The following is a 72,089-nucleotide window of genomic DNA, read 5'->3' on the forward strand; positions in this document are numbered from 1 at the left end:
TATTTTCAGTTGTTTCACACCTTTTTGTTATGTATATAATTCCACATGTGTTAATTCATAGTTTTGATTCCTTCAGTGTGAATCTACAATTTTCATAGTCATGAAAATAAAGAAAACTCTTTGAATGAGAAGGTTTGTTCAAACTTTTGGTCTGTACTGATATATATATATATATATGTATATGTATATCTTTATAGATATAGATAGAGAGAGAGAGAGAGAAAAATTCCTTAAACGGAAAGTATCACCTTAAATTTTTTTTCTGATAGTTCAAACCAGCAGTACCAATTTTTTTTCTAATCTGTATTATTTTCCGATTTTCAATTTTTTTTTTCTGAACACTATTATGGAGGCTGCCATTTTGTCTGAGCTGTTAACTGCGTTTATAGATATGCTTTACAGCAGCCACCATATATCCTAGGGGACTCACTGACTTCTATAGGAGAGTTTTCTAGGCATGCTCTGTGACCTGTGCAAAGGTCCTTGTACAAGGAAGGAATAGGCCGCTATCTATTGTGAATAATGACATCCTGTGTTATGTCATGCCCCTGCCTGTGATGTTGAAGATAGATCCCTGGATCTCTGCTTTTTGGTCCCTCTTGATACACAGGAAACTCATTTTGGTGAGGATTTATGAGCAGATGTCACTCATTGCAGTGAATGAACTCTACTGTAAAAATGTGCAACATTTCTACAACACGTAGGCCATGGCTGTGGATATCAGCATCCTACCTAGAATTCACTGCAGACTTTTTTGTTATTTTTTTTATTTATTTTTTACATTTTTGTGTGAATGTGTTATTTGGTGTGGGTTCCATAATACTGAATGTGTGAACCTAGACTTAAGTGATTGCTGCAGGCGTACTTCTACATACAGCAAATACATACCCACATATACAGTCGTGGCCAAAAGTTTTGAGAATGACACCAATATTAGTTTTCACAAAGTTTGCTGCTAAACTGCTTTTAGATCTTTGTTTCAGTTGTTTCTGTGATGTAGTGAAATATAATTACACGCACTTCATACGTTTCAAAGGCTTTTATCGACAATTACATGACATTTATGCAAAGAGTCAGTATTTGCAGTGTTCCTTATTTTTTTTCAGGAGCTCTGTAATTCGACTGGGTTGCTATCAGTCAGGAATTGGCCCAGAAGTTGATTGAGAGCATGCCCATTCTTTCATAATAACTTCTTGGAGTTTGTCAGAATTAATGGGTTATTGTTGGTCCACCCGCCTCTTGAGGATTGACCACAAGTTCTCAATGGGATTAAGATCTGGTGAGTTTCCAGGCCATGGACCCAAAATGTCAACGTTTTGGTCCCCGAGCCACTTAGTTATCACTTTTGCCTTTTTGGATTGTTGGAAGAAGAGGGTGTTTTGGTACCATTCTTTATTCATGGCTGTGTTTTTGGACAAAATTGTGAGTGAGCCCACTCCCTTGGATGAGAAGCAACCCCACACATAAATGGTCTCGGGATGCTTTACTGTTGGCATGACAGGACTGATGGTAGCGCTCCCCCTTTTCTTCTCCGGACAAGCCTTTAACCTGATGCTCTAAACCAGGCATGCCCAAACTGCGGCCCTCCAGCTGTTGCAAAACTACAACTCCCAGCATGCCATAATAGCTGTAAGCTATCCAGGCATGCTGGGAGTTGTAGTTTTGCAACAGCTGGAGGGCCGCAGTTTGGACATGCCTGCTCTAAACAATTGGAAAGGGGCTTCATCAGAGAATATGACTTTGCCCCAGTCCTTAGCAGTCCACTCACCATATTTTCTGCAGAAGATCAATCTGTTTCTGATGTTTTTCTTGGAGAGAAGTGGCTTCTTTGCTACCCTTCTTGACACCAGGCCATCTTCCAAAAGCCTTCGCCTCACTGTGCGTGCAGATGCGCTCACACCTGCCTGCTGCCATTCCTGAGCAAGCTCTGCACTGGTGGCACTCCGATCCCGCAGCTGAATCCTCTTCAGGAGACGATCCTCGCGCTTGCTGGACTTTCTTGAATGCCCTGAAGCCTTCTTAACGAGAATTGAACCTCTTTCCTTGAAGTTCTTGATGATCCTATAAATTGTTGATTGAGGTGCAATCTTAGTAGCCACAATATCCTTGCCTGTAAAACCTTTTTTATGCAACGCAATGATGACTGCACGCGTTTCTTTGCAGGTCACCATGGTTAACAATGGAAGAACAATGATTTCAAGCATCACCCTCCTTTTAACAGGTCAAGTCTGCCATTTTAACCCAATCAGCCTGACATAATGATCTGCAGCCTTGTGCTCGTCCTCATTCTCACCCGAGTTAACAAGACGATTTCTGAAATGATCTCAGCAGGTCCTTCAATGACAGCAATGAAATGCAGTGGAAAGTTTTTTTTGGGGATTAAGTTAATTTTCATGGCAAATAAGGACTATGCAATTCATATGATCACTCTTCATAACATTCTGGAGTATATGCAAATTGCCATTATAAAAACTTAAGCAGCAACTTCTCCAATTTCCAATATTTATGTCATTCTCAAAACTTTTGGCCACGACTGTACTATACTGGTATGGTGTTCCAATACTCTGCACTATTTATTTAAAGGTCTTGCGCAGCGCTAGTATATTGATGACCTATACTCAGGATAGGTCAATGTCAGATCGGTGGGGGCCCGACTCCTAGGACCCTCACTAGATGTTTGAAGAACTCATGGTGCTCATGCAAGCACTGTGGCATCTTCACTGTTTAAAGGCTATTTGTCACCTGAAAAATGGGTATTAAGCTGGCTGACATTAGCGATGTGCTAATGTCAGCTAAACATAACTATATTAGTGCCATCTCACTGCCTGCCACCGTTCAAAAAGTTTGTTTTTCCCAATAATATGCTAATTAGCCTTTAGGAGCAGGGGGCTCCGTTCTACCACCTCTGGCATTGCCCTGCTCCACTAGATTTCCAGGGGCAAGCAGCGCTGCTCTCCTCCCGCTTGCCATGTCTGCAGTGTAAGGCTCCATTCACACGTCCACAGAATGTGTCCGCATCCGTTCTGCAATTTTGCGGAACGGGTGCAGACCCATTCATTCTCTATGGGAACGGAATGGATGCGGACAGCACACAGTGTGCGGCCCCGATCTTTAGGTCCACAACTCTGCAAAAAGATAGAGCATGTCCTATTCTTGTCCGCAGCTTGCGGACAAGAATAGGTATTTTTATGGGGGTGACGGGCTGGTGTGTTGCGGACCCGCAATTTGCAGGTCCGCAACACACCACGGACGTGTGAATGCAGCCTAAATCTCACGCCGTTTACTCACTGCGCCGAATACTGAAGGGCACTCGGCAGCTGCTGGCTTTCTCACTGCGCCTGAACGGGGCAAGATTTAGGCTAGGTCTACACAACGACAATTCTCGTGCTATAGGGCACAACTACACTGCAACATTTGTCGCTCCACATTGTGTTGCACCAATGTCGTGCGATAATTTTTATGGTAGTCTATGGTGTTGCACTGCAACATGCTGTGACAGTCGCAGAAAAATCAATTTTTGCGACTGTCACGTCGCAGTGCGATACCATAGCCTACCATTATAAAAATGTTCGCACGACAGACAGATTAATACCCATTTTTCAGGTGACGAAACCCTTTAACTGCATGCTATCTAGAACGAAGCAGTGGTGCAGTGTACCGACAACTGAATGGGACAAACGGCAGTAATTACACTGCACCATCAATAGTATTACAAGACAAAAAAAAGTTATAACAAAGAACAACAAGATGCTAGAAAAAGAAAACTTTATTTAAAAATAGTTTTCTATATCTGGTATCTGCCCTACTGTAGTGGGAGCCTGCGCCAGATCAAGACACAGTGTTCACCTGTGAGCGATACAGTATGAGTGATGCAAGTAAGTGGCGGAGGGAAATTAGAGGATCTGTCATCACAAAATGAGGAGCAATCTGCAGGCCATATGTTATAGAGCCGATTGATAGAAAGGAGACGGAAAAACTTGTAATTTTCTACAATTAAATCTCTGCCCATTCGGCTATTATCAGCGATTGGTAGCATTCTCTGTGTAAGGGGCCTATAAGATGGAGCGAAAATTGCATGAATTCTCATACAATAGTTAGAATTTCAGAAATTATTGCCCCGTGAATTAGCGTGCAGCGATCAAGATGTGCAATGGACTGGACAAATCTGCCTATACCATGCTGTCTGCAGATTGCACTTCATTTCGTGCAGACAGGTTCCTTTCACACAACATCTTTACAATATTTGGCATATGTTATGGAATAAATTCACACACACTTTGCTTTACTTGCACCGATTTTTAATGATAAAACAATTAGGAGAAATGATGCAGAGTGTTGCACCGGAGGAGTTCATACACTTCTGTGTGCAGGAGGCTGTAGAGGCGCACACAGCCCCTGGTGACGCATTCAAATTCTCCCCTAGACGCAACACTCCGAGGGGATACAACCAAGCTTTTTCATAGCAAATTTATCTAGTACAGTAAAGTGCTGGAGGTTGACCAGAGCCATAATACAGTCACGGGCATAGGGCCTTAGAGGTAACTTGTTCTGTCATAAAAAGAGACAGATTCTTGCAGAATGTCTACTTTCTATATGGATCAAAGTACAACGGAAGTAGGAGGATTTGCTTAGATATTTAAAGGGTGTGTCAAGGAAGCAGACACTGATGATCTATTCGCAGCACAGGTCTGACTCCCAGCACCGCCTCGCTGCGTCCTCTTTAATGCTCGCCTGCACATCTACATTGTAGAGGTGGTGTAGTGTAGTTACAGATTTCTCTCCTGTGCACGTGAATCGGAGCTGAAGCTGTAATTACACTGCACGACCACTACAATGTAGGTGGCGTGCAGAACTATCCAAACAGTGAATCGGCAGGGATGCCGGGAGTCAGACCCCCTGCAGATCTGATATGGATGACCTATCCTGGAGTTCTCTACAAATGGTTATCGGCTGCAACCATGACCCCCTCTATGTTTAACAGGAAATGAAAAGGTAAATGTGCCGCCCTCTTGAGGAGGGGGAAGATTGTGCAAAACAGAAGAAATGTCATTACCAAATGCGTTCAGAGTGACCCTGCTTTCACACCTGAGCGTTTCTCAAACGCGCATTTTACGCGCGTTTTTATGCGCGTTTTTTGTAATAGTAAACGCGCGTTTGACGCGCGTTTGTGTGATTGACTGCAGTGTCCTATGGCCACAAACGCGCGTCAAAACGCCCCAAAGAAGCTCAAGTACTTGATTATGCGTCGGGCGTTTTACAGCGCGATCGTACGCGCTGTAAAACGCCCAGGTGAGAACCATTCCCATAGGGAAGCATTGGTTTCTTCCTGTTGAGCGTTTTACAGCGCGTAGGAACGCGCTGTAAAACGCTCAGGTGTGAACCCAGCCTTAGAGTGTCAACACAGAGTAATAAGATGGCTGATTTGTATGGAGGGATCAAAAAAATCCTGTGACATCAAAGGCTGCTGGAAAGCAGTGGTGGTCTACATCAAGGTCAGCAGCAAATCATTGACAACAGCCGGATCAGCTGGGAAGACAGGTACAGCCTTAATATGGATGGCCTAGCCTCAGGAGCTGCGTTCTTCTGCAGCTACTCTGAAACAGGCGATTGTTGGGGGTGCAGGGCGTTAACCCTCTCCAATCAGCTACTCCAGCCATTGTGCAGTGGAAGAACCTTGTACCTGCAGTACTGCTTCCATTTACAGCGCCGGAGCTATTCAAACAAATGATTGACAGGGGAGCAGGTCCTGGACCCTGCAACATGGTATAGATGGCCTATGCTGAGGAAAGGCCAACAACATTAAAATCTGGAATACCCCTTTAAAATGGGAGCAACACGTATCCATGATTAAAGGATTTCTTTTTAGGTAATTCCCTAGTCTACGCTGTAAAGTGCCCACAAAGATGTAGTCGCACTAAAGGAGTTTTCCAGGCTCTTAAAATTGATGACTTATTCTCAGGACAGGATGTGCGCTAAGAGCTTCCATTACTCATTTATAGTCGCTATTGTACCACTTTTAACTAGAATGACCCCCATTTCTTAGCTCTATTGTTTGCATATATAACGGTGTGCAGCCATCTTGTTTTTTGTAATTATGTTTGCTTCATGGATATGCACCTGTGATTCTGAAGGTTTTTAGTCAAAATTTTCTTGCAATTCTCCTCAGGACAGGTCATTAATATCTGATAGGGGGAGTCCGACACCCCACACCCTACTGATCAGCAGTTCCCTGCAGCCTCTAGCACTGTAACTAGCACTTTAAATGGAAAGCAGTATAGTGGGTATGCTGAGTTACTGCAGCCAAGCTCCTATTCACTTCAATGGGGGCCAAGCCTACTACACTTTGAACAGAGTTGTGCTTCTTGCTACAATCAAAAAAGTTTGTTCCAGTGCCAGAAGCTGCAAGACATAGCTGATCAATGGGGGGTGTCGGACCCTCACTGTTCGGATATTAATGACCTATCCTGAAGGTAGGTCATCAATATCCGGAGCCTAGAAAACTCCTTTAAAAGGACATCAGCAGATTTGTACCTATGAATCTGGCTGTAGAGAACTGGGATCCCGAGCCAGGACCCCTCACCGCGTGCACTGCGTTGCCTTGGATGCATACCAGGTGACTTGAACATTGAATATGGATTTATCCCACTAAGGGGCTTGGAGTGCTGCTTATCCTTTTTTTGTGACCTGTTCCATGTGCGCTTGGCAGCTGAAGGCATCTGTGTTGTTCACATATGCCCGCATTGCTGAGAAAAATGTTTTAATATATGCAAATAAGCCTCTGGGAGCAACAGAGGAGTTGCCATTACACATATAGGCTCTGCTCTCTCTGCAGCTGCCGTGCGCCCTGCACCCTGAATGGACTTTAGGAGAAGTCAGGGCCAAGTGTGATTATGTTTTCACTGCTTGGCCCTGTCAAAGTAGAAAGAGAGCAGCAGTTGAAGAGAGAGCAGAGCCTCTAGGTGTAACGGCCACACCCCTGTTGCTCCTAGAGGCTAATTTGCATATATTAAAACATCATTTTTCTCAGAAATACGGGCACATATGAACATGGGACAAATACCGATGTCTTCAGCTGCCAAGGGCACATGTAACAGGTCAGCCAGTTTCACCTGCCCTTTAAAGGCAGATCTACACAAACATTGGTGGCTAAAGTGTAAAAACAGCCTAATGTCTGGGATAAGACAACCCCTTTAAACAATTTAGACACTTGCTAAAATGCAAAGGTTACAACGCATATTTTTATCAAACATGTTATTTCACAAATAAAACACTTTCCAAAGTTTTTTTAAAGAAATAAAATAAAAATCAATGAAATATAGCAAGGAGTGAAGGAATGGCCATACCAATGTTACTAAACATGAATCCTTCATGATCTAGTAATATAGGAAAAATGTAAACATGTCAAGGTATATGCATAAAAAAAAAAAAATACAAAAAATGTTTCGTTCTATGCAATTATTTCAGCTAAAAAGATGAACATTTCCATTTGTTGCAATATTTACAGCAACCACAAGATGGCAGTGGCCTGCTGTGACAATACAGAAAATGCAGTAACAGCATGCAAGCTTCACCACAAGCATACAGGACTTTACTTATACGCTGTGACTTTCCAAACCATTCTGTAGGCCAAGGCCTGGGCTACACCGAGACTTTTTGTAGTGTAACCGATTGAATTAACTATCCAGCAGGTTATTGATAGTTGCACTGGCATGGAATCTTCTGGACTGCCGCTGACACTCAACAGTTAAAATCAATCAATAGGTCTATAAAAATAAAAAATATCTATCGCCCAAGCCTAAAAAGTATGTCAATATATATGTGTTGTGTATGTATAATATATATCACACACTTTGGAGTGCTACTTTAATACCTGAAACTTTTATGGGCTATTTTAAAGGCCATCTTGCCCTTTTGCTTTACGTCTACAGCTCTCATGCTGACCTAAGTGTCTCCATGGTAACAAGCCACAACCAAACCCTGAGCAGTCTGAGCCCATTCCTCTGTACCCTACCAGATATGTAACTGTAAGCTCAGACTCCACAGGGTTTGTCGTCTGTTACAATGGACACGTGTAGGTTTGCAGGGGTCTTTAAATGTTTATTAGGTTAGTTTTGACTTAATTTTAAGCACATCCTGACAATTTAAAATAAAAACTGTTGCAAGATTGGACCTTCTCTTTTAAGAGGCTCTGCAGAATTAGAAAAACACGGCTGTTTTCTGCCACAAACCGCGCCTACTTCCGCAAGGTTGGGTCCACTATTGCAGCTCCGCTCCAATGAAGTGAATTGGGCTGAGCTGCAATACCACACACAACCTGTAAACAAGCATGTCACTGTTTTCAGAGGATAGCAGCCATGTTTTACTAACGTAAGGGTTATTGCATACTTCCAATCTACACTCAAACCCCAAACCGGTTATCATACAAGGATGCCATGTTTTCTTCACAATAGCACGTGCTAGAACAGATGAAGAACATTAACTTGTGGTATTGTATGAAATATAGAGACCATATATTAGAATATTTACACGTCAAGGTAAAGAGCTCTTGAAATGTTATTTTGGTATTTTGCTGCAAGGGGCAGTCAATTGGAAATTATGACCAGGGGCAAGGTAAATGCATCTAGAACAAGAAGAAATGTACGCAATACACCATACACACACTGGGGACTGCCCTTTGTATTAAGGATATAGAAGTCACCCAAATATGGCAGTGGTTATGGTCCAACAACATCACAGTCATTTATACAAACCAGAGCTAAACCCATAATGTGTCCTGCGAAGAAAAGGCTTCACGCATCAAACAATCCCTTAATAGTCCCACATGCCTCAGTCAGCAGGTAAGAGGGGAGGACGTTTCATGAAGAAACTACATACAGACGCTATTGGAGGAACTTCAGTCTCATACTCCAAAGATATTGATAAACGGGCCTTCTTTATGCGTTCCAAGCCTCCGCTTTGTAGATGCAGGACAACCAGGGTGTTGGCTCAAGAGTCTCCAGTGGATAACATAGGTCTACAGGAGTAGGAGTTGTACAGAGATTTCTCTGAAGGCCTCCAGTCTACAGGTTCGAGCTTAAAACCGGTATCCGGCCTTTACAGCTTCAATGTCAGACATAAGCGTCCGAGCCAGGTAAATACCAAAAATCTAGTGGAAAAAAAACAAAAAGACAGGATACGCATGGTCATCATTACATTATGGCTTTCCCAGTTTTAAAGAACTGAAATAGGAATCTTATAAAATGTATAGCTATCTTTTCTATAAAATAATTCATTTCTGCCTGGGTCCACAGTTGTAAGGCCATCTGTCACCATCACTCCTGAACCATTTAGTATCCCACAGAAGGTACCACAGATATACTCAGATACAAACCTGTAAAATGGATATCACCAAAAAAGCTCCAGCCACAATGTATATGTTTCTAGGTAGCCATGCCTCCAAAGCCGATATGCAGCCTTTTACGTAGGTTATCGTAGCTCGCTCTGCGGGTGACTGCAACAACAACAAAAACAAGTCATGACTAAAAAGAGGGCTGTACCCATTTAGTCCCTGCCAAAACAAGTGGAAAACACACAAAGGGGAATCGTAGGGTAGTACGTTTAGAAAAGAATGTGAACGCTAGGCAGCCAAAAAACGGCTGTGCAATAGTCATTAATTAAAGCACGTCATGGAGAATGGGTAGTGCAAAGACTCGGCAATATAAAACGTGGCATGTCAGCAGAAATTTACTTTGCACACCATGCCATTATTTTAGAGATAGGAACACGTTCGCTCAACAAGGAGCAGAAAAAGAAAGACTAAAGTGCTCTGCCATCTATAAAATGATTTATTAAAAACATACATAAAACACTCTAAATAAAAGGCTAGCTATGCGTTTCAGTGGCGGGCCACCACCTTCATCAGGCTGTAAAGTCAGAAGAAACTACATACATTTAAATAGAATAAAATAAATTAAATAGAATTAAATAAAAACTACAACAGACAGTAATGTAAATGTATGTATTTTCTTCTTACTTTACGCCACTGAAACGCATAGCTAGCCTTTTAGTTATAGTGTTTCATGTATGTTTTTAATACATAATTTTATAGATAGAGCAGCCTGCTTTTGTTTTTCTGCTCCTTGTTGAGCAAACCCGTTACTATGTGTATTCCGGACTCCATCTAGAGGACCCCGGTGAACAAAGCAAGCAAGCGCAGCAGCCGGACCAATCCTCTCTGCCATTTCCTAGTGTTGTGTCTGGACTTGCACAACATTATTCGGTAAAGTATTCTCACCTTCAGTCCTTATCTGGGAACCCTAAGGTATTTCACAAGGGAGCGCCCGCTATTGTTAATGATTTTAGAGATGTGGGATAACAGAAGAGGATGCTGGTAAGGTGCTCTAAACAACAGTCTGAACGGCATGGTAAATCAGGCAGTAATCTCTCCCAGCAACCATAGGGATTAACAGCATAAACACAAAAGGGGTTTCACTCAAGCAAGTCCATTGCGGTAATGCACAGAATTATCATGATTTATAATGCTGTGTGACTCTGCTTGAGCTTACTTCTACAGAATTATACTGACAGCAGAGGCACATAGCATTATAGATCAGTATAATACTGTGCGCTCCTGCAAGTCCAGAACTCGTATAAAACAGCCCTAAAGGGAACATATTACACTGAACATGTAGTCTGCAAGAACATGCATGCAGCACGTTTTTCCAGCAGTAACACCTCAGCAAATTGATATATAGTAGTGTGGGGAAAAAATTATGTAATTTTTTTTTAATTTTTACTCCTGCATACTCTGGAGTTAAAAATCCACCTGGCAGTAATGCTTAGTGATGGACAGATATCTATGCAAGCATTCTCACACACAGAAGGCTGTCAATCACTAATGAAGACTACTCACTGGACTGTCAAAGAGAATCTGACCCATTGCATCTGTGTTGGTCCCATGTTCATACGTGCCCGCATTGCTGAGAGAACAATAATTACTCTTGCCGGTAATTGTTTTTCTTGAAACCCATGACGGAACCCATGCAATTAGGACCTCCCATCCAGGACAGGAAACCTGAGGAGATAAAATGGTTCACACCCCCGCCACACCTCAGTGATTCTAATAAACAGACCTCCGGAGGCGTGCCAACCACCAAGAACAAGAAGGTTGAAACAGAAACCAACACACAAAGTGGTAAAGAAGAGAACCAATCTGGTAAATTATATCTCTTCTAATATCTTCTAGGAAAGTAACTTTACCAGCTACTGTATATTATAATAAGTAGCTTGTAGCACTTTTCTCCCAAAGGCTGCATCAGAGTCAAAATGCACTCTATAATGTCTAAAAAGAGGTATGGGGAGAGCTCCAAGTAGCAGCTCTGCAGATCTGGGCCAGAGAAGCATCCGCTCTCTCCGCCCAAGAGGCTTCCACAGATCTGGTGGAATGAGCCCCGAACGAGGAGTCAGGTTAAGGGAAGAATAAGCCAGGGAAATAGAATTCTTTACCCATCCAGCAATAACACTAGTAGAGACTTTGCGCCCTCTAGCTTTAGGGTACTTTTACTCTTGCGGCAGAGTGATCTGGCAAGCATTTCCGTCGCCGGAAACTACCTGCCAGATCCATCAAAACGTATGCCAACTGGTGGCATTTGTAGGGCTGATCAGGAATCCTGATCCGTCTTACTAATGCATTGAAATGCCAAATCCGTCTTTCCGGTGTCATCAGGCAAGTGTTCAGTTTTTGTTGGCCGGAGATAAAACCGTTGCATGCTGCGGTTTTATCTCTGTCCTGATCAGTCAAAAAGACTGAACTGAAGACATCCTGAACGGATTGCTCTCCATTCAGAAAGCATGGGGATAAAACTTATCAGTTCTTTTCCAGTATAGAGCCCCTAGGACGGAACTCTATGCCGGAAAAGAAAAACACTAGTGTGAAAGTACCCTTACCCAAAAACTGAATAAGGAGATTCTCATCTATTCTCCAAGATGAAGCGGAGTCTAGGTAAAATACTAAACACCTTCTGACATCCAGGCAATGGAATCTTTCTTCCAACATATTGGTTGGAATTGGACAGAAGGAGGAAAAAATCACATCCTGACTTCTATGAAAATCAAAGACCACCTTAGGCTCAAAGGATGGAAGCGGTCTAATAAACACCTTATTAGAGGTAGGCTGCATTCTTGAGGCTGCCGACAATAATCTTTTAATCCATGGATGATTTGCTAATCTGGAATCAAAGAAATTACTTAAAACAGCTACCTGGACTTTCCATGTAGATGCTTTAAGATTCCTGTCTAGCCCTGCTTGCAAAAACTCTAGGATCTTTGGCATTTCAGGAGTCTTAAAGGGGTCTGGGCTATGTCCCAAGAAGGCTGAAAAAAAACATTCCAAACTTTGTTATATTTTCTTGAGGTAATCACCTTCCTACTCTTCAGCATAGTGGAAACTACTTTGGCGGATAATCCCCTTCTAGACCAAACTTCCCTTTCAAAATCCACACGAGAGATGGAGAATTTCTGGGCTGGGATGAACTAGCGGACCCTGGTACAGAAGATCCTCTTTCAACGGAAGGGGCCACGGAGGCTCTACTGCCAAATTTAGCAGACTGGAGTACCAGGACCTCTTTGGCCACATTGGAGCCATCAGGATAACAGAGGCCCCCTCTCTTTCCATTTTCTTCAATATCTGGGCAATAAGGCAAAATGGAGGGAAGGCATACCCCAACTCCTGGCTCCAGTTCTGTGCTAACCTGTCTATTGCTAACAGGCCATCCAAATGGCTAAGGAAGAAGAACCTCTCTATTTTCTGTTGGCTCTTATGGCAAAAAGGTCCACTGTGGGAAGACTCGACTTAGGAAGTTTGCTATGATGTTCACAGAAAAAGCCTTCTCTCCTCTGCTATATAAAAGATCTTCTGGCATAGAAGCAAAAGGGAAGGGCCTCTCGTTCCCCCTTGACAGTTTATGTAGGCCACTGTTGTAGAATTGTCGGAATAGAAGACAATCTTCCAGTATTTTACCTCTGGTATAGCCGACTTCAGTGCCATCTCTACTGCCTTTAACTCCTTGAAATTGGATGATACTTTCCTTGTGTTCAAGTTCCATCTCCCCTGCTAGCACCTGTTCTGGGAGTGGGCTCCCCAACCCACAAGGGCTGGCATCCGTGGCAATTACAGTTAGGTTTACAAATATCCATGGAACCCCTGGGGATAGATTCTCTGGAATTGTCCACCACAACAGGGAGAGTCTTGTCTTTGAAGAAAGGTGGAAACTCTGATCCAAGGAATAAGGGGAGCAGTCTCAGGATTTTAGGATGTTTGCTTGAAGCCCTCTGGAGTTTATCTGTGCATAGGTACTGCTGGAATCGCTGATGTCATCTGCCCGACTGCCGCCATTGCTTCCCTGAAAGTACATCGGTAAGAAAGGAAGACTGACCATACTTGTTCCCTGATTGACTCCTTCCTTGGAAGCGGAAGAAAACTTCTTTGCAGACAGGAGTCCAGTTGAATTCCTAAGAAAATGCAATCTTGAGAAGGAATTCGGTATGATTTTTTCCAATTTATTTTCCATCCTAGATTTTGCAAAGTGGAGCAGAAGAATTTTAGAATTATTATTTTTTTGTCTCTCTTTTGATTGAGAGACTATTAAAAAAATTGTCCAGATAGGGCACTAACGCAATTCCAGACAGTCTTACAAAATCCGCTACTTCTGCCACTACTTTGGTAAAGACTCTGGGAGCCTGAAAAACCCCAAAGGGCATATTGGAGATGCAGTAACTCTCCCTGGGCCCAGACTGCTGTTCTCAAAAACTTTTGGGAGGAAGCATGGATTGGAACATGGTAATATGCATCCAGATCCAAGCTTGCCATACAGCAATCCTGGAAGAGAAAATTTACAGTTGATTTTATCGTCTCCATAAGAATTTTTTTTTATACATCAGAGATTTGTTTATTTTTTTTTAGATTTCAAATCACTCTGAATGTTCCATTGGGTTTCTTCACCAAGAATAGAGGGGAATAAAACCCTTTGGGAACCGGGCAAACTACCTCTTTGTCCAAGAAGGAGTAAACTTCTAACTCTAAAGCATTTCTTCTTTCCGGATTTTTGGGACAAGCTGTCTGCGCAAAAAAATCTGGTGGATAAGAAAGGATAAGATCCATTTGTTCTGAGAAATGGAGCTCCAGGCTGGGAGAAACTGAGACAGTCCCCCCCTCACCTGAGATCTGGCATCATTGCGGTTTGTCCTTTGGTCTATTGTCCTGGGGCTTGAACAAAACAAAAAAAGATCTTTTAGGAAATTTCTCCCTGCCTACTCCTTTGACTTTTAAAACTGGGATTTACGAAAAAAAAAGGAAGTTTTCTGAGGAACTGGGAAACCCCTCTTCTTATCTGAGGCCCTCTCTAGGATGTCATCAAGCGAGGAACCATACAACCTAGAACCCTCATATGGAAGAGAGCAAAGTCTAGACTCAGAACCTTGATCCCCCTTCCATGATTTAAGCCAGATAGCCGTCTAGCTGTGTTAGACATGGCAGAAAAAAGGATCACATCAGTAGAGGCGTTCGCCAGGAAGTCTGGGGCTTTAGAAAAGGTAGGGAGAGAAGATAGTAATTCCTTTCTAGGCCTTTTGTCCTTAATATGTGACTCCAGCTGATCTAACCATAGCCTTCAGGACCTGGAGAACCAAGAGCCGGCCTAAGACTTGCTGAAGCAGACTCCCAAGCTGTGTCCCAGATACCCACTACTGACGACTTGAAACAGATATTTAATCTTTACAGAATTAGGACTGAAAAATTTTCTATCAGGATTTTTCCATTCTTTTCTGATGAGGGCTTCCATATTTTTATGAACGGGGAAAACTCTATGCCTTTTAGGGCAGAGACCCTAAAACCTGGTTAGCAATAGATTTAGGTTATTTTACATCCTCTAACTGCAGGGTGGTATTAATGGCTTTATGTAAAGGCTTGGTATCTTCTGGTGGAAAAAGAGTGCTCCCCGTCGAATCCTTATCTGAAGAGAAGAAATCATCTGATGAGGCCTGGCTGGATTCTCTATCCTCGTCCTCCCCAGAAAAATCCTCACTTATTATAGGTAGACCTTTCTGGAGATCTTGGGCGACTCCGACCAAGTGATTTAATAGAAGATATAACTTCTGACTGTACCAAGGCCTTAATATTTTTAGATAAGCTGTGAGACTCCTCCATAACCAACTTATCTATACATACTTGACATAAAGGTTTAATATAAGAGGCTGCTAAGGCTACTCTACATCCTCCACATTCTTTACGTTTAGTCTTTCCGGAAGATTTCTTTGGTGTTTTTGCTACCTATAACAATAAAGCAAAACTACACCCAAAATTCATTAAGAGAGGATAAATCTCACCAGTAGTAGAGTCAAGCTTCCCCACTCCTCAGGACCAATACCGGGCATATGAGCCTCAAGGGCTCCAGGGGGTCGGCAAATCCGACATGCTGGTGAAAGCTGGCTGCCTTTTCCTGTTGCCAATTTATAAAACACGCCTCAGCTCCTTTTAACCCTAGGCCCAAAAACGCCTAATCCAAATCATGAGGATGCCCACAAAACTTCTGGCCCGCATGCGCAGAACGCCAGAGAAGCACGCGCCACCATCTTGGAAATGGGGAGCCAGGCACCCCGCTGCAATGGACCAGGAGCAGCCTGAACACGGCCACAGAGGCTCCCCAATGAGGCTTGGAAGGAGGAAGAGCAGGCTCAGGCAGCTGCTCCCCCAGTAGACTGATGCCGCCAGGGATAGGTCCCTTTACGGTGTAGTAGACCTGGACCTCCCCAGCCTCCCGAGGTGAGAATCAAGCAACGGTAGGAGCCAGAGCTCCTCAGGTACATCCTATCCGGAGGACAGGAAACCTGAACTGAGGTGTGGTGGGGGTGTGAACCATTTTATCTCTTTAGGTTTCCTGTCCTGGATGGGAGGTCCTAGGTCGCATGGGTACAGTCATAGGTGAGGGGAAAAATAAAGTTTTAATATATGTAAATGAGCCCCTAGGAGCAGGCATGAAAACGTGTACACTGCCTGGCCCTGTCAGAGTGCGCGGCAGTAGCAGAGCCTCTAGCTGTCCCTCGTTGATCCTAGGGGCTCATTTACATAACATTTACAAGCAGTGCTGCTCTCTCCTATATAATATAAAAATATAAGTTAGGGTGCATTCCCACAACCGTGGCGTTGTGAGGTCTGCAAAACACGGATACCGGCCTGTGTACGTTCCGCAATTAGCAAACCACACATTGCTGGTACCATGATAGAAATGCCTATTCTTGTCCGCAATTGCGGGGCTGTGGATCGGAAGTACCAATGCGGACAGCATTGAAATGAATGGGTCTGCACCTGTTCCACAATTTTACGGCTGTCTGAATGAGGCCTTATACGAAATCTTTTGCCACAAAGTATGTATCAATCTACTCAGATCATCCTTCTCTCTAACATGCTGGGTCAACATCAGACAGCATGTTAAAAAATAAATAAAAATAATAGATTATAGTTGGAGGCAATTCTATTACATAACGTCATCACAAATAAGCCACATTTGCAAGAGCCACGCTTCATTTTAAAGGACACAAATAAAGCCTAAACCACTGCTTATGAAGAGAAGATTTTTTTTTTATGCCATGACGAGTAAAACCAGGGATACCCCTCTGCATGATCGGAGATCAGAAATCTAGAGAGACGCAACAGCACCGAGGCAACTGAGAATCGGCCTGCAAGTAGTTAATACAGTGGGGCAAAAAAGTATTTAGTCAGCCACCAATTGTGCAATTTCAAACAGATGCCATTAATACAGGTAATGAGTGGAGGACAGAGGAGCCTCCTAAAGAAGAGGTTACAGGTCTGTGAGAACCAGAAATCTTGCTTGTTTGTAGGTGACCAAATATTTATTTTATTAAGGAATTTACCAATTAATTCATTAGAAATCCTACAATGCGATTTCCTGTATTCTGTCTACTTATGATGAAAATTACAGGCCTCTCGTCTTTTTAAGTGGGAGAACTTGCACAATTGGTGGCTGACTAAATACTTTTTTGCCCCACTGTAAGTAGGAATAGTGAGCAATAATTGCCAGGTGTAAAGCTACTTTCATACTAGCGTTTTTGCTGGATCCGGCACGATTCAGCAAAAACTTTTCCGTTACTGATCATACAACCGGATCCGTTCCTAATTGATGCAGGTGGTTGTATTATCTTTTAGGCTACTTTCACACTAGCGGCAGAGTGATCCAGCAAGCAGTTCCGTCGCAGATCCAGCAAAACGTATGCCAACTGATGGCATTTGTAAGACTGATCAGGATCCTGATCAGTCTTAAAAATGCCTGACCAGTCAGAAAAATGCATTGAACAGTCTTTCCCGGCATCAATTTTTTTCTCACCTTTTTTTTCGGTCTGCGCATGTGCATACCGGAAGGACTGCATTCAGGCAAGTGTTCAGTTTTTTTTCGCCGGAGATAAAACCGTAGCATGCTGCGGTTTTATCTTTTGCCAGATCAGTCAAAATGACTGAACTAAAGACATCCTGATGCATCCTGAACGGATTACTCTCCATTCAGAATGCATGGGGATATACCTGATCAGTTAGTTTCCGGTATAGAGACCCTTTTGATGGAACTCCGTGCCGGAAAAGAAAAACGCTAGTGTGAAAGTAACCTAACATTGCCAAGACGTATCCGTCATGAACTCCATTGAAAATCAATGGAGGACTGATCAGTTTTCTGTTGTGTCAGAGAAAACTTGCTCTTTGCTCCACATCCCAGGACGGCATGCTGCGGTTTTCTCTCCCGTATGAGGACAGAACGGAATGCATTTTGGAGCATTTAGTTCCGTTCAGTTCCGTTTTGTCCCCATGGACAATGAAAGGGGACAATATGGAAGCGTTTTTTTCCGGTATTGAGACCCTATGACAGATCTCGGTACCGTAAAATATTAACGCTAGTGTGAAAGTAGCCTAATATGGTATACCATGGCATCTGCCCAGTGTGCAGCTGTGCCCCTCCATGCCCACATCCTGTGGGAAATTATCCCCTGGAGGCAATTCTTCAGCAAGGTGTCCCATAATAAATAACTGAGAGAAGCACAGGATTTAGGAGCAGTAATGTTCCCCTTGTTCAATGGTATGGCGACCACCGACCAGATAAACCACACTGCAGTAAACTACTGCTACAGAGGAGGCCATCATACCAGCAGCCTCCTCAGCTGGCCATACCCCTCTGTCAGCCCCTGAAGGAGATGGGTCTTTAATGGTAGACAGGGTTAGGGCTCTTTTACACTTGCGTTCTTTTCTTCCGGCATAGAGTTCCGTCGTCGGGGCTCTATGCCGGAAGAATCCTGATCAGTTTTATCCTAATGCATTCTGAATGGAGTGAAATCCGTTCAGGATGCATCAGGATGTCTTCAGTTCCAAAACGGAACGTTTTTTGGCCGGAGAAAATACCGCAGCATGCTGCGCTTTTTGCTCCGGCCAAAAATCCTGAAGACTTGCCGCAAAGCCGGATCCGGAATGAATGCCCATTGAAAGGCATTGATCCGGATCCGGCCTTAAGCTAAACGTCGTATCGGCGCATTGCCGGATCAGACGTTCAGCTTTTTCTGAATGGTTGCCATGGTAAAGTGTAGTGGGGAGCGGGGGAGCAGCATACTTGCCGTCCGTGCGGCTCCCGGGGCGCTCCAGAGTGACGTCAGGGCGCCCCAGGCGCATGGATGACGTGATCGCATGGCACGTCATCCATGCGCATGGGGCGCTCTGACGTCATTCTGGAGCGCCCCGGGAGCCGCGCGGACTGTAAGTATACCGCTCCCCCGCTCCCCACTACTACTATGGCAACCAGGACTTTAATAGCGTCCTGGCTGCCATAGTAACACTGAAAGCATTTTGAAGACTGATCCGTCTTGAAATGCTTTCAGTACACTTGCGTTTTTCCAGATCCGGCGTGTAATTCCGGCAAGTGGAGTACACGGCGGATCCGGACAACGCAAGTGTGAAAGAGGCCTAAGGGTCCATTCACAAATTGCAGAACAGGTGCGGACCCATGCATTCTCTATAGGGCAGGAATGGATGTGTACAGCACACAGTGTGCTGTCCGCATCCGCATTTTTCGGAGCGTGCCACCGATCTTCCGGTCCGCGGCTCTGGAAAAAAAAAAAATAGAACATGTCCTATTCTTAAACAAATAAATATAAAATGGAGGGCACTCAAATGTCTAGATACAAATTACATAAAATTAATTGATAAAATTGTAAATCACAGGGGTGTAAAAAAGTGGTTCCAAATAAGTGGCGTTAGGGTTGTTTGGGCCACAATGCGTAATGTTATTACATATACCACAGGGATGTAAAATAGGTGGTCCCAAATGAGTGGCACTCTTGCACCTTCATCAGTGGCAGTGCCACTCTGCCACTGATGAAGGTGCAAGAGTGCACCGAAACACGTTTGGTTCCTATTCAGACAGTAGCTTGACCCATATATGGTTTTAAAGCTATAATTTTTTTCTATGAAGAAAGTCTGCAAAAGCTACCAATAGAGCTGGCTACAATAGGTGACGTGTCTAGTCAGCTGACCGCAGTGACGGAGATACGCCCAGAGAGTCACGTGAGACGCCATCCTTTGCACCACGTGGGACGCAACTAGAGACACCGTAGATTCTCCCTGAGCAACGCGAGACGCCATCCTATACACCACGTGGGACGCTACCAGAGATACCGGAAGAAGGAGACACCACTACAGACAAGAGCAGCGGAGCAAGTCGACGTGCGCACCAACGCTCCCCAGGATCGGACCACCGCCAGTATAAACCACCCACCCAGATATATCGCCGATGGGGTAAGACTGTTCGAGCTTTAATATATATCAGACTGTCTCCATCCACCCGGACACAATTAGGAACTGTAACACCACCTGATGCCTTCAGGTTGCGGTTACAGTGCATCCTATCTTTGATACCTGGATACCTAGGTCATACTTAGGCTACTTTCACACTAGCGTTCGGGCGGATCCGTTCTGAACGGATCCGCTCATATTAATGCAGACGGTGGCTCCGTTCAGAACGGATCCGTCTGCATTAAAATGGCAAAAAAAAGCTAAGTGTGAAAATAGCCTCGGACGGATCCGTCCAGACTTTCAATGTAAAGTCAATGGGGGACGGATCCGCTTGAAGATTGAGCCATATTGTGGCATCTTCAAACGGATCCGTCCCCATTGACTTACATTGTAAGTCTGGACGGATCCGTACGCCTCCGCACGGCCAGGCGGACACCCGAACGCTGCAAGCAGCGTCCAGCTGTCCGCCTGTCCGTGCGGAGGCGAGCGGAGCGGAGGCTGAACGCCGCCAGACTGATGCAGTCTGAGCGGATCCGCTCCATTCAGACTGCATCAGGGCTGGACGGCTGCGTTCGGGTCCGCTCGTGAGCCCCTTCAAACGGAGCTCACGAGCGGACACCCGAACGCTAGTGTGAAAGTAGCCTTAGCGGGGCACACACAGGCCCACTCTAAGGTGGATGTTACACATATTTTTACTATACTAGACACACTGATCACCTGTACTAGTACTAACTTTTAACATATAAGAACTTGTGGTCTACATAGGACAACTGCGGATTGTGGTTCAAATAACTGACGCCACTCATTTGGGACCACCTATTTTACATCCCTGTGGTATATGTAATAACATTACGCATTGTGGCCCAAACAACCCTAACGCCACTTATTTGGAACCACTTTTTTACACCCCTGTGATTTACAATTTTATAAATTAAATTTTATCTCAAATAAATAAATAATTTATGTGTATTTAGACATTTGAGTGCCGTCCATTTTATATTTGTTTATCTACTACATGGGCAACAGGTGCTGCCTATTCGGAGAGAGCACCTATCCGTGAATTTTTGACAGTAGAGCCTCTGTATACTTTTATTATGTCCTATTCTTATCCGCAATTGCGGACAAGAATAGTCAGTTCTATGGGGTGCCGACCAGGTGTATTGCGGGTCTACAATACACTACGAACGTGCGAATGGACCCTTAGACCATTCGAGGGCTGAACTCTAGATGTACAGTAGAAGAGAGAGAAAATAAGAGGCCACACACAACAGATCTTACAAGGAACGAGGGCGTGGTAGGAAATGATTCATACACTTCTTGTTACTGTGCACAATGATTAATGGATGATGCTCCATGATGAAATTTCTATGTGGAAATATTTTGTGATTGCAGTATCTATTCTAAACCCGTTACAGGTCTGAGTCCAATCTAAAAGCACAGCACAACAAGGAGCTGCTGTGTGTCTCTGCTACTCCTCCTGGAAAGAGACAAACTGACAACGGAGCGTCATGTGGACTGGGTCTGTTTCCACACCATCGGACATGAGCGCCGACAGCGTTACACTGTGCAGGGACACCTTATTGTTATTTTATAGAGAAAGGAGACCGGTTCACTTTAACCGAACCTTAACTGTGGGGGTTTGGAGACAGTTTCTATGAATCATTTAAGAAAAAAAAAAAAAATAATGTTTTCATTTGTCCTGTTGCCCATTAATTTTTTTTTTATGTGCTTTTATTTTTTCATGATATGATAAAATATTGATACATCTCTCTTTATGTCAACTACAACTACCTGTTTAAAACTGTGGTGATGATGATGACAGATGAGCTATACATAAAAGCAATCAATCAACATTTTACATGCAAACAAATTGCTAAATTATACGCATTATCCGGCATGTAAAGCCATACACGCCACCATACACATTCAATAGCTGTCAGCCTATGGGGAGAGAGGAGAAAGCTGCTGACAGCCTGATCCTTCTGCCCCCAGACATCTGACAGGGGAGAGGAGGGACCTCCCCACATACATCAGACTGTCAGGGGGCTCCGGCTGACACTACAGTAATGTCTATGGGGGCCTTAACACACAGACAATTGGAGCTCTCTCCATCAAACTTTGTGGCAATGGAAATGTCATACCTTTTTACGGACATCATAACCACACTGAGTATTCACAACGGTTTGCTGTTAAAAAAATAATTAATAATAATTACACATAAATAGACAAATTTTACTGCGATTTGAAAATAACTATTTATATATCTATATTTATATCTAGCGATTTGAAAATCACTATTTAACCCCTTTCCGCAAAGTGTTGCACATGAACAGTACTGAGCAGGTCTTTAAAGATGGCATCCACTCGCGAGCACCATAGCTGCCGGGTGCCTGCTGTTTTAACCTAGGGCTAATTTTCTCGTATTGCCCAAGGCCCTTCCACTGTCTCCCTCTCATTGGTGGTGCACCCCTGACCATGGCATCTGGGAGCTAAAAAAAACTGAGAGCGCATGATCCAAGGCCTGCAACAACCCCTCCCCCCTCCCCATTGAGGATCTGTACAGAGGTGTCATCTTTGATTACAATCGTTTTTCTGTAGTCATCTCATTATCATCACAGACAAGATGGCAAAGAACAGGAAGTAAGTGTCAGTTATATTATGAGGTTCAGTGGATGATGAACTCTGCTGGGTTTCAAGATTATTGCTACTATAGACCGCGACATTGGAAGAAAACATGAACAAGTCTTAAAAAATATGTTTATCACAAAGAAACTGAGCCTGGAAACTATTGGCCGGTAAGTTTAACATCCGTTGTGGGTAAATTTTTGGAAGGTTTTATAAGAGATGCTATCTTGGAGAACCTCAATGAAAATAAGTGTGCAAACCCATCGGTCATGTCAAACTAATTTAAATCAGTTTCTATGAGGAGGTAAGTTCTGGACTTGACAGCGGCAAATCAATGGATGTCATATATCTGGACTTGAGAATGCTCGGACTGGGAGAAAGCGTCTGTATGTGGGTAAGTAACTGGCTCAATGATAGAAAACAGAGGGTGGTTATTAACGGTACACACGCAGATTGGGTCACTGTCACTAGTGGAGTACCTCAGGGGTCAGTATTGGGCCCTATTCTCTTCAATATATTTATTAAAGGGGTTATCCGAGTTATTTTTTTATTCTTTCTATGTTCCTAACTAGGAAAATGTAACAGCTTTCCAATTCACTCACTTTATCTGCAGTGGCTGGTTTCTCAGATTTCACTGAGGGTCACATGACCTGTGATGTCAGCTTCTCTCCCTGCTCTGATAATGTTCGTTTACAAGCCTGTAAACGAGATGTCACTGTGCTGGCCACGCCCCCCCCCCCCCCCCTTCACTGCCGCCTTCTACTCTCTGCTGGGATACTTAACCCCTTCAGCTGCACAGCTCTGCAGCAGGGACAATTCTGGTCACTGGAGCTGAATACTAGAGAGAGCATTACACAAGAAGGTAGGGGGAAGATCCTGTGTGGATTAGCAGTGTCATTATACAGCTGGGATTTGTAGTCCTACACATACACCATGCTGCAGAGTCTCCCAGCACTCAGGGCAGCACTTGTATTCACTCCATTAGCAGTGTCATTATACAGCTGGGACTTGTAGTCCTACACATACAACATGCTGCAGAGTCTCCCAGCAGGCAGACATGTCACTCAGGGCAGCTCTTGTATCCACTCCCTTAGCAGTGTCATTATACAGCTGGGACTTGTAGTCCTACACATACAACATGCTGCAGAGTCTCCCAGCAGGCAGACATGTCACTCAGGGCAGCTCTTGTATCCACTCCCTTAGCAGTGTCATTATACAGCTGGGACTTGTAGTCCTACACATACAACATGCTGCAGAGTCTCCCAGCAGGCAGACATGTCACTCAGGGCAGCTCTTGTATCCACTCCCTTAGCAGTGTCATTATACAGCTGGGACTTGTAGTCCTACACTTACAACATGCTGCAGAGTCTCCCAGCAGGCAGACAGGTCACTCAGGGCAGCTCTTGTATTCACTCCCTTAGCAGTGTCATTATACCGGTGGGACTTGTAGTCCTACACATACAACATGCTGCAGAGTCTCCCAGCAGGCAGACATGTCACTCAGGGCAGCTCTTGTATCCACTCCCTTAGCAGTGTCATTATACAGCTGGGACTTGTAGTCCTACACATACAACATGCTGCAGAGTCTCCCAGCAGGCAGACATGTCACTCAGGGCAGCTCTTGTAGCCACTCTCTTAGCAGTGCAGGGGGAGGGGCAGAGATTGTTGTTATTGCATGTAAACAAAGAGCCAGAAGAGAACCAGGGAAATTAGGAAAAATATATATTTTTTTTTGCATAAAACTTGCTTAGCGCAATTATATATCAGATTTTCAGTGCTATATATTTTTTTTTCATAACTCAGACAACCCCTTTAATGATCTTGTAGAAGGCTTGCACGGTAAAATATCAATTTTCGCAGATGACACTAAACTGTGTAAAGTAATCTACATGGAAGAGGACAGTATACTACTACAAAGTGCTCTGGATAGATTGCAGGCTTGGGCAGATAAGTGGCAGATGAGGTTTAACACTGACAAATGTAAGGTTATGCACATGGGTAGGAATAATACAAGTCACCCGTACATACTAAATAGTAAAACACTCTAACACTGACATGGAAAAGGACCTAGGAATTTTTGTGGACAGCAAACTAAGCGACTGTGTAGAGGGGACACCCTCTGCGTCTGGAGGAAAGAAGGTTTGTACACAAACATAGAAAAGGATTCTTTACGGTAAGAGCAGTGAGACTATGGAACTCTCTGCTTGAGGAGCTGGTGATGGTGAATTCACTAAAATAATTCAAGAGGGGCCTGGATGTATTTCTGGAGTATAATATTACAGGCTATAGCTACTAGAGAGGGGGCGTTGATCCAGGGAATTATTCTAATTGCCTGATTGGAGTCAGGAAGGAAATGTGTTCCCCTAAAATGAGGTAAATTGGTTTTTACTTCAGTTTTTTTTTTGCCGCTGAACTGGATGGACAGATTGCTTTTTTGCAGCCTTATAAACGATGTTACTATATAAGCAATAGATCATTTTCTGACACGTTCGTTTTAAGTATTATTGGTATATGTTATTGATACAAACACAATTATCTCCAAGATGTTCTTTATGCAAGTAAGATGACCAGGAACGGTTATAAATGGTTGCGACATTGATGCGCATGCTTTGGTGTAATCCCAAGTGTGGGTGCTGGCTCACAGTGACACATTCAGTTCTCATGACATTTACCTCTCGGCAGTGTGGAAAAATGGACGTAAGAATAAACTTACAGCTGGGTCTGCTATACAACAGGAGAAGGGCACTCCACATTTCTCTCGACTGAGGTTCCCACCAGTGCAGTTAAAATACTCATTTAAATCCCAGTCATCTGGTCCTTGAGCACCACAACAATGGTTCTGTTGGAGAAACACACATTGTTCCATGCACATATACACAATCACTGACTAGTAAAGTATAGGAGCTGACTGCTTGTCAGCGATCAATACCGCTTTCTGTATGGAGTCTATAAGGTTCTGCAGGTCAATATCGTCCCGGTAAGCTCTTATGTTGTTCTCAAAAAACTCCTTAGCACGGTCTCTCACCCAGTCTTGGAAAAGGAAAGCCAGAACTGCAACTGCCAGCTCCATAAAAAAGATCAGCACAATGGTGCCACAGAACTGCAGAGAAGTACATAAAAAGAGGCATTAGGGTTGTGTGTGCAGGTATCTGCCATAGTCCAGAACACAGCGGTACCGTACATTAAGTATTCAAGGGGATACACTGTTAGAACGGAGGACAGATCTACAGAACAACCAAACAAAGGATTCATTTCTAACATTTCTGCATAAATTGATGCTTAAAAAGACGCCGATACCGGCTGGTTCACTTACAAACTTCAAAAGGCAAATGTTTTCTCTCAAGGCTCCCACACATCCAGCGAATCCAAGTGTGAACATAATGACCCCAACTACTAGGACCAACCACACAGGGTCAAAACCATGAAGTCGCGTCACCTTTGTTATGTCAGACAAAATTCCCTGAAAGAAAAAAAAAAGACAAGACTAGGGTGTTATATCAAATAGTAAAACATACAAGGACCTGTGAGTGTGTGCGCGCTTAGGATAAATCTTTGGGCAAAGCCTTATAGATGTCTTCGAACCCTCAAAGGCCACCCAACCACCAGATTTATCAGCGTTAATCCAGGTGACTTGAGAGATTTCAGCTGACTAACGCTTTTGATCCAATTTCTTTATTTGGTCTCAATCAATGTTTTATAATATGCAAATGAGCCCTTAGGTGCAAAGAGGGCAGTACTGTTGCACCTACAGGCCCCGCTCTCTGTCACTTATGTCCCGCCCCCACCGCCAAAAACGCATTCGCTTCTGGCCCTGAAGTGCACACGCTGTACTGAGATGCAGCACACAGCGGTCTCCGCTCCTGCAAGACTTCAGGGCCAGGAGTGAATATCACTGCCCGGCTTGTCAGTCTTAAGCCGCTTTCAGATGTACACTCCGGACTCGAAGCGAGAGTATAAGACAGCTCCCATCCTGTAGATCCGTTCCGCGGCCCCACCAAAAAAATTAATAAAATTTGAAATGCCTATTCTTGCTCTATCACAAAATGCAGAACGCACATGGCCGGTACCTGTGTTTTGTGGACCCGCAATTTGTGGACCGCAAAACACTTGCAGACGGCTGAATGGATCCTTAGCGGTGGGGGTGCGGCATAGGAGACAATGAGCAGAACATCTGGGTGCAACGGCTCCATCCTCAGTGCACCCAGGGGCTCATTTACATATTATAAAACATTGATTTTCACCAGATTGAAGCCACCTAAAGAAACAGGACCAAAAGAATTACATACAGCTGGCATGCACATATCTTGCATGTCAGCTGGATTAAAGGGGTTTTACCATCACATACAATGGGGGCATATCGCTAGGATATGCCCCCATTGTCTTATATGTGCGGGTCCCATCTCTGGGACCCGCACCTACAACAAGAACGGAGTGGGGAAATGAATGGAGGGCGCACTGCGCATGCGCTGGCTCGGCTATATCCGTCTGCCCCCTAGAAATTAATGGGAGTAGGGGCCGCACGTGCACTCCCATTCACTTGTATGGGAGCAGCGCTTGGTGGTGGACGGACCCCGTTTGTTCTGTTATTTAGTTATATACAGTACAGACCAAAAGTTTGGACACACCTTCTCATTCAAAGAGTTTTCTTTATTTTTCTAACTATGAAAATAGTAGATTCACACTGAAGGCATCAAAACTATGAATTAACACACGTGGAATTATATACATAACAAAAAAGTGTGAAACAACTGAAAATATGTCATATTCTAGGTTCTTCAAAGTAGTCACCTTTTGCTTTGATTTCTCTTGATGAGCTTCAAGAGGTAGTCACCTGAAATGGTTTTCACTTCACAGGTGTGCCCTGTCAGGTTTAATAAGTGGGATTTCTTGCCTTATAAATGGGGTTGGGACCATCAGTTGCGTTGTGGAGAAGTCAGGTGGATACACAGCTGATAGTCCTACTGAATAGACTGTTAGAATTTGTATTATGGCAAGAAAAAAGCAGCTAAGTAAAGAAAAACGAGTGGCCATCATTACTTTAAGAAATGAAGGTCAGTCAGTCTGAAAATTGGGAGAACTTTGAAAGTGTCCCCAAGTGCAGTCACAAAAACCATCAAGCGCTACAAAAACTGGCTCACATGCGGACTGCCCCAGGAAAGGAAGACCAAAAGTCACCTCTGCTGCGGAGGATAAGTTCATCCGAGTCACCAGCCTCAGAAATCGCAGGTTAACAGCAGCTCAGATTAGAGACCAGGTCAATGCCACACAGAGTTCTAGCAGCAGACACATCTCTAGAACAACTGTTAAGAGGAGACTGTGTGAATCAGGCCTTCATGGTAGAATATCTGCTAGGAAACCACAGCTAAGGACAGGCAACAAGCAGAAGAGACTTGTTTGGGCTAAAGAACACAAGGAAAATATGTCGATCTAGGTTCTTCAAGGTAGCCACCTTTTGCTTTGATTACTGCTTTGCACACTCTTAGCATTCTCTTGATGAGCTTCAAGAGGTAGTCACCTGAAATGGTCTTCCAACAGTCTTGAAGGAGTTCCCAGAGATGCTTAACACTTGTTGGCCCTTTTGCCTTCACTCTGCGGTCCAGCTCGTCCCAAACCATCTCGATTGGGTTCAGGTCCGGTGACTGTGGAGGTCAGGTCATCTGGCGCAGCACCCCATCACTCTCCTTCATGGTCAAATAGCCCTTACACAGCCTGGAGGTGTGTTTGGGGTCATTGTCCTGTTTAAATAAATGATGGTACAACTAAACGCAAACCGGATGGAATAGCATGCCGCTGCAAGATGCTGTGGTAGCCATGCTGGTTCAGTATGCCTTAAATTTTGAATAAATCCCCAACATTGTCACCAGCAAAGCACCCCCACACCTCCTCCTCCATGCTTCACGGTGGGAACCAGGCATCTAGAGTCCATCCGTTCACCTTTTCTGCGTCGCACAAAGACATGGTGGTTGGAACCAAAGATCTCAAATTTGGACTCATTAGACCAAAGCAAAGATTTCCACCGGTCTAATGTCCATTCCTTGTGTTCTTTAGCCCAAACAAGTCTCTTCTGCTTGTTGCCTGTCCTTAGCAGTGGTTTCCTAGCAGATATTCTACCATGAAGGCCTGATTCACACAGTCTCCTCTTAACAGTTGTTCTAGAGATGTGTCTGCTGCTAGAACTCTGTGTGGCATTGACCTGGTCTCTAATCTGAGCTGCTGTTAACCTGCTATTTCTGAGGCTGGTGACTCGGATGAACTTATCCTCCGCAGCAGAGGTGACTTTTGGTCTTCCTTTCCTGGGGCAGTCCGCATGTGAGCCAGTTTTTGTAGCGCTTGATGGTTTTTGTGACTGCACTTGGGGACACTTTCAAAGTTCTCCCAATTTTCAGACTGACTGACCTTCATTTCTTAAAGTAATGATGGCCACTCGTTTTTCTTTACTTAGCTGCTTTTTTCTTGCCATAATACAAATTCTAACAGTCTATTCAGTAGGACTATCAGCTGTGTATCCACCTGACTTCTCCACAACGCAACTGATGGTCCCAACCCCATTTATAAGGCAAGAAATCCCACTTATTAAACCTGACAGGGCACACCTGTGAAGTGAAAACCATTTCAGGTGACTACCTCTTGAAGCTCATCAAGAGAAATCAAAGCAAAAGGTGACTACTTTGAAGAACCTAGAATATGACATATTTTCAGTTGTTTCACACTTTTTTGTTATGTATATAATTCCACGTGTGTTAATTCATAGTTTTGATGCCTTCAGTGTGAATCTACAATTTTCATAGTCATGAAAATAAAGAAAACTCTTTGAATGAGAAGGTGTGTCCAAACTTTTGGTCTGTACTGTATATATAGCATCCCAAGGCCAATATATTAAAATATTTCAAGGCAGAGAGAGCCCCTCCCCCGTCCTCAGTGTCTCATGGTAACAATGTCAATTTATTTTACTGAAATCCTTCCTGTGCATGTACTACAGCCACTGAGTGCCATTGTGTTTTTACAAGTCTTAGGGTCCATTCACACATCCACGGATCCGCAAAACACGGACACCGCCAATGTGCGTTACGCATTTTATAGATAATGCCTAATCATTTCCGCAAATGCGGACAAGAATAGGACATGTTCTATTTTTTTTTCAGGAACAGAATTGTGGACCCGGAAGGGCGGATCCGCATTTCCGGATCCGGACAGCACATAGAGTGGCCCCATAGAAATGAATGGGTTCGCAATTCCGTTCCACAAAATGCAGAACAGAATTGAGGATGTGTGAATGGAGCCTTAGTGAGCGGTAAAGGGTTAAATGCAAGGAGTGGCTGATATCATGATCACCTGTGTGGTAATGAAAATCCTAACCTGGTTGGTGCAGTTTGTTGCTTCCCAGGTATACAGGAGCATCATACCCCATACCATCGTATAGATTGAAATGCGTTGGTAGAGTCACTATCATCTATGTGAGAAACTGCATTCTTTTAAATTTATTAAATAAAAACGTAAGATTTTTATTTATCTCGGTGCTTGACATCTCTTACTACTTTTCTGGACGGACCCTGGAAAACCTGGGGTCATCCAGCCACAACTCTCCCCGCTCATGTTCTCCTGTGATGGGAATACCCCTTTAATGCTGTTAAATCTGGTGACCGATGCCCTTTAAGAAGTCAGCCTTCCTCTGGATCAGAATTAAGACTTACACTGAATGTTAGAAACCAAAAGATTAAATCAGCAGATTTGTAAACTGCAAACCGCTGCTCGCGTCACATAGATGAAAAGGGTGACTACACATTCTTTTAATCGGCTAACATTTCTTAATTAAGTGCGACTATGTTTTTTTGAGAGTTTACTCATTTTAGATTCATTCCTGGTTTTGACTACAACACAAGCAAAAACTGCATTAAAATGAAAATTGTGAACCAGGCTGAACGCCAGCATTTGCCAGCAATTATTTTAGAGAGTATTAGCTGTAGCCAATTACCAATACTAGGAAAATAAAAGTAGTATTAGTTATTATTATACCACAAAACATCCTTCTGTAAATAGGCTAAAAAGCCTAAATGACTTCAGTAACACGGTTGTGATGTGACAAAACAATGAGGCACTTCCTCCAGAACAATGGCACTCAGTGGTGGCAGTACATGCACATCCTCAGCGCAGGAAGGATTGCAGTAAAATAAATTTACATTGTTACCATGAGACACTGAGGACGGGGGAGGGGCGCTGTCTGCCTAATATATTGGCCATGGGATGCTATATGCATTTCCTGGGTCTGTCGACTTTCCTCTGTTATTCCCGTTAAAGGTTTATGAATAGATGCAACACTGGGTGCACCGTGCTACTACTGCGGGTGAGCCCCAACACAGTCCAAGACTGGCAGAAGCAATTGTACATAGGGTATGCATGGACACACTCCCAAATGGTAACACCCTCCCTGCAATTCATTCACAAACTTCTAGTAGGAGTACTAGAGGAATGGTGGAACATGTTCATCTTTTTCCTCCTATAGCTTTTACCTTTGGACAACTATAATCTGGTGGAGTGTAGGGTTGGTTGCACCAGGTATCGAATTATCAATACTTTTGTACTAGTATCAATTCGATACCGAGATTTGCCTTATACCAATACTAGGCTGCGCTACTGCGAGCGAGCGAGCGAGCTCTCAGCTCGCGCAATGTTCCCTCGGAAGAACACCTGAGGGGTTAACTGCCACTGTATTTGTATTAAACGTTAGTTATCTTCATTAGTTGTGTGGTGTGCCCCCCTCCCCAGTTTTAAAGTCATTGGTGGCACAGTGGCCACAGCTCCCCCCCCCCCACCATTGGTGGTGCCATGGTAATGTCCCTGCCGCTGTGTGCACAAAGCTCAGGGCAGCAGGGAGAGTGTAAAGTCCTATTCACCCTAATAGAGCTCTAGACAAGGGAGTAAAAGATCCCAGGTTCTAGCCCCTAAGGGTGGAAATGGTTATGAAAGTAAAAAACAAAATTATAAATCACCCCCTTTTCCCAATTTTACATATAAAATATATAAAACAATAAACATATTAAATATCGCATCCAAAAAGTCCAAACTATTAAAACTAATCAAATATCTCCTATGCCGTGAACGCCATAACAGAAAAAAATAAAGACTGCGTGAGTCGCCATTTTTTTGTCACCTTGTTCCCCCCCCAAAAAAAATATATATATGATAGGACTGTTCGATTATGGGCCGGACATTCCATAAAATGCAGAATGCATGCGGCTTTTTATTATTTTTACGTGGTATCAAATGGTATTGGAGTATCGCAATACGTTTTTATGGTATCAAAAATCGAATACAAATTTTGGTATTGCGACAACCCTATTGGACACAATGGGGGGAAATTTATTAAAGGATGTAAGCCAGGGACTGAAAGAGTGCCAGTGATGTCTGAACCCCTTTGGCACGTCAATCAGTTCACTATGGGCATAAATACAGTCCTGAAGAGTATTCAATTGTTTATGCCAGATTATTAGTTTTCCCACTGTACATCATCACAAACTTAAAGAGGCTCTGTCACCCAGATCAACCCTACCCTACCAGGAATAAAGTGATTTTGCCGACAATAAGTTACAGGTTCAAAGATCTCAGCAGCGTGATGTGGCTGCTCATAGCTATATAATAAAAGTGAATAGGGTTGCTTTCCACCCCGACAGTCACAGGTGATCAAGCAGATTTGTATTTCTGCCAACTGTCAGAAACACTTGCGACGCAATACTGCGATCTTTAGCCATGCAACATGTGCTGCAGACAACGTCACCATGTAGCTGCGGCCTGAGAGAGTATTAAGACTGTGGTGGTGGTTTAGTATGGGTATCCTATATGACACTCCTTTGGGGCACATGCCAGAATCTGGACTATCCCTTTAAATGCCTTAATAAAAATAAATAAAAAATAAAAAAACAAAGCAAAAAAAAAAAAAAAAAACATTTGTGTGACGTCAGGTTACAGTGCAGCAAAGCCGGAGGAGTTAAGTTATTTTATTTATTTTTTGGTTTAATCTGAGGTGCGATGAGGAATGGCGGTCTGATCTGAGGTGCGATGAGGAATGGCGGTCTGATCTGAGGTGCGATGAGGAATGGCGGTCTGATCTGAGGTGCGATGAGGAATGGCGGTCTGATCTGAGGTGCGATGAGGAATGGCTCATTTGGGAATTTGATGAAGATTGGGATTCTGATCTGAAGTTAGATTATATATTTTGTTTCTTATTTTCCTCTAAAACCTAGGGGCGTCTTATGGTCAGGTGTATCTAATAGACTGAAAAATATGGTACTTTGGTATGCATTCATCATGGTTTTAACCACCTCAGGACAGCCGAATGCAGGATTGCGTCCTGGCGGCGGCCCTGTTATTCCTCCTGGACGCGCCGAGGCGTCCTCTCGCGAGACGCAAGATTTCGAGCATAGCCGGCCCGCACATGCGCAGTGCGGGCCGGGAATCAGCGCAGGAGAAGTTTGTCACCAGCCTGCCAGCCAATGATCATCGCTGGCAGGCTGGTGACTTTTGAAAAATCTAATCAAAATCTATTTAACACACTATATTTATAAATATAGTGTGTTAAATGGCTTCTGTGCTCTCTGTTGGGTCCTTTTCGTCGGTTGGTCCCAGCAGAGGAGCACAGATGACTGTGAGTACACCAAACACTACACACTTAGCCCCAGATCACCCCCATCACCCCAATTAACCCCTTGAACACCCCTGTCAATCACCAGTGAAAGGGAAAAAAGTGATCAGTGTAAACAGTCACTTTTTTTTTTCACCAGTATTGACGGTTAGGTTTTAGGTTAGTTTGGTAGGATGCTAGCTACCTCCCCTTTGGTAGGTAGCTAGCATCGGTTAGCGCCCAGCCCACCGCACCGCAGTCACTGATTCGCTGATTAGCGTATCGCTAATCAGCATTTGTACTTTTATAGTATCTGTAAGTGATCAGAACTGATCACAGTCAGATCTATAATAGTATTAGTGTCACCTTAGCTCGCCCTCCACCCAAAACGCAGTGTTTGCCCGATTAGGCCTGATCGGTCACCCACATGTGCGTTCGCCCACGCCCGCCCCAGTGACAAAATTTTATATATTTTTTACCACTGCACAATCACTTCATAAGCGCTGTGGCGATAAAAAAAAAAATCTGTTTTGATATTTTTTATCAATCGCAGAGGCTTCCTGTACTTCGCTAGCCTCCCATTTGTAAGACGGGAATGCTTTTTTTCTTGGGTAGTCTCAGGGAATACCCCCTAAATTTAGTTGACCAAATGGCAAGTAAGGGGTATTCTTCTGAAGAGGCCTACAGGCTTCTGACCCAGTTGGATGAGGAATGGGAACCCTTATCTGACGAATCCAGCGGGTCAGAATACGAACCTGTAGAAAGCAGTGGCAGTCTGACCCAAAGTTCGGACGATGAGGTTGAGGTCCCCGATACCACCAGGCGTACCCGGCCCTGTGTTGCTAGACCACAGGTTGTGCAGGATCCGCTTCAAGGGCAGCAGAGTGGGGCTGGCGCTGTCGGATTACGTGGTGAGGCATACACCAGCAGCGCAGCCCATCCTGGACCTAATACCAGCACTGCCGTAGAACATGGTGAAGTGGTGAGCACCAGAAGGGCAGTTGAAGCTGGTACGGTGGCACGTGCATTAGTTCCTCCGTCGCAGCCGCCGCACAGACAGGCCCGTAGAGCCCCTAAGGTGCTGGCAAACCCCGATTGGCAGCCCCCAACTTCAGCCGCACCAGTAGTTTCCCCTTTCACCGCCCAGTCTGGAGTTCGGGTTGAGACAGCTCAGATCGGATCGGCAGAGTTTTTATTTTTTTAGCTGTTCTTAACTGCGAAGCTCTTGGACTTAAAACTTTTCTGGGCCTTCTCCTCAACATGGGCCTGACAAAAAAGCATGAATTGCGGTCATATTGGTCCACGAATCCAATTCATTACATGCCCATGTTCTCTGCTGCCATGTCCAGTACACGAATTGAGACCATTCTGCGTTTCCTGCACTTTAGTGACAACAGCACCTCTCGTCCCAGAGGCCACCCAGCTTTTGACCGGCTCCACAAAATTCGGCCCCTCATAGACCACTTTTACACCAAATTTGCAGATTTGTATACCCCTGAGCAAAACATCTGCATAGACGAGTCCCTTATACATTTTACCGGGCGCCTTGGCTTCAAACAATACATCCCAAGCAAGCGCGCCCGGTATGGGGTCAAATTGTATAAGCTCTGTGAAAGGGCCACAGGCTATACGCCTGGGCAGTACAAAACACCCCACAAATGACCCCATTTTGGAAAGAAGACACCGCAAGGTATTCGCTGAGGGGCATATTAAGTCCATGAAAAATTTAACTTTTTGTCCCAAGTTAGCGGAAAGGAAGACTTTGTGAGAAAAAAAAATAATAATAATCAATTTCCGCTAACTTGTGCCAAAAGTAAAATAAAAAAAAATCTTCTATGAACTCGCCATGCCCCTCACGGAATACCTTGGGGTGTCTTCTTTCCAAAATGGGGTCACATGTGGGGTATTTATACTGCCCTGGCATTTTAGGGGCCCTAAAGCGTGAGAAGAAGTCTGGAATCCAAAGGTCTAAAAATGCCCTCCTAAAAAGGTACTCATTGGAATTTGGGCTCCTTTGCGCACCTAGGCTGCAAAAAAGTGTCACACATGTGGTATCGCCGTACTCAGGAGAAGTAGAGCAATGTGTTTTGGGGTGTATTTTTACATATACCCATGCTGGGTGAGAGAAATATCTCTGTAAAAGACAACTTTTCCCTTTGTATAAAAAAATAAAAAAAAAAAGGGAAAAGTTGACTTTTACAGAGATATTTCTCTCACCTAGCATGGGTATATGTAAAAATACACCCCAAAACACATTGCCCTACTTCTCCTAAGTACGGATATACCACATGTGTGACACTTTTTTGCAGCCAAGATGCGCAAAGGGGTCCAAATTCCAATGAGTACTTTCAGGATTTCACAGGGCATTTTTAGGCATTTGGATTCCAAACTACTTCTCACGCTTTAGGGCCTCTAAAATGCCAGGGCAGTATAAATACCCCACATGTGACCACATTTTGGAAAGACTCCCTAAGGTATTCCGTGAGGCATATGGTTAGTTCATGTAAAATTTTATTTTTTGTCACAAGTTAGTGGAATATGAGACTTTATATATTTTTTTTTCTTACAATCATTTTCCGCTAACTTGTGACAAAAAATAAAAACTTCCATGAACTCACTATGCCCATCAAATACCTTAGGGTGTCTACTTTCCAAAATCGGGTCATTTGTGGGGTGTTTCTACTGTCTGGGCATTGTAGAACCTCAGGAAACATGACAGGTGCTCAGAAAGTCAGAGCTGCTTCAAAATGCGGAAATTCAAATTTTTGCACCATAGCGTTTACAAACTATCACTTTTGCGCAAACCAATAAATATATACGTATTGCATTTTTTTTATCAAAGACATGTAGAACAATAAATTGAGAAAAATTTATGTAGAAATGTAGTTTTATTTGAAAAATTTTACAACTGAAAGTGAAAAATGTCATTTTTTTGCAAAAATTTTGGTCAATTTAGATTAATAACATAAAAAGTAAAAATGTCAGCAGCAATGAAATACCACCAAATGAAAGCTCTATTAGTCAGAAGAAAAGGAGGCAAAATTCATTTGGGTGGTAAGTTGTATGACCGAGCAATAAACCGTAAAAGTAGTGTAGCGCAGAATTGTAAAAAGTGGTCTGGTCATTAAGGGGGTTTAAGCTAGGGGGGCTGAGGTGGTTAAAGGTCACTGTTTGCCATCATTTGGTAAATTGAATACAAGTCTGTCTTCATTACGCAACAGGTAAATGTGTTTTTTTTTTGTTTTGTTTTGTTTTTTTACACAAATGATGATAACATTATATGATCAGTAAGCATGAAGGAGACAACTCGATTATGGTATTTTTTAGACTGTAAGACACAAATAGTGAGAAAACATTTCCACTACGTCATCTCACCCGGCAGCTCAGCACCATGTCAGCAGCATGTTCAACATGTGATATATCACATGCCCTCTAATGGTCTATGAGCACTAGCTGAGAAGCAAAGACTGGTTAAATCAGCATATCCTAACTTTCCCTCCCTTTGGCTACTCTAAATAAGTCTATTATGAGCACTGACTTCAATTCCATTCAATATCTGTGGAACGAACTGAAACTCAAGTGTTGGGAAAAGCCATTCCTCAAACATGAAAGCACCGGAGAATATAGTCTCATTCAGTGTTACAGAAAGTATGCGGTGCAGATACCCTAGGGCTACAAATGCTGCACTGATGGTCACAAGTAATAACTATTCATAGCGAATGTGGCTGACACGTCACAATGTCACCAAATTCATTATCACCATTTGCAATGAAGCTGCACAGCTAGGGCTGTGGAGTCGGTAGGCCAAAATTCTGACTCCGACTCCTTCATAAAATGGCTGATAACTTAGTAATAACAAATTTACTGTAGTAAAATTCTAACATTTAGCTCTTTTTTCCCCATCGTGAACTTAAAGAGGACCTTTCGTGGGTACAGACATTGTAAACTAAGTATCAGGCTACGTAGGGGCTAGTGCAGGGATCTAACTGCAGTGCACTTACTATTTTTCCTGGGCGCCACTCTGTTTGCCCGCTGTGGCCCCCGTTGTATTCTCCCGCCTAGTATGCTAATTAATAGCATCTTAGCAACCAGGAGGAGACTGAGTCTTTCTCCTTTGGCGTCTGTCTCCTCTGGCTGTAGCGCTGTCCAATCGCAGAGGAGAGCGTCACAGCCAGGGAGAAAAAACAAAACAAAAACTCACCTTCTCCCTGGCTGTGACGCTCTCCGCTGCTATTGGACAGCGCTACAGCCAGAGGAGACAGGCGCCAAAGGAGAAAGACTGTCTCCTCCTCATTGTTCTGATGCTATTAATTAGCATACCAGGACGGGAGAATACAATGGGGGCCACAGCGGGCGAACGGAGCGGCGGCCAGGAAAAATAGTAAGTGAAGTTAAATCCCTGCACTATCCTCTACATATCGTGATACTAAGGCTGGGTTCAGACCTGAGCGTACTGAACGTACGCTCTGTATGCGCGATTGTACGGGCGTTTGCAATCGCGCATACAGAGACAAGCGAACGCCCATTGTCGCTCGTTTCCGCTGAAGTCTATGTACGGGAACACGCGACAAGACGCCCCAAAGAAGCTCCTGTACTTCTTGGGGCGTCGGGCGTTTTACAGCGCGATCGTACGCGCTGTAAAACGCTCAGGTGAGAACCATTCCCATAGGGAATCATTGGTTCTTGCCTGTTGAGCGTTTTACAGCGTGTAGGAACGCGCTGTAAAACGCTCAGGTCTGAACACAGCCTTAGTTAATAATGTCTGGACCCATGAAAGGTCCTCTTAAGGCTACTTTCACACTAGCGGCAGGACAGATCCGACAGGCTCTTCACCCTGTCGGATCTGTCCTGCAGCTATTTCGCCACAGCACGGCGAGAGGCCGCCAGACTAAAAGTCCTGCATGTCCGACTTTAGTCCGGCGGCCACTCACCGCGCACTGCCTTGCTGCACCGGAGCTCCGCCCCCGTCCCCATTATAGTCAACGGAGACGGAGCAGCAGTTCGACGGGAAGGCGAAATAGGGTGAACAGCCTGTCGGATCCGTCCTGCCGCTAGTGTGGAAGTACCCTTAAAGGGGTTTTGCAAATGTAGAGAATCCTGTGCAAGTCTGAATGGAAATAACAGAAACATGTAAGAAGTGGAGCTGCCATATTCAATGCTAGCCATAAAAGGGTTGTCTGGGAATAAGTAACTTTTCACAGGAGCCCACAGCCTGCCTCTGCTATAGAAAGATTTACAAGTACCAGTTATCTGCTGCTCCGGTCCTGTGCACCGACTCCTGTGTGTCCATCTTCCGGCCGGCGGCTTCTTTACTTCCTCCCCGGCGTGATCACCTGCTCCGCTGCAGCCAATATCTGGATTCAGATGCTATGTGTCCACATCACAGATGATCATGCCTGTGCCACGGACCAGAAGATGGACATGCAGGAAGTAGGCAAGTATGATTCTTTACCAGGAAAAAAATACATATTCCTGACAACCCCTTTAATGCTGTCTTCCTGTTCTGTCTGACAGTTCCAAGGTGACTGTAGTCATGCCCAGTAGTGAATTTCCTCCTCTGGTCTTCACTACTGAGCAAAAAAAATCATACTTACCGCCGGTCTATTCTGGCTCCCTAGTTCCATACAGCTTTCTGAGGCCAGTTACTGGCAGCAGCAGTGCATGTCACTGTCCATCTCAAAGTTTACAGGCTGGAACAGATTACTGCTGATTGGGGCCAGGGAGCTAGAACACAGCAGCAGAGGAAAATGCTTTATTTTTATTTTATTTTCAGGTTCAACACAATCTGGGGGACAGACAAAAAACTGCCCAAAAGCTAGACAACTTCTTAAATGTCTCCAAAATCCATGTAAGGGAATAATTTTCCGAACATACACTGTAGAAAATGGGAGAGGAGAGAATTCATTGTACAAGTTTAATTAGGGTATATTTCTGGCATTTTGGGGGCGCTTTCTGTGCCAGTCTTGATACCCTCTTGCAACCACTACTATTTTTTTTCAAAGTTGTGTTTAAAGTCATCATGTTTCTTCCTTTAAAGGAGGTCTGTCACCAACCTGACCGGTTTTAAACCGATCACATAGTTCAGTCGGACACAAAGACATGACACCGCTGTTACCTTTGTTTAGTTTTTCGGATCCTCCAAAATCGCCCAAAAAGTAGTTTTTATCATATACTAATAAGCCTTCCCAAGCGCCCAGAGGCGGAACGTTTGCTTCAAGTGCCCAGGCTTCCCTGCCTTATGTGCGCCTAACTCCGGCCCTCCGACCAGCACTATGTCGGTGTAACATCATACTTCCCTGTAGACCCTTCACGCATTATCGCCAGGCCTGGGTATGAGCAGGGCTCTGCTCACTGTGGACAGAGGCACAAAGATATTCAGTGCGCATGCGCCGGTTACTGGTGCGAAACTGGAGTGACGTAGGTGGAAGAGCACAAGCAGATAGCAGTAACCGGCGCATTGTGTCCCAAGGAACTAAGTGATGGGTTGGTGATGATTTCCCTTTAAGAATAAATGAGAGCACTTACCTTTTCACTCCAAGCCCACAGGCCAATTCCCAGCAGTAACATACCAGACAGCTAAGGAGAGAACAGTAACAGGGATGAGACACAATTCCTGCACACTTACCACATACTATCATAATGAGGACAGAGTAAACTCACCCAAAATATGATGTTGTAGCTAAAGAGAAGGTACTTGTAACAGCAGCTAACTTCCGCGGTGCTGTATCGATAGTAATGCATGTTGGCAGCTAGAAAAACAGAGATCATGTAAAAAGCAGCATTAAAAAACCATAATCGCTTGTACATTTAAGTTTCACAATTTCTCTCAGTCAGGAGGCAGACACTTCTAGCCAATATGGAAGATCACTTGGCACTATCTAACAAGATGAAAAATGTGCACTGGCCGGGCCCTCTCCGGGGAATCCTGACCCAGCGTTGACACTGCACCACCCTTCTATTTGGCATTATGCCTGACCGCGGTGTAAAGAGGAGGAAGTATGTGAGAAGTAGGGAGTATACTAACTGCAGGATGAGCTTTTTTATTTGATTCATTTCGTCAGCTGACCCTGAGGTACAAGCATCCTTAGGACACATTCACACCAATGTATCCGTTCTGCGGTGCGCAACAAAAGCAGGGATACCGGCCGTGTGCGCTGCACATTATGCATATCAGCACGTCCCGCGCCTTTGTAAGAAATGTCTATTCTTGTCTACAAAACGGACAGGAATAGGACATATTCTATTCTTTTACTTATTTTTGCAGGGTTGCGAAACAGATGCGGACAACACACTGTATCTTTTGGGGTCCCTTTGATATGAATAAGTCCGTATTTAATCGGCAAAAAATATGGGTCGGATGTGGACAGAAAATACCGTCACGTGAATGTCCCCTAAAAGCAGCAGATGCAACCTGAAGGCTAGTATTCTAAATAGGGTTAATATTGTAAAAAACCAAAAATGACAGAAGTATATAGAAAGAAGAAATATGCATTCCAAGAGGGCCTGAAGGAGGATCAAGGAGAAAGTTACAGTAAGGCCTTGCCGTGCCCGGATTGTGGCCCTAAGGCGTCCATTTCACCACAAGCTAGAGGAAGTGGCAACATATCCCTTCTGACGGCACTTCAGATGATCAATGTTGAAACATTTAAAACGGTATTACATTAACACATTAGCTTCTGTACATGTATCTACGTGGTCAGTAAAAGAGATACTGGCAGCATTACCTCCAGGGTTATAGGTTAGGCTACTTTCAGACTCGCGTTTGGTGCGGATCCGTCATGGATCTTCACAAACTCATCCGTCCAGATAATACAACCGCATTCATTCGTTCAGAACGGATCCATTTGTATTATCTTTAACATAGTCAAAACGGATCCGTCTTTAACACCACTGAAAGTCAATGGGGGACGGATCCGTTTTCTATTGTGCCATATTGTGTCAGTGAAAACGGATCTGTTTGTCTCTGCATGGTCAGGCGGACAGCAAAACGCTGCAAGCAGAATGGAGGCGGAATGCAGCTCAACTGATGCGTTCTGAGCAGATCCTTTTCCCTTCAGAATGCATTAGGGCAAAACTGATCCGTTTTGGACTGCTTGTGAGAGCCCTGAACGGATCTCGCAAACGGAAAGCCAAAACGCCAGTGTGAAAGCAGCCTTACTGAGACTAGGTTCAGATGGAGCCATTATTGCATGAATTTCTGAAATTATATAGTAATACTGTGCAGCAATCAAATCATAAATCATTCCTTTTCCCAAAACTGGACAAATCTGCCTAAGGCCTCGTGCACCTAACCGTTGTTTTGGTCCGCATCCGAGCCGCAGTTTTTGCGGATTGGATGCGGACCCATTCACTTCAATGGGGCCACAAATGCTGTCCGCATCCGTTGCTCCGTTCCGTTAAAAAAAAAAATTATATATATATATATATATATCCCGTCCTATTCTTGTCCATTTTGCGGACACAAATAGGCAGTTATGTCAATGGCTGTCCGTTCAATTTGCGGACTGCAAAACATACAACGGTCGTGTGCATGAGGCCTTAGATTGATAGTCGCCATCACACCCCACCGTCTAATCAGAAATCTGCCAGTTAGAAGTGTAAATGCTTTAGAAGCATGGATCGCAGTAACGGGCAAACAGCCAAAAGTGAAGGCAAACAACAACTGTCCATCGCTGCTTGTAATAGGACCCTATTAATAGTATAGGAAACTGCGCAGACCGACAACACGGAAAACAAAAAGATAAATTTGGAGTAAGGATGTAAAGGAGCTGCAATGGCAGATAACTATTGTTTGCAGTCCTAGTTTTGTCTCTCAGGACAGGAAACATGAAGATCATGGAAAGGTTTTAGATGACAGGATGGTTTCCACCTATCTTCTTGAAACAAGGCCTCTACATAACCCTGGAGGCTCTGCTCTTCACATCTGCTGTAGCTAAATGCAGTAGGCTGGCAGGAGAAGACGACTGGAGCTCCTGCGTCCCGGACAGCGCCAGATTCCCAGTCGCTAGAACGGTATCCAGCAGGTGTCCAGCATGAATGCAGTCATTCTGTTGGAAAAATGCGGCTGCATGCAGGATCCCGGAAGGTCCCAGATCTACCTACCCTTACATAGAAATCTACATCCTGGGTATGATTACCAGCGAATTATACATATTACAGAGGTCCTCCAAAACTTGCCATTTCATCCTGGTCAGCCAAACTCGTTCCACGGGACCAGCCCACCCCCTAGTGCAGTGATGGGCAAACTGTGGCTCTCCAGCTGTTTTAAAACTACAAATCCCATCATGCCCTGCTGTAGGCTGATAGCTATATTCAGACTGGGCATACTGGGAGTTGTAGTTTTACAACAGCTGGAGAGACACACGTGGCCTAGTGTGTAACAAATTCTCCAAAGGAGAAAGGACTAGGAAGGTGGATTTACCGGAGCAGATTCTCTGATCTTGCAACCTCACTGAATGAGCGCTTTCTTCCCCACAACCTGATGTAAAGATGCCCAATCCTTCTTTCTTACAGAGAACCTCTCACCCTGCAGATAAGAAGTACCGATTGCTTTTTATTTTCCTACTGCCACCGTTTAAAGCTACACTGAAATCAGGAGTGCTGTGGGGTAGGGCTGCAGCTAACGATTATTTGAATAATCGATTAGTTGCCGATTAATTTCTACGATTAATCGATTAATCGGCAAAAACGACAAAATTACAAAACAGAGGTTTATATGATCTTACTTGAAAAAATATGTTCAAAGGCCATATTAAAACAAATTGTGGACGACACTATTATGGGGGATCTGTGGACGACACTATTATGGGGGATCTGTGGGCGGCGCAGTTATGGAGAGGGGGATCTGTGGGCGGCGCAGTTATGGAGAGGGGGATCTGTGGGCGGCGCAGTTATGGAGAGGGGGATCTGTGGGCGGCGCAGTTATGGAGAGGGGGATCTGTGGGCGGCGCAGTTATGGAGAGGGGGATCTGTGGGCGGCGCAGTTATGGAGAGGGGGATCTGTGGGCGGCGCAGTTATGGAGAGGGGGATCTGTGGGCGGCGCAGTTATGGAGAGGGGGATCTGTGGGCGGCGCAGTTATGGAGAGGGGGATCTGTGGGCGGCGCAGTTATGGAGAGGGGGATCTGTGGGCGGCGCAGTTATGGAGAGGGGGATATGTGCACTGTTATGGGAATAACAGTGCACAGATCCCTTTCCTCATAACAGTGCACAGATCCCCCTTCCCATAGCAGTGCCATACACAGACCCCCCCTCCTCCCCATAGCAGTGCTATACACAGACCCCCCCTCCCCATAGCAGTGCCATAGACAGATCCTCCCCCCTCCCCATAGCAGTGCTATACACAGACCCCCCTCCCCATAGCAGTGCCATAGACAGATCCTCCCCCCTCCCCATAACAGCCCCGGCCCCGATGCTTATAAGTCGGACTAATCACGTCTGCATCTTTATTTTACCTTTTTACAATGACGCTCCTGTAACAGCCAGGCAGAGCGGACGGCGGCGTAACGTCACTCACTCACGTGACGCACCTGCTCCGCCCACCTCATGAATGAAGGAGGCGGAGCAGGCGTGTCACGTGAGTGACGTTACGCCGCCGTCCGCTCTGCCTGGCTGTTACAGGAGCGTCATTGTAAAAAGGTAAAATAAAGATGCAGGGACCGCCCGCCCGCCCGCATAGCAACGAATCGGCGATTATTCGATAACTGGATTCGTCGACAACGAATCCAGTTATCGAATATAATCAATTACATCGATTAATCGTTGCAGCCCTACTGTGGGGTCTTCACCATCATGTTGGCATGGCACAGCAGGACAATAAAATATGGCTATATGCGGTACTACTTATGGATTATAGCAGATCATAGCCCAGTATCGTGGCGAGATAAGCCGACTCCAGGGGTTCCTGGCTGCCCTCGGGTCAGATGTCTGTTAGGACTGGCTATGGAAAGTGCTGACTGACCGCAGAGAACTAGGAGGATATTAGAAGACTGCGTCTGCTTGTCTGAAGCAGTGCAACGAATAAATAACACAATCTGCACAATTTGCGGAACGACACACAGCTATTAATATAACTGCCTATTCTTGTCCGCAAAACGGGACTGGAAATCACGCTCCCACACAGACAATCTTCCTGGTTCCGTTTTATACTAATCTTCAGGGCATGGCCATGCAGAGAAGAGGGCGGCATGTGGCCAAGCCAGGCTCACCAGCAGCTGCCGATGACCTCCTAATCGTGGCAAAACTAAGCAGCCATAGGAGACCACAGGTGGACGTGGATTGGCTGCACGTGGCAGCCATACTATCGTACTGGGTCCTCAGAATGTAATCAACCTTTAACCCCTTCCTGACCAGTGGCAGCTGAGCCTTTAAAGATGTCACCCGTTATACAGCAGACACCCACAGCTCATGTCCTTCACCGGACATTTAACACTTCGGGTGCCATGGTCAATCCTGACAGCACTTTGAAGGGGCATTCACATGACCATATGTATTATGTGGCCCACAAAAAGTACGAAAGACGTCCGTGTGATGTCCATGCTGCATCCATTTTACTTATTTTTTTGCAGATCCATTGTAACAATGCCCATCCTTGTCTGCAAAACGGACAAGAATAGGACACGTTCTATCTTTTTTGTGGGACAACGGAATGGACATACGGAAGCGGACAGCACGCCATATTTTTTTACATACCCATTGAAATGAATGGGTCCGCATCCAATCCGCAAAGAATGCAGATCAGATATGGACCACAAATACGGTATTGTGAATGGGGCCTGGTGACAGATTCCGTTTAACTATCTTGTGGACACTGCTCAATGATCCCACAAAATCATGACGGGAGCTTAGCTGTATATTACACAGCGCAACTATTTTTAGCCCCCAAGGGGACAAACATGCAATCACTGGATCACTTTTACCATAGACTGCAATCAAACAGTACTGCAGTATGCAATAAAAATCACAACCAGCAGCCAAACAGCTCCTTTGATCTCACTGCGGGGGGGGGGGGGGGGCATTTGATCACCAGAGGGATCCGGCCTCCCTCCAAATGGTTGCAACGAAACACGGCATCTGTGGGGTTAAATGTTTGCGATTGGAGTTGTCTTCGATTACGGACATTTCCGGAGAATGTCTGCGTCCCGTCCTCATAGCAGCCATGAGACTTGAGCGTTCGTACCAGCATTCTTTAGTCCAGTGCGCACGCTGGAGTCTCGTGGCAGCTAAAGGGATGCAATACTGCAGCCGTGAAGAACTTCTACTTAGCAGAGGCGGATCGCACGATGCGGGGGAGCGCGCACAGTCAGCAGGGCAGTTTTGGGACTGGAGCCATTTTTTTCCATGGCATTTAGAGGGGCCAGTGCCGCTAAAACTGTGCGCAGACACTGTACAGGAGCAGCAGCCGCCTCCTACAACAAGTGGGCAGCAAGGGGTTAAAGCTTCAACATTAGCTGCACATGTACGGTGGATGCCACTGCTTTTGTGCGTTCAGAAAATATGACATTTTTGAAGAAAATATCAGTATAAAACGTAACATAAAACATACCACAAAGTTCCTCTTAGACTTCATGTCAACAAACCATTCGAGAATGTATTCAGCAATGTAGAAATGTGAACAGTGTGAGCCATGGGCTGCGGTAACGTCTCATCTCCGGCCATGACGCCACATCCTGATTAGTCGATACTGACCCAAAAAGCAGCAGCCTGCCCCAACTAAACAATGGGTGATGATCTTAAAGGGGCTGTCTCATCGCTAGGATATGCCCCTATTGTCTTATAGGTGTGGGTCCCACCACTGGGGCCCGCACCTATATCGGGAACGGAGCCCTGCATTCACTTCTATGGGCCCAACGAAAGTAGCAGAGCCAGCAGTAAGCTATTTTATCAGCGGCCCCTTAGAAAACGTATGGAGGGCGGCTGCACATGCGCAGTGTGCCCTCCAACATATTCGGGGCTCCGTTCCAGATATAGGTGCTGCCCCAGCGGTATAAGACAATCGGACAATATACTGTCCTGACGAAGGGGGCGTTCCGCCCTTGAAACGCGTAGGCTTGTTTTAATGAAATAAATATTGTTCATCTATACCGACCTGGTATCGCGTTCCTGCGACAGCGCCGAGATAGAGGTTTTGATTTTCTTCTGCTTTCCTACGATTATAAGACAATGAAGGCATATCCTAGCAATGTGCCCCATTGTCTGTGATGAGACCACCCCTTTAAGCTAAAGGGGGCTATCCAGGAATAACCTCTTCCTTCTCCCAGTGCTTTTCCTACCTGCTACTTACTAAAGTACTGCTCTTTCTCTCTCATGTCCGATATGCCGTCATGGTCATGTGACCACTAATGTATGGCTACAAAATGTACATGTGCCCAAAAAACCGCCAGAGCCAAATTCATCATTGTGAGGACCCTCAGCATGGTTTCCGTTAGACGCCCTGCTTTTAGAGACACAGCAAATCACATGGGCACCACAGATATGGGCTGGTGAGTGGCTCATGCAGCTTTATAGCTACTCCCGTATTGTAAGATGGCAGGACCACCGTACAAAGCAAGCACGTGTTACGTTCTGTGTCACCCTCTCCTCATAGATTGTAAGCTCTTGCGAGCAGGGCCCTCACTCCTCATCTTAACTGTTGATTTGTTGTTGCTATGGAGACTACGCAGATTATTATTATTATATTACATGCGATCTTCACATGGCAGTGCCATTACTGAAACTTTAACACTTCTCCTATGGCAAACCACCAGAACATTTCCTTATCTTTTACGTTTTAGCACTAAAGGTAGATTTTCATGTTGCAGCAATTTCCTGCCCATGTAAAGGTGCGGCCGATCTCCCAGTAAACGAGTGAAGCGCTCCTTCATCGGGTAAAATGGTTTGTGCAGACAGCTAAATGATGGTTTCTTGGCAGCAGATTGTGCTGGGTAATAATTCTACATGGGAGGGAAGGGGCGATGGCATTAGCGATCCCTCGTCCTCATACTGTGGAGATCACTGCATGTAAGTGGTAGTCTCCTCCACTGAACGAGCAGCTGACTGGCATTTACATTTTGTAACAATCTTATTAACACTGTATCATGTTTTACAGTTAAAGGGGTATTCTGGTTACATAACGTTGTCCCCTATCCAGCCCTACCGCTGGGACCCCCACCAATCACGACAACAGGGGCCTGGAACGGAGCGGCTGGTCAGGCATGTGTGTGGCCGCTCTATTCCTTTTTATGAGAATTCCAGAGATAGTTGAGCGCTGTACTTGGCCAAGTCTGGAGCTCCCATAGAAATGAATGGAGCGGCCATGCGCACGTCCAACCGGCTGCTCCATTCAATTCAGGGGGTAGAGGCCCCTTTTATCATGATCACTAGTAGGACTTCCGCCGATTTAATGGTTATTCTCTATGCTGTGGATAGGGGATAATTTAATGTAACCGGAATACCCCCTTAAGTGTACTCCTTGTGATGTGCTGCCTTTTCACAGTGGCGCTTAAGAGATATGTGTGCTGCAATCCCAATGCCGAGGCTGTTATTAATCAAATAATTTGGTCTCAGATAGTGTTAACCCCTTAGATGCCGTGGTCCAGCAACTGCAGAGTCTAAGCTGTTATACAAAGGGAGGGAGTTGCCGATGTCATCCATTGGCCCCTTTCAACTCCATTCTGGAAAGCTGCTGCATTACTACTGCAGCCAGAGGGGCTAACAAAGGCCCCCCCAGCTTACTTGTTAGAAATGAGGATGTGGAACCACTGTGACTACTGAACAAATTGGACTTTAGGATACTCAAAGCTAATCTAAGTGCCCCCTTTAAGTGGAGCGGCCAATTGTCGGGAAGGAAGCGTTCTGTCTCGACAGTCAGCTCCTCATTCAGTGAAGGAGACCACCGTTCGCAATCAACACATTGGTACCTTTTGGAGTAGTCTCTGTAGATTATATTGCTGATCCAAGAAACACCAGTGAAGAACACTGAGGGGTCAGGGAAAACTAATCAGAGGCAAAGGTCCAGGGCAGGCAAAGTTTGTGTACTCAAAAGTCAATCCAAGGATCAGGGCAGGCAGCAAAAGGTCATCCCCAACCTTTCCAGCACTGACATGCTGGTGGTCACCACCCATATTTGTTGACTGCAGTAATGAAGCATTTCCTGTACTTAGACACTACTTCTGACATGTCCGTTTTACTAAATTATCCATGAAATAGCAATTCTTCAGCATCTTTTATCTTCTTTAAAAGAAGACCAAGATTGCAGCACTATTGGCAGTTACTGCCCTTAGAAAAAGGTCTGAAATAGAGCTACATATTGCTGAAGCTCTCACTTCCAACCCGATTTATAAAGGCTATGGAGATCATTTATAAAACTGGTGTAAAATAGAACTGGCTTGTGGACAGCCCCTTTGGAAAATGAAAGGTGGAATCTGATTGGTTCCTATGCGCAACTAAGCCAGTTCTACTTTACTCCAGCTGGATAAATGTGCCCCTATATCTTCAGATTTAGGCTGGGTTCAGACCTGAGCGTTCTGAAACGAGCGCTCTGTATGCGCGATTGTACGGGCGTTTACAATCGCGCATACAGAGACAGGGGTGCACACATTGTCGCGCGTTCCCGAATATCTATGTGCGGGAACGCGCGACAAACGCCCAAAAAAAAGCTCAAGCACTTGTTTGAGCGTCGGGCGTTTTACAGCGCGATCGTACGCGCTGTAAAACGCCCAGGTGAGAACCATTCCCATAGGGAATCATTGGTTCTTGCCTGTTGTGCGTTTTACAGCGCGTAGGAACGCGCTGTAAAACGCTCAGGTGTGAACCCAGCCTTAGAGAAGCTAGAACAGGGATCATGGTCTTGTTTTAAAGCTTAGATCTTAAAATAAGACCTGGCTCACTCCGTAGTGGTTCCGTTCTTCCCTTCCGCATCTCCGGATTTGCAGACCCATTGAAATGAATGGTGCCCGTGTATTTTGAATCTGCAAATGCGGTCCGCAATACGGCAACGGGACACCTACGGTCATGTGCAGGAGGCCTTAGCTGCTACAGGAAGAGGAAATAGGGGGGGGGGGGGGGGCAGTGGGAAGGGGACAAGCCGACAGGCTGCAGGAATTACAGATCCTTCCTTCTCCGTGCCCAACTGTATATGACCTCAGAGGAAGGGTAAGGGTAATTTCACACTAGCGTAGTTGGATCCGGCAACCTGTATGCAAACAGATAACATTTGTCGACGGATCTGGATGCGGATCTGTCTTACAAATGTATTGCAATACCGGATCCGTCTCTCCGGTAGTCACCCGGAAAAACTGTTCCATTAAACCTGTCTGATTGCAGCCTTATGGAGTATATAACATTAGTATTACAATTTGCACTGGCTATATAATTCCCAATACTTGCATGCAAAGGTTGGTTGGTACACTCCTGTGTTTTCTTCTGCATTTCTTGGGTTCAGAGCTGAATGCGGACATACCCCCGTTTTCACCCAGCAGTTAGTGCTGCCCTGGCCTTTGCCTGGCACTGTTAAAAACAAACATAAAAGCCACTACTAGACTGCCCGATATAGGGTAAGGGAGAGCATGAAATGCTCCGATGCTCATATCAGGGGTCCCAGAGGGGTGAAAACAGGGATATGTCCAAGTTCAGCTCTGAACCCGGAAAAATCCTTTAACATATGCAGCACTTAGTATAGAGGCACTGAGCATTTGGTATTAACTTAGTCATCAGATTCATTTTTGTAATGACTCATTTAGTCACAAATTAGAATTTCAGTTATATCATTTGATAAAACCACTGTTTGCTGTGTACACTATGCATTTCTAACGTATTTGTGGATGACAATGCTGCATGGCATCTGTTTAGGAGCACAAGCTATTGGTGATGTACACTTGCAGTATACATATGCTTTTCACACCTCAGTATATTATTTTGACATTGTTTTACATGTAAACCTCTGCTTGGATGTGGGTTTAGATGTAAATGTTTGTTTTTATGCATTTTGTAAAACTAATTTCTATCCCAAATTAAAGGGGTTGCCTCACTTCAGAAAGTGGCATTTAATATGTAGACAACGTTAATACAAGGCACTTGTACTGTGTATTGTGATTGTCCATATTGCTTCCTTTGTTGGCTTAATTTTCCATGGTTACGACCATCCTGCAATCCATCAGCAGTGGTCATGCTTGCACACTATAGGGAAAAAGCATCAGCCTCTCTGGTCTCCAGGACAGTGGGAGTATTTAGCACAAAATGGTACCAAACAGTCATCTCAACCCGCAAAAAAAAAAAAATAATGAGACCCTAGCTAAGACAACTGCACAAAAAGTAAAAAAATAAAATTATAATAAATAATATGGTTCTCAGAAAATGGCTACAAAAAACTAGATTTTATTCTGTTCAAAAAGGCTTTCACAGAGTAAAACTTAAATAAAAAATGACATATTAGGTATCGCCGCGTCTGTAACAACTTGCTCTATATAAATATCACATGAGATGCCCCCTCAGGTGAATGCTAAAAAAAAAAAAAAAAAAAAAAGAAAGGTATATATAAAAAAAAAAAACTATGCCAAAACCTTGCCACAAAAAGTGTAATGGCACCCGTAAACCAATCCATCCGTTCTGAATCGTGTCATGTGCCCCCACAGCAGTTTACCACCACATATGTGGTGTTGCCGTATTCAGGAGAAAGTGGGTAACAAATTATGGGGTGCTTTTTCTCCTGTTACCCCTTGTGAAAATGAAAAATATGGGGCTAAAGCAAGATTTTGTTGGAAAAAATTAAACTTTAAATTTTCGCGGCCAAGTGTTTCCAAATTCCATAAAACACTTGGGGGGTCAAAGTGTTCAGTACCCCCTTAATATATTCTTTAAGGAATGTAGTTTCCAAAATTGGGTCACTTTTTGAGGGTATGTCAGGGTCTCTTCATATACAAAATGGCGCCTAAAAACCATTCAAGCAAAATCTGCCTCCAAAATCCATATGGTGCTCCTTTCCTTCTGACCACTGCCATGTGCCCATAGAGCAGTTTACCACCACATATGGGGTATTTCTGTAAACTGCAGAATCAAAGTAATGTATATTGAGGTTTATTTGGCTGTTAAACCTTGCTGTGTTGTAAGAAAAAAAAATTGATTAACATAAAAATAAACACCAAAAAAGTGAAATCTTGAAATGTCACCTCCTTTTTCCTTTAATTCTTGTGGAACACTTCAAGGGCTAACAAAGTTTGTTTTGAATAATGTTAGGGGTGTAGTTTCTAAAATGGGGTCATCTACGTGTGGTTTCCATTATGTAAGCCCCTCAAAATCACTTTATAACTGAATTGGTGCTTTAAAAAAAATGGTTTGGAAATTTTGTAGAAAATTTGAAAAATTGCTTCTAAACTTCTTAGGGCTCTTTCACACTTGCGTTATTGTCTTCCGGCATAGAGTTCCGTCGTCGGAAGAATCCTGATCAGTTTTATCCTAATGCATTCTGAATGGAGTGAAATCCGTTCAGGATGCATCAGGATGTCTTCAGTTCCGGAACGGAACGTTTTTTGGCCGGAGAAAATACCGCAGCATGCTGCGCTTTTTGCTCCGGCCAAAAATCCTGAAGACTTGCCGCAAGGTCGGATCCGGAATGAATGCCCATTGAAAGGCATTGATCCGGCCTTAAGCTAAACGTCGTTTCGGCGCATTGCCGGATCTGACGTTTAGCTTTTTTAGAGTGGTTACCATGGCTGCCGGGACGCTAAAGTCCTGGCAGCCTCGGTAAAGTGTAGTGGGGAGCAGGGGAGCAGCATACTTACCGTCCGTGCGGCTCCCGGGGCGCTCCAGAGTGACGTCAGGGCGCCCCATGCGCATGGATGACGTGATCGCATGGCACGTCATCCATGCGCATGGGGCGTTCTGACGTCACTCTGGAGCGCCCCGGGAGCCGCACGGACTGTAAGTATACCGCTCCCCCACTCCTACTATGGCAACCAGGACTTTAATAGCGTCCTGGGTGCCATAGTAACACTAAAAGCATTTTGAAGATGGATCCGTCTTCAAATGCTTTCAGTACACTTGCGTTTTTCCGGATCCGGCGTGTAATTCCAGCAAATGGAGTACACGCCGGATCCGGACAACGCAAGTGTGAAAGCGGCCTTAGCCTTCTAATGCCCTAAAAAAAAATAAAAAAAAAATAAATGAAGTAGACATATGGGGAATGTTAAGTGTTAAGTAATACATATTTTATGAGGCATCACTTTCTGTTTTAAAAGCAGAGAAATAGAAATTTTGAAAACTGCAAATTTTTCACAATTTGGGGTAAATTTGGGATTTTTTTCAGAAATAAAGGTGAAATATAGTGACTCAAATTTACCACTCTCATGAAGTACAATGTGTCACAAGAAAACAGTGTCAGAATGGCCTGGATAAGTAAAAGTGTTCCAAAGTTATTACCACATAAAGTGATGCGTGTCAGATTTGCAAAAATCAGCCTGGGATTTAAGGTGAAAAGTGGCTCAGTACTGAAGGGGTTAAGGAGAACATGGTTGTCAACAGGCCATCAAGGCAACTGCAATCATAAAGTTGTCTGCTTTCAGGAAATGTATAGGGGGGCGGATTGTTAAATTTCCAGCTTACAGCCAGCTTTCCGCTCTTGCCAACTCTGGTGATTTTCTGAAGATATGTGCGTGAGGTAAGTATAACCCTGCACATGGTGAACTTTTCTCTCCAGCTGTGGGCACAGCGTTCTGCTTGGTCACAACTTCTATGCAACCGTTTTGAAAAATTACAGGTTGACGCAAAAAATTGCATGAAGGTGTCTGAATGTATAAAGCACCGAGAGGCACCTGCACACTGCCCATGGGGGATCAGTGATTTTTCTCATTTGTAATTTAGATTTCACTTATACATGTGAAAACTGTCCTGGATACTAGAGGTGAAATTGTCTAAACACCTCTGGCAGTGAAAGGGTTAAACACTACATTTCATAAGTTTATGGCTGCGTGGGAATTACAGCTGTTACTGGGGGTCTCTACCTGCATCAATCAGCTGATCGCCACAACTGCACTCATTTTCAAAGAGGTTGCCCCCGAATAGACAACTGCTTTAACCTTTTAACCCATTGAACCACTGTGAGGTACCAGTACAGTGGTTGAGGGCTTGTATGGAGCAGGGTGTTACAGTGAGCCTCCTCCATACGGGGCGGTTGCCGGATGTATCATACAGTAGACAGCCAGCCGCAATGACGGGGAACGGCGATCCCGCCGAACCCAGTCATTTGACCCCCTCAGATGCAGCAACCAACACTGATCGCGGCATCTGTGAGGCTAGGCAGAGGGATGTGGCTCCCTCTGCCTTCCGATTGGAGCCCCTGCAGTGAAATTGCAGGGCTCTGATTGGTTACAATGGCAACCTGGACACTTCTGAAGCTTCCCATACCTGCCATGGTAACCTCCCTGCTGCGCATGAGGCACAGCTCAGCAAGGATCACGTAAAAATCTCTATAAAGGTTAATAGGACAAGGGATGAAAAGATTCCAATTACTGTAAGGCTAGGTTCACACCTGAGCGTTTTACAGCGCGTTCCTACACGCTGTAAAACGCTCAACAGGCAAAAACCAATGTTTCCCTATGGGCATGGATCTCACCTGAGCGGTTTCCAGCGCGTACAACGTGCTGGAAAACGCCCTACGCCCCAAGAAGTACAGGAGCTTCTTTGGGGCATATTTTCGCACGTTCCCGCCCATAGACTTCAGTGGGAACGCGCCTAAATGGGCGTTTGCTTGTTTCCGCCTGATACAAACGCCTGTAAAAAGCGCTTATCGAATCCGCTCAGGTGTGAACCCAGCCTTAGGCCTCGTGCACACGACCGCGGCTTGTTTTGCAGTCCTCAAATTGTGGATCTGCAAAACACAGATGCCGCCATGGGGAAAGGAACGGGACACCCATAGATAGAAATCCGCAAAACAGACAAGAATAGGACATGTTCTATTTTTTTTTTTTCTTTTGCGGGGCCACAAAACGGAGCAATGGATGCAGACAGCACACGGAGTGCTGTCCGCGTGTTTTGTAGCTCGGATGCGGACCCAAACAACAGTCGTGTGCATAATGAGTATTCCCATCACAGACAATGGGGGCATATTGCTAGGATATGCCCCCATTGTCTGATAAGTGTGGGTCCCACATCTACGCTGAGAACTAAGCGGGTAAGGTGGTGGCCAGAGGACGCCGCGGTCTGCCCACCGCCAAGCGATTTCCCCATACAAGTGAATGGGAGAGCACTGAGCTTGCACAGCTACAGTTTCCATTCATTTATGGGGCTGACGGAAATAGCCGAGCCAAGTCGGGTTCACGTCAATGTTTCGTTTTCTGTTCTTCTGGCTGCAGCAGTGGCTTGCAGGTATGAGTGCAGCCAATCAGTTCTTAGGTTGGGTTCACATCATCGTTTTTTTAAAATGGCAGAGCCATAATAATAGATGTTCCAGAATTGTTATTACATGGAGAATGCATGCAGCTATTAAAACAGACATGTCAGGAGTAGCGACAGGTCCTCTCTAAAATAAGGGATCAGTTTTTTCTTTGTTTGTTTTCTGTTACTCTGACGGTGATGTGAACCTCTAGCGTAAGAACAGCGATTGGCTGCGCTCCACCCCAGCCGCTGCTGCAGCCTTATGCCAGGCATGTCCAAACTGCGGCCCTCCAGCTGTTGCAAAACTACAACTCCCAGCATGCCCTATTAGCTGTAAGCTATCCAGGCATGCTGGGAGTTGTAGTTTTGGAACAGCTGGAGGGCCGCAGTTTGGACATGCCTGCTATGCAAAACAACAGGAGGACCAAACCAGCGGCTTAGAGAACGGCACTGCTGTGAATAGCAATTTTACTGCCATTCTATTACCCTGACACAAGGTGTAAAAGGAGTCTGAAAGAAGGCCCCTAGCTGCCATAGCAACCGATGAGCAATTGAGTTGCAGGGGTGCAGATTGGAGGACAGAAGGAACACAGTCACTACTGACCTAACCTCTGATCCACACAGGTATGGAGAGGGCTCGGCTGGTGCATCTGTATACAGTATCGGTACAGCTCCCATTACAGTGACTAGCGACCCAACGGATCCCTAGTCATTATAATGGGAGGGGAGCCATCAGGTTCCTGGCAGGAATGACGACTTTCTGCCAGAAATCTGGTGGCTCCCATTAGTGAATTGGGACCTGGTGGACCTATTTCCAGTAGTCCACTCCTCTGCCAGAACAAACTACTGGAATACACTGCCACACACGTGAACCTACCCTAAAACACAATGTTTCGTGGCTCAACACCAATTCTATAAAATCAGCCGCCATGCTGTGGTTTCAGACTTTGGATGGGGCGCATCACCAAACATCTACTGTTGCTGAGGCCTGACTGATACATGCAGCTCACACCCCAGAAAATGCTACCGCTATTAACTCCTAAAGTGGCCAGGCGTGCAGTAAAAGCTCTTCTGTTTGAGTGATAGCATGTCATTATTAAAAGGGTCTTCTACGCAAGGTCACAGGGGCCTGAAGGGAGTCTGTCAGCAGTACTAACCATGCTGAACTGCTGACAGCACCAGGCTGGAGAGAGGATAACAATACCTTTTGTGGGAGGTGAACATGTAGATTTACACGGCTGACACACCACACATGTACCACCATGGACACTGCGCAGTACCTGAAATCTCATTTACAGCGTGAATTAACCTGCAGCATGTCATTTTGTGCTGGTGATCTCCACTGCGGATTTAACCCGTTTTCAATGCAGAGGGTGAATCCAGAGCCATGCCCATGAAACTGATGCCATTTTTGCAGTGGATTCATTCCAAAATGCACAGCCGATTTTTCCGCTGTATTTTACCTCCCATGTGGAAGTACCTTAATTCTGCTGGACTTTGCTGCACCTCCAGAGCACGCGTAGGAGCATTTTCACACTACACCTGATAAAAAGGCCACAAAAGGTATTTTCCTACTGCTCTCTTTGGCCCCTAAATAGTCCGTTATCAGTTTAGTATGGCTAAAACTGCTGACAGACTCCCTTTATAAATATAAGGGCTGTTTCACACAGGCGAGTACATTGCGGGAATCGTGATCCTCCGTTCTGGACTTGCAGGGGCGCATGACATTATACTGATTTATAATGCTGTGTGCCTCTGCTTGACCTTACTTCTACAGAATTATACTGACATAAAGCTGGCACTAGGATCCTATAGGAGTAAGGTCATACAGAGACACACAGCATTAGGGTCCATTCACACGTCCGTTTTTTCTTTCCTGATCTGTTCCGTTTTTTCAGGAACAGATCAGGACCAGATCTGGACCCATTCATTTTCAATGGGTCCTGGAAAAAATCGGACAGCATTCCGTTGTTCCGTTCCGCATGTCCGTTTAAATATAAAACATGTCCTATTCTTGTCCTGAAAAATCGGATCCTGGTACAATACAAAGTCAATGGATCCGCAAAAAACGGATGACATTCGGATGTCATTCCGTATGTCATCCGTTTTTTGCGGATTCCGTTCCTGGAAACACATAAATATTTTTTTTTTTTTTTTTTTTTCAATTTTTTTTCAAAGAAATCCAAACAACTTTATTTGATTATTGAAATGTATACATGTTCCCGTTTTTTGCGGATCCGCAAAAAACGGATGACATACGGAAACATTTTCAGGAACAACGGATCCGCAAAAAACGGACCGTTTTTCAGGATGAAAAAAAACAGGATGTGTGAATGGACCCTTATAAATCAGTATAATGCCGTACACCCCTGCATGTCCAGAACGGAGGATTATGCTGACACACAGAGTGCGATTCCCCCAATGTACTCTTCACCAATTCTCTGCTGCTCTCCTCTCGCGACTCGTCTCAACGCAGGAAACGCCGATTCCGCTAATCGCCGCCTAAAGTTATATTTAACACAACAGTGACAAACGCCCATGTGACATCCGATTTTTTTTACAAGCCATCACACGACCGTTTTAAGATTAATGGGAGTTTATGGGGTTACTCACATGGTCATTTTTTTGATGACCCGAACCTGAAAAATAGGACACGTCCTATTTAGTCCGTTTTCACAGACCGAAAGGGCTCATACAATTGAAGGCAAACTTTCTCAAGAAGGGATCCATGGAGAAAAACAGCCATTAACCAGTTTTGCGTTTTAATGGGCATTTTTTCCACCAACGTGAGTCGCCACTGCCTGAAGGGGCATTTCGAGACCATTGCTGCATGAAAAGGCAGGGGCCAAATGTAGTGAAGAGAGAAGCCAGCCAATGTCCGAGTAGTTTTCTCTTTGACCCCCCCCCCCCCCCATAACTATTTTTGTTTCATTGGACAACACCTTTAATATTCTAATTATTAGATCAAAGGGACCCCCACCAATCAGGAGAACGGTGTGGTGATACATTCCCATAAATGAGTGGAGTGGCAGTGCCCAACCAGCTGCTTCGTTCAGGTCCCCATCTTCGTGAACGGCGGGTGTCCCAGATGTAAGACCCCCACCGATCTAATAGTTACCCCGTCGTGTGGATAACCATAACGCCCTTTTGAGCTGTAAGGAAAAGCTAAACTTTCATGGTGTGCATCTGCAGGAGACGTATACTGAACAAACGGTGCAACCAGTGTGAACAGGGACAAAGGCCAATTTACACCGGCTGAGAATCCGCCAGATAATCGCTAATGAGTGTTCATAGGAACGCCGATTATCTGCCGGGGAAAAGGTGCCACCGATTACCCGAAACGCTCGTTCATCCGGTAATATGCTTGTGTGTGCGGGCACCTAAATTAGCGTTTGCCGGTGGTAGATGATGCTGTGTAAACAGCCTCTGCTGCAGGCAATCAATGATTCTGTATAGGGATGAGCAATGGCATTAGTGATCACTCCTCTCCATACTGTGGAGGAGATCGCTGCATGTAAATACAGCATTCACGATGAGCAGGCGATTGCCGGGAAGGAACGCTTCCCTCCCGACAACCACCTGCTGAATTGTCCCGTGTAAAGGGACTTTTAGATTATTCTGTATACCAGAAACATGGCGGTCGCTCTCACCGACTGTAGGCACGCTAAACGTCACACAGATCTATCAGTTCATGACTGGAGGCAGTATTAAAGGGGGTTGTCTGAGATCATTAAAAATCTCTGGCAAGCCCCGCAATAGCCTAAAATAAAACAAATGTTGTGGTACTTGTTTACATACTGCAGCGGGGATGTACCGGTGTACGGCACGTGACCGCTGCAGCCAATCCCCCTGCTCAGCAGTCCCATGCAGGGCTTATCACTGATTTACACACAGCACATCTATATGAATGTGTAGGAAGCAGGGCAATGTCATTATCATTACAGTCACAATACCCAGTCCATAAACACCAGGGGGGACAGCAGCTGAATGTTATGGTCCTTGCCACACGTCACCCAAGCGACACCCAGAACCTACTAAAGGAAATGCCATCCCCAGGGGCACTTACCTCACGCTCCCCAGCCAGAACACTCAGCGAAGCAGTGTGAAGTTAGGGCAGACCAGGCTGTAAAGTTGTGGTCACGCAGTGTACGTACCGTGCTCCTCCCTCAGTTACACAGGAAGTACAAACCCCGTTCCCCCCTCCATTCATGTCAATGGGTGGTGCCTGACTGGTGTGTGTCATAAACTGATACTGGAAATCCTTGGAGAGCAGCCCATTATGATTAGGGCGGTGGGGGGAGGATGCGCCCGGACTGGGCGAGGTAGTGACTAGCATGGAGTTGCTTCGGCAGGTATAATGCCATAGGAGGAGACGGAGTCTCGTGATCCAGGGGGCGGGGTTTGCAGAGTTTAGACTCTGGCACAGAGCAGGTTGTTGGAGAGAGGAGCAGATGATGCAGTGGCTGTGGATGGGAACAACCATTGTTCTTTTTACTTTGGGGCTGAAGGGAGGAGGGGTGATCCTTGTACTGGAGACTGTATGTTAGAGGGGTCGGGGTTGATCTTATTTACCTCGGACTGAATGCTGGCAGGGGGAGTGATGTATTTTACATAGGACTGTATGCTGAAGACAGGGGGTGTGATGCACTTTACATGGGACTGTATGTTAGAGGGGTCGGGGGTTGATATTATTTACCTTGGACTGTATGCTGGCAGGGGGAGTGATGTATTTTACATGGGACTGTACACTGAAGGCAGGGGGAATGATGTATCTTACATGGGGCTGTACGTTGAAGGGGGCTGAAGGCAGGGAAAGTGATGTATTTTACATGGTACTGTATGTTGAAGGGACTGAAGGCAGGAGGAGTGATTTATTTTACATGGGACTGTACGCTGGAGGGGCTGAAGGCAGGGAAAGTGATGTATCTTACATGAGACTGTATGTTGAAGGCAGGGGGAGTGATGTATTTTACATGGGGCTGTACGTTGAAGGGGGCTGAAGGCAGGGGAAGTGATGGAGTGAGTACTTGTAATTACACTCTGTCACCGCTCCAGAGGAAACCACGCGTATTGTAAAGCATGGAGCACCTCCTCCTCGTCTAACAGCTGATCGTGGGGGTATCGGGTGTCGGTCTCCCGCCAATCAGATATTGATGAGCTATCCTGAGGATAGGTCATCAATATAAATTGCTGCACATCCCTTTTAAGGCCTTATTTCTAGACCATATATTTTGCAGATCGAATGTGGCCCATTCATTTCTAAATCTGTGTGCTGTCTGCATCCGGACTAGAATAGGCATTTCTAGCGCCGGACGCATGCAGGTCGGTGGTTTGCAGACAGCAAAACGCACATGGTTGTGTGCAGGAGGCCTAACGGTAGGACTGTGAGGAGGGGTGGATTGAGAATTTAGGGGGCACCAGTTAAATTTTTACCTCAGGCAATAGAAAGGCTAGAATTGGCCCTGAGTGACGTCATAATGATGGTCGTAGTTGACAGCTTTGAACGCTTCTAAAATGGGTGCAGTGTAGGCGCATACAGTGGGGCCACAAGGAGACATTGCTATAATGTATGGAGGCAACAGACATGTTATTGTATAAGCCCCATACAATATACTGTCTTCTTGTGCCCCCCCCCCCCCATATGGTATACTGTCTCCTTGTGGCCCCCATACGGTATACTGTCTCCTTGTGGCCCCCATACGGTATACTGTCTCCTTGTGCCCCCCCCCATACGGTATACTGTCTCCTTGTGGCCCCCCCCCCCCATACGGTATACTGTCTCCTTGTGGCCCCTCCCCCATACGCTATACTGTCTCCTTGTGGCCCCCCCATACGGTATACTGTCTCCTTGTGGCCCCCCCATACGGTATACTGTCTCCTTGTGGCCCCCCCATACGGTATACTGTCTCCTTGTGGGCCCCCCCCCCATACGGTATACTGTCTCCTTGTGGGCCCCCCCCCCCATACGGTATACTGTCTCCTTGTGGCCCCCCCATACGGTATACTGTCTCCTTGTGCCCCCCCCCCCCATACGGTATACTGTCTCCTTGTGGGCCCCCCCCATACGGTATACTGTCTCCTTGTGCCCTCCATACAGTATATTGTCGTCCCCCCCCCCCCCCCCCCCATTGCTCAAGAGCTTGGAGAAGTAGTCGGTGAATCTGATGAGACCCTGACATGTGTGTATTCACTGAACAGCAGCCCCACTTCCCCCCCCCCCCCCCTTATTATGAAGCCTCCCCCCAGTATTATAAGGCCAGCATTTGGGAATGTCACCTAATTTTACTATATATAACTCATGGCAATGCAGTGTAGTGTTACCTCACATAATTTAAACGTCCCTCTTCCAAGAGAGCCTCCCCTTAAAGGGAATCTGTCACCCTGGTCTTGGACTATTATAGTCAGTATAGACCGTAATATATGAGTAGTCCTGCAGATAAGGAGTCCAGATCGTTATTTTCCTACTACACTCGGTTCCTCCACTGTCAGAGCTGCACTGAAATACAGAGTCCAGACCGCCATGCTAACCCTAACAGGAGTCTTCTCGATTAGTACAGCATGGCAGTAGAGGGTGTGCATTTTTAGTGGCATAATGGGGAGCATTAGAAAAAACTGGTGATCTGGAATCCTTATCTGCAGTACTACTCACTTATTACTGCACGTCATAGTCCAAGATCTTGCCAACAGATTCCTTTACTTTACATACTGCCTAGTAGGGTTGGTCAAGGTGAATTAAATGAGCCCTATGTTACTGCAATCTCATGTATGGTTGCAGCAAATGAGGTGCTCAGAGCACTGGGAGGCAGGCCTATCCCCGCGGAGCACCACTTCACCTTCTCTCCTCCAGTCGCTATTACCCTCATGGTCTGATTAGCAGGGTCATGTATCCTCATTGTTTGGAAGCCCAGCCCTGAAATCTTGTGCTTGCATCAGTGAGATTCATTGGCGCATGTACGGTTGATCTCACAAGGCTCTCGCCACTGAGAACTGCGCAAGCGCTGATGTTGGTGTCCTCTAAAAGGAAGAAGACTCTTCTCAGAGGAGACTGACATCATAGACGCTTACCTAGTGCAGATATCAGCGGGGAAAACCTTTGTGATATCAACCGCGCATGTGCCAATGAAGTCTCATCAGTGCAAGCACAAGATTTCAGGGCCGGGCTTCTGAACAGTGAGGATGCATGACCCTGTCAAATCAGACCATGAGGGTAATGGCAATGAGGGAGAGGAAAGGAGATCGAGAGGAGCTCCAAGACTAGGCTAGATCCCCAGTGCTCCAGTCACTTAATTTGCATATGAATAAAAGTAAAGATATGGCTGCGACCATACATCGTTTGCAGCAATACAGGCACATTTAAAGGGGTTATCCAGGAAATGATGATGACTTCCTATCCTCAGGATAGCTCATTATCACATTGGTTAGGAGGGAGTCTAAGTCTCAGGACTCTCACCGATCTGTTGTTTCAGGGAGCCGCTGCGCTCACCGCTCTGCTGGCGCCATGGCAGCTCTCCAAGCCCAGCACTGTACATTGTATAACCGCTGTGCTTGGCATTGCAGCTCAGCCCCATTGACTTGAATGAGGCTGAGCTGCAACTTGGCCATGTCACCAATGTACAGTGATGTCACTGGCCTAGGAAAAGGCTGCGGCGCACACAGACCAACAGCTCTTTAAAGGGCTGATTGGCAGAGTCACGGATGTGGGCCCCCCACCGTTCTGATATTAATGACCTATCCAGAGGATAGGTGATCAATGTAAATTACCGGATAACCCCTTTAATTCACCATGATCAATTCTATCCGGCGGTATGAATGCTTTAGTACGGTAATTGTTTTGGATCAGGTAAGTTGATTTACTGCTCCAAATTAGTAGATATTGTCTTTACGTGCACAGAGGAATTAAGCAAAGACACACACGCTGGGGTCAAAGAAAAATCTCTAGTTTGCACATGGAGTGCCACAGTTAAACAGCTGATTGGCGGGAGTGAGATCCCCACTGTTTACTAAGACGTTTTAACCTGGTTGGGCGTATTTTAAAGTGATTCTTAAAGATTTATTAAAACTATGAAAAAAAAAACATTCAACCTTAAAATATCTCACATCCCACCTTCAGTGACCACCACTCTGATTCCTGTTGGACCTGAACTGCTGACATAACGTTCATTGGTCCAGTGACCATAACAGCCAATCAGCAGGCTTGTCATTGCTGGTGATGTTGCAGCCTGTAACCAGTGAACATAACATGAGTGGTAGCACAGGGAATATGTCCCCTTCTGCAAGTGCTATTTAGGACTATGTACACCTTTTGGGATTTTTTATTTATTCTTTTAATTATTGCATTGTACTCATAAGGTAAAAATCATTTTTTCAATTGGTCTTTGTTAAAAAATATGGAGTCGTTTTCTCTGTGCAGAGCTGAGATGCTCTATTAGCAGGATCTGAATTTTCTCTCTCTTCCGACATAAACGCTCATTATAGCTCAATCATCTTAGACTTCTTTCACACAAACGATACAGATTGTGTCAGGATTAGGGATGAGCGAACCCGAACCTCATCGGGTTCGGGTACTGAAGGAATTTCGTTATTGGTCGCGTTATAACGGAATTCATGACGGAATGCCTTTAAGAGGCATTCCATTTTGATCCATCATAATATAAGTGCATGGCCAAGCATAACGTAACCTTCTGACTTTGTTTTCCATCCTGCATAATGGAAACCAGACGGATCCGTTATGCTTGGCCATGCACTTCTATTATGATGGATCCATTTTTATTCCGTCACGAATTACGTTAGATTCTGTTCAGGTTGTATTCAGTGAAGCTCGCACCATTTCACAAGCAAGTTCAGTCAGTTTTGTCTGCAATTGTATTCAGTGTTAGTTTTTTCCGCATGGGTGCAATCAGTTTTGATGCATTTTTCACACGTGTAAAAAAAAAATAAAAAATTGCACCCGAGAGGAAAACTCGCTTGTGTGAAAGGGGCCTTAGAATGTAATCTGGATGCAATGCGTTTTTCACTGATGGTTGCTAGGAGATGTCTATAAGGGCTGTTTCACACGAGCGGATGCCGTGCGTGACATCCGCTGCGTGAATGACAGCCAAGACCCGATGCAGACTGCAGAGGCACGGAGCAGTAACATGACTGATAATGCTCCGTGCCTCTCTGTGATCTCTTTACTACGAAATCACGGTCACAACTTTATCTCACTGTGATTTCGTAGTAAAGAGGTTACAGATAGGCACGGAGCATTATCAATCATGTTAATGCTCCGTGCCTCTGCAGTCTGCATCAGGTCTTGGCTGTCATTCACGGAGCGTATGTCGCACACGGCATCCGCTCGTGTGACACAGCCCTAAATCTTTAGCTTTTTTATTCACCTGAAAATTTTGCAGACTGGCAGATTTTGCTGGACTGGTTTTTAGATGCCATGTCCCATTTGAAGCACCCCTGATGCACCCTTACAGTAGAAACTCCCAAAAAGTGACCCCATTTTGGAAACTAGGGGATAAGGTGCCAGTTTTATTTGTACTATTTTGGGGTACATAAGATTTTTAATTGCTCTATATTATGTTTTTTGTGAGGCAAGGTAACCAAAAAATTTCTGTTTTGGCACTGTTTTTCTTTTTTACAAGATTCATCTGACAGGGTAGATCATGTGCTATTTTTATAGAGCAGGTTGTTACAGACGCAATGATATCAACTATGTCTACTTTCTTTTTTCTTCAGTTCTACATAATAAAGCATTTTTTTTTTTTTTTATGTCTTTGTGCCTCCATTTTCTGAACACCATATTTTGTTTATTTTTATGCCGATCGTCTTGTGCAATTGGTTGTCTGTTTTTAATTATTTTTACAGCGTTCACCTGAGGGGTTAGGTCATCTGACACTTTTATAGAGCAGATCGTTACGGATGTGGCAATACCTAATATGCATACTTTTTCTTATTTAAGTTTTACATAATAGAATTTTTGAAACAAAAAAAAGATGTTTTATTGTATCCATAGCTTTTTTATTTTTTGACCGATTGTCTTAGTTAGGGTCAAATTTTTTGCAGAATGAGGTGACTGTTTGATTGGTACTATTTTGGTGGGCATATGCCTTTTGATCACTTTATGTGATGTTAGGTGACAAAAAATAGCTTTTTTGGCACTGCTTTTTTTTTTTTTTAAGGCGTTTACCTGAGGGGTTAGGTCATGTGATATTTTTATAGAGCAGGTTGTTAGACGCGGCAATACCTAATATGTCTACTTTTGTTTTATTTATTTCACTTTAACATAATAGTTTTGAAGCAAAAAAAAATCATATTTTAGTGTCTCTATTGTCTGAGAGTTTTTTTTATTTTTTGACTGTTTTGCATAAAGTCAAATTTTTTTGCGGCATGAGGTGATTGTTTGATTGGTACTATTTTGGGCGGCATACACCTATTTGGTGTTGCAATGTTTGTGATGTAAGGTGACTGTTTATATTGTATTTTTTCCCTTTTCATCCTCCATGACGGCATACCATAAGAGATGACCCGCCTCCAACCAGGTAGGGACAGGAAGTATAAATTTGACCCTCCATCGGCTCTTCCTCAGTGTCTTCCTGTCCCTCCAGGTAGGAGAAGGATCATCCTCATTGCATATGCCATGAGCCCGTTCTGTTACAGGCAGGCAGACTAGTAAGAAGGAATGCCTTAACTGCACATGAGGGAAGCAACAGCACCCGTGCCCTAGTTGGGTATTTAGGTGCTGTGAAGATTGCCAGGATCGCTGCTCCTTACCTCCCGCAGTGCGCGTCAGGCATTGAGGTCCATGTGTGACCGGACACCCAGGGAGTCCCTCCGGTCTATTCACAAGCTCCTCATTGTGATCCGATAGTTTCGGCTCTCACGATCACGCCACCGGAAGTCACATGCGGCTCACGTGCGTTCCAAAAGGTACTTCCAGTCTGTGGAACGCACACTGAGGGGGTGGAGCTATAATCAGAGTGCTGGATCATGACAGAAGTCGCCCATTGATCTGAGTCCTGCAGGTGAGCGTATTTAAGAGGGTTTTTTTTAGAGAGAATAGTGCTAAACATGTCTGAACAAGGTGCTGGTCATATGGAAGCCTCACAGGGACACTCTATTGTAAGTTAAGGTCTCCGGGGGGGGGGGGGGGGGATGCTGGTTATCTTACCCTTTGCTAACCCCCACATATATCTTTCTCTCTCTCTCTCCTCCCCCTGTATGTTTGCAGAGTTAGAGGGATGTGGCTCAGAAAAAAAGCTAGTTCAAAAACGAGTGTATTATGTGATCAGTTAGATTGCCTGATGCATATAACAAAAAGCTCTGTAAGAAGTGTACCTCTAATATGGTAAAAGACCTGGTCCTGTCTATTAGAGAAGAGTTAAGAGATTTAATAAAGGAAGAAATGAGATCTCCCATATCGGAGAATCCCATTGTTACTTCTGGGACTTCTAGCTGAAAACATAGAGATACTAAAATGAGCATCTCCAAATCATCATCCTCTGACTGAACAAGAATCGGATGGATCCGGATTCTGGGGACTCATCTGTGTCTGATTCAGAATACAAAAACTTTCTTTTTTCATCGGAGGACACAAAAGAGTTAGTAAAAGCCATCAGGGCTACTGTGGGGCTTTCAGACTAAAAAGTGCAGCGGTCCATCCAAGACCAAATGTATAGCGGACTGGAACAAATTAAAAAGAGAGTATTTCCCGTCCATAAAAACATGCTGTAATTAATTAAAAGAGAATGGAAATCTCCAGAGAAAACATTTTATCCCAAAGACAATGAAACGTTGCCTTCCCTTTTGTGAAGAGGATGAGACACTGCTTACAACTTGCCCTAAAGTTGATGTATCCCTATCTACGCTAGTTAAAGGGGCAAAATGCTCTCCCATTCGAAGATATGGGGATTCTAAAAGACCCCATGGACAAAGAAGACCTGGGATCCTAGCACTATTTAAACCTAATCTGGCGGCCACATCCATGTCCAGAACATTAAAAAGGTGGTTGTTACAGTTAGAAGTTCTTCTTCTAAAAGAAGGAGCTTCTTATGACACGCTAAAAGACTCTCCTCGAGAAAGCTGTTGATTTTCTGTTAGACTCTATTGCAGAGTCAGTTAGAATGGCAGCAAAAACCTTGGGCCTAGCAGTAGTAGCTAGAAGAGCTCTCTGGCTGAAATCCTGGTCTGGTGATACCAGTTCCAAGACGAGACTATGTGGTTTACCCTTTCATGGAAACTTAGTGTTTGACCAGGACTTGGTCTATTTTAGAGAAGGCCTCGGACTAAAAAAAAAGTCCTTCCCTAAGGATACAAACAAAAGGAAATTTCCCATTTGAAAGAATCCGGACGGAAAATCTCGACTAATAATAAACTTAGAGATTAAACAAATTCATAAAATACGTCAGGTTCAAAATGGAGATAAGATCTATAATAAATCTGTTAAAATATAGAAATTTCTTAGCATCAATAGACCTAAAAGATGCTTATTTCCATATTCCCGTATGTGAAAAATGTCAGAAATTTCTCTACATAGCATTTTTTTGGGGCAAAAAAACTCATTTTCAGTTCCAAGTGCTTCTGTTTGGAATCACCTCCACCCCAATGGTATTTACCAAGGTAATGCTAAGACAACTCGCAGACAGCTCTCGAAAACAATCTGTTTCTTACTTGCCAGACACTGTATCGGAAAAGTTGGTTAATAAACTGGGAAAAGTCAAATCCTTGCGCATCTCAGAATTTAACTTTCCTATGGGTCCGTCAAGATACTATCCGTCAAGAAACAATATTTACAATCCAGAAAGTAACGGGAATAAACGAAAAAGTGACAAGATTCCCAACTCAACCTGTACAATCAAAGAAGCAATGAAGCTACTGGGTTCCTTGACCTCATGCATCCCGGCCGTGAAAGGGGCACAGTTCCACACCCGGATCCTGCAACAATGGATATTAGAGTGTTGGGACAGAAGCCCGGATTCTCTAGAGGTAAAAATTAAAATCCCTGCGCCAGTGTGTCAGTCCCTCCAGTGGTGGAAATAGTCAGAGCATCTGCTAAAAGGAGTCCCTTGGAACTCCGAACGTCTGATTGTTATCACAACAGACGCAAGCCTTTGGGGATGGGGGAGCGCATTGTTCTCATCTTTATTCCTAAGGAAAATGGTCCGTCACTCAAAAATCTCTTTCTTCAAATCAAAGAGAATTGACGGCAGTATGGGAAGCAATAAAGGGGTTTGCCCATCTCATATAAAAGAAAGACATTCAGGTAAGAACAGACAATACTACAGTAGTTGCTTACCTAAACCATCAGGGCGGAACAAGAAGTTCGGCACTGAGCAAGCTAACGGAAAAAATATTTTTCTGGGCGGAGAGCCACTTAAGATCAGCTATTTATCTAAAAGGGTCCCAAAACATAAAAGCAGATTTTTTAAGCAGAATTTCTTTAAAATCGACAGAATGGAGCCTAGAAAAAGTTTTTTCGCCAAATCACACAATTGTGGGGAACGCCACAAGTGGATCTTTTTGCGTCAGCCACAAATACAAGACTAAAAACGTTTTTTTCCCTAAATCCGTTCGACGGAAATATAGGGGTAGACACCCTATCACAAAAATGGGATTTTTAAGTGGCCTATGCCTCCCCCCTTCAATTAATTCCCAGGTTTCTAAAAAAGATTTGGCTTGACAGGGCTCATGTGATTCTAATAGCCCCTCTGTGGCTGAAAAAAAAAAAAACATGGTTTCCATTGTTGAAGGTCCTTTCAGTCCAGAGCTTCCATGGAAACGGGATCTACTGTGCCAGGGTCCGATCTACCATCCCCAAATGGAAAGGTTACATCTAACAGCCTGGAACCTGAAAGGATGATTTTGAGATCAAAGGGCCTATCCGAAGCCATTATCAACACTATGTCAGCCAGCAGAAAAGATGTAACTTCAAAAATTTACCACAAGGTTTGGAGTCAATTCTGCTGTTGGTGTATTCAAGAAAAAACTTCTCAGATGTTTTCGGTCCAAGCAGTTCTAGGTTTCCTGCAGTCAGGCTTCGAAAAGGGATTACGCCTAAATAGTTTAAGGGTACACATATCAGCATTAAGTGCCGTATTTGGTGAAAAAAAATTCGGAGCATCCATGGGTTATCCGTTTTTTGAGAGGGGTAGATGGGTTAAGACCTTTCCAAAGACCTACAGGTTCCCCTTGGGATCTTAATTTAGTACTATTAGGTCTGACGGGTGCTCCTTTTGAGCCTTTATATGTCAAAACCCACTTTGGTTTTTACATAGCCGACAGTTCAATACAATACGGAGCATTGTACAGAGGTGTTTTATCTATTTTATTTGATGATAGCATTCTGTACAATGCTTTGAAAAATGGTTGCAAAATAGTACCTAGGAAAGCATTAACCATGGCAGGTTCTCTTTCTCCCTCCCTGTTTGTGGCCAACAAAAATAATAAAAAATCGTAAAGTGCGTGGTCCAAAAAAGCTTTCATAATGCTGACCATTCTACCATCTTCCCTATAAAAACATACATCAATTGCAATAGCACGGGGGTGATCTATGTCATACAGTGTGTCGAGTGTGATTTGATGTATGTTGGCAGCACCATACAGAAGTTCAAAAATAGAATACTTGAACACTTAAACTACATTACCAATCCATCTATTCTTAATATCTCGAGTGCTGCCAAACACTTCATTCACACACATGGTCGTGGCATGGGATCCCTACGTGCTTTTGCAATTGAGAAAGTGATGGCACCAATCAAGGGAGGAGATTATCAAAAGAAAATACTTCTGAGAGGCCTTTTGGATTTTTCTGTTAAATACAAGGGTGCCAACAGGACTAAATCAAAAGAAAGAACTGATGTATATTTATCCATAAGCCTTTCATATTGGCAACCATGATTCAGAATTTCAGTTGTTTTTAGATGTCATTTGCAACTTAGCACATGGTATAATGGCCAGTATAATATCTATTATATGCCATATACAGTACGTCTACTGTGGTCCATTGTAACATGTCCGTCTATGTTATTATATCTTTTTTTATGATGTGATAAGTACAGACATTGTCATCCATCTTTATCCATTTTTCGCATGTACAGTTTTCTACAGGTTTACATTTTATTTGAGTTTTTGATATTTTGTACAGCCCTGTTCACATGATGCGGTCTCTCACACCCTGCGCTTGCATTTGCCTCTGACAGTCAGAGGTTTCCAGCCGTGATGCCCATGGCTCAAGCACAGAGATGTGGGAGTAGGATCATGTGGGGCCATTTTAATCAGTGTTTACCAGAAATGATGCTTCAGGTGTGAGTCTGGGAGTTGATTGATTTGTGACATCATGTTACCACCACCCACTAGATGGGGGAGGGTGCATGGGTCTTTAAATTCCTCAAACTCCCAGACCACATTGTTACGACTAAGGAGAAGGTCTCCGAAACGCGTAAAGTAAAGTTAGATGTACGTAGGGCTGTGTTACTCTACCTAGAGATTACAAAAACGTTCAGAAAGACAGACTATTTATTCGTCCAATTCAGTGGAGCACATAAAGGGCAGAAAGCCACAAAATACTCATTATCCAGATGGATAAAAAATGATGATCTTGGAATCATATCAATTGTTAGGTATTTCTCCACCAAAATTCTTTACGGCACATTCTACAAGTTCTGCTGCAGCATCCTGGGCTGAGAGGGCGAGACCCTAATTAGAGCAGATATGCAAAGCAGCAACATGGTCAAGTTGTTTATTAAACATTATAGAGTGCATACCAGAGCTAGTCAGGAGCTCGCCTTTGGCAGAAAGGTGCTTCAAGCCATATCCCTCCCTGAATAGGAGTATTAATCTGTTATATGTCATGGAGGATGAAAGGGAAAAACCAAATTACTTAAAAATAAAAATAAAATAGACATATTTGGTATTGCCGCATCTGTATACAGAGAGTTCGTTGAGCGCTGTGTATACAGCGATCTGGAAGGCAGAGACACGTGGGAACTGTCCCTGCCTTCTCTCTGGAGTGCCCTGCTGTCACTGACAAGAGGTGATAAACACCTATTTAAGTCACATTCTAATCAGTAAAGCCTCTTTCCCATGAACAATACAGATGCGTTCAATGAAACTCGCACCAAGCAAGTTCAGTCCGTTTTGTCTACAGTTGTGTTCAGTGTTTCATTTTTTTCTGTGTGGGTGCAATGCGTTTTGATGAGATGAGTCCTGTCCCTGAGATGAGTCAGGGACAGAACTCAGCTCAGGTTAATTTGTATGTGTATCAAATTGTTATTTATTTTTTTACACAATAAAAGCACACAGAGCTTTGGGGACTATTGCGGATGTGCTAGCAGCCATCTAGCAACCCATGTCCTCAGCTCTATACCCAAAATCCAGATGACAGGTTCCCTTTTAAATATTACTTTATTATACATATATTTCCAAATACCTTTCATTTTTTTTTTTAAATGGCTCATTTTGTCTGGGGAGCAATCATTAGGAGAAACAAAAATGGCTGCAGTCCTATTAGTGCACAAAACCTGTCCAAATTACACAGGAGGACAAGTTACTTCACAAAACTGAGGTAAAGAGCTGCCTTATCCACCTCTCCTAATTGTCAGGGATTATGATCCTGAGGACAGCGGATAAGATCTTCAGCTGAATCTCTGAAGGAATGGAGTTCATGAGTAGAGTAGACATGAAATACAGAGAGGAGGTAGGGATGTGGCTAATGAGCAGCAGTCCCCATTACCACAATCTGTCCTGTGTGTCCTCTCTGTACTTCATGTCTCCTCATCAACTCAATTCCTACATAAATTCAGCTGACAATCTTATCTGTATTCAGGATTTTAATCCCTGACAAGCAGAGCGGAGAGGAGGATGAGGCAGCTCTTTAGCTCAGGGATGTGAAGTAACGTCTTGCTGTGTGATTAAGACAGGTTTTGTGTGTATTAATAGGATGGCGGCCATTTTATTTCTCCTAATGAAACAAAATATATTTATAATAAAGTAATATTTATTATTATTGTTTTTTTTATTCTCGGAGAACCCCTTTTAAAGGATTCTTTTTTTTTTTTGTGATCTGACCTAAAAATCCCTGTCTGTCACGGCTGAGGATGGGGAAAATCCTCAGCCGTGTGATGCCAGAAGATGTAAACCCCTGCTCGGCCAGGACGAGAGAATTAGGGAGCAGGTCACCTCCTAACGCATCGCTAATCCGTCCCTAACTTCTAGCTGCATGGGCCAACCTTGAAGGTAGGAGGGCCCATGCTCAGGAACCTCGGATCCCTACTCACCCTCCGCCGGTCCCTGAACTAGGAGTGAAGGCTAAGACGATCTGTTCCTTCTGGACAGAGAGGAACAGGAGTCTCACTGGCCAAGCTGCAGGAAAAAGGGGAACAGAAACAGGCCTATGGATATGGCAGGTGCTGCACTAGTTCCAGCCACCTGCCACAGCCTTGCTGACTGGATCTGTGTGCAGGCAAGCTGAAGTCCACAACAATACAAATAGAACTCAGCACACACACATCCACACACAGGAACCCAGATCCATAGCTACACAGAATAATAAAGGAAAACATCAACAGAACATCACATAAACTTATGACCACAAGGGTGGCCCCCACTGGCAGGTGAAATACACAGGAGGCTGCTCCAGCTAATCATGGCTGAAGTACCCCTCAGACTGGAGATAACCATGAGGCTTTATAGGCCCAAGTAGTCACAC

General features: G+C 44.5%; 1 protein-coding gene across 2 annotated transcripts; it reads right to left on the reverse strand.

The window, feature by feature from the left end:
• Window positions 1-7,218: 7,218 nt before the first annotated feature.
• On the reverse strand, window positions 7,219-58,651 carry TSPAN14 (tetraspanin 14). Of its 2 annotated transcripts, none has more exons than XM_044296425.1 (9): window positions 58,467-58,651; window positions 39,717-39,805; window positions 39,582-39,632; window positions 25,755-25,901; window positions 25,371-25,541; window positions 25,155-25,280; window positions 21,958-22,002; window positions 9,371-9,490; window positions 7,219-9,145 (listed from the first exon to the last, which is right to left on the reverse strand). In XM_044296425.1, exons 2-9 carry the CDS (start codon window positions 39,795-39,797, stop codon window positions 9,074-9,076), a joined length of 813 nt encoding a protein of 270 aa, XP_044152360.1. In that variant the 5' UTR covers window positions 39,798-39,805; window positions 58,467-58,651; the 3' UTR covers window positions 7,219-9,073. The 2 variants fall into 2 exon arrangements, with proteins under 2 accessions (XP_044152360.1, XP_044152361.1); XM_044296426.1 differs by lacking the exon at window positions 58,467-58,651 and adding an exon at window positions 49,421-49,441.
• Between the last annotated feature and the right edge of the window lie 13,438 nt (window positions 58,652-72,089).

Source organism: Bufo gargarizans, chromosome 6, assembly GCF_014858855.1.
Source record: "Bufo gargarizans isolate SCDJY-AF-19 chromosome 6, ASM1485885v1, whole genome shotgun sequence".
Lineage (NCBI taxonomy): Eukaryota > Metazoa > Chordata > Amphibia > Anura > Bufonidae > Bufo > Bufo gargarizans.

Bases quoted from the DNA above. Each gene is read 5' to 3' on its own strand.
- TSPAN14 (XM_044296425.1), bottom strand. From the start codon at position 39,797: ATGCATTACTATCGATACAGCACCGCGGAAGTTAGCTGCTGTTACAAG. The intron at 25,902-39,581 runs GTAAGTGCTCTC...TTTTTCTTTCAG, and splicing joins TGTGGGCTTGGAGTGAAAAG to GGAATTTTGTCTGACATAAC. The intron at 25,542-25,754 runs GTAAGTGAACCA...ACTTCTCTGCAG, and splicing joins ACATTTGCCTTTTGAAGTTT to TTCTGTGGCACCATTGTGCT.